At 41.2% G+C, this 72,089-nt stretch overlaps 2 protein-coding genes and 1 long non-coding RNA gene across 3 annotated transcripts; 2 read left to right on the top strand and 1 right to left on the bottom strand.

Annotated features, from left to right (window-relative positions):
• Positions 1-5,187: 5,187 nt before the first annotated feature.
• Positions 5,188-6,204, top strand: LOC132780647 (probable G-protein coupled receptor 33). Its single transcript, XM_060784378.2, has one exon. The coding sequence runs from the start codon at positions 5,188-5,190 to the stop codon at positions 6,202-6,204; it is 1,017 nt and encodes a 338-aa protein (XP_060640361.2).
• A 2,544-nt stretch (positions 6,205-8,748) lies between these two features.
• LOC137095334 (uncharacterized) lies at positions 8,749-12,453 on the bottom strand. Its single transcript, XR_010908829.1, has 3 exons — positions 12,379-12,453; positions 11,475-11,568; positions 8,749-8,836 (listed from the first exon to the last, which is right to left on the bottom strand). It is a non-coding gene; the product is annotated as an uncharacterized lncRNA (long non-coding RNA).
• A 36,327-nt stretch (positions 12,454-48,780) lies between these two features.
• On the top strand, positions 48,781-63,555 carry LOC137095116 (chemerin-like receptor 1). The gene is made up of 2 exons (XM_067461395.1): positions 48,781-49,093; positions 62,586-63,555. The coding sequence occupies exon 2, from the start codon at positions 62,590-62,592 to the stop codon at positions 63,550-63,552; it is 963 nt and encodes a 320-aa protein (XP_067317496.1). The 5' UTR covers positions 48,781-49,093; positions 62,586-62,589; the 3' UTR covers positions 63,553-63,555.
• Positions 63,556-72,089: the final 8,534 nt, after the last annotated feature.

Genomic DNA, 72,089 nt, shown 5'->3' with positions numbered 1-72,089 from the left:
TTTCAGCTAAACTATCTCACTATATTGCAAATGTGGTTTTCCCATCCTGAATGCTGAACCCCAAAGTAGAAAGGACTGAGAGCCACTATCTTGAGATCATTTGATCAAGGCCACTCATCACATTATTGGACAAAGATGTTTTCCACAGTGGTCTCATGATTATGGGTAGCGGCAACATGCTGGGATGATTGCCCTCGCCATCACACCTTCTTGGCACCAACTCACTGACCCGTCGTCCCACAGCCGTACTTCTGTCTCTTAGCAGATTTTCTGTTCTGGTTTAGGGAATCATCGTCATCATCAACATCATCAACATCATCATCTGTGGCTGGATCTGAAGATGCCAGACACAGATGCAGGCAAAACATCAGGAGAAAATGCTGCTAGAAAGTGGCCATACAGCTCAGAAACCACACAACACCCACAAGCCTTCAAAATACAGTATTTACTTTATTTATACCCCACCTTTCTCCCCATGGGGACTCAAGACGGCAAACAATCCCACACTTTGGTCATTGTTTAAAAAGCACAATACATTTTTTTAAAAAAAATCCACTTAAAATAGCCTATAAAACTTACAATACCCCTTATTGCTTATTGCTCTAACACCAATTGTTTCCTTCAAACTCTAGAGCAGGGATTCTCAAACTTTTTCAGCCGCAGAGCCCATTTTGAAGCAATAGTTTCTTGTTAAGCCCAAATAAATTTTATACATTATATTATATTGTATATTATAGTGTATATAATGTATATACATATATCAGGGATGAGTCAGGCCAGTGGCAGATGTATGGAGAGTGTTTGTGTGAAGTAACTATGGACTATGACCTCGACATATAACCTGGACTATGAGTTTGCATTTGTGTGCTTTTTAATCACATTTTTAGTATATAGATGTTTTTTTTCTTAACCTTTTTGTACGTGTTTATTGTTTTTACATGTTTGTTTATACAGCATTAAATTGTTGCCAATTCATAAGCCACTCTGAGCCCCGTTCAGGGTGAGAAGGGCAGGGTATAAATATAGTAAATAAATACATAAATGAATAAATAAACAAAGTAATTCACACAGTGCAAAAAAGGAAAGGAAAGGAAGAAGAAAGAACAATACAATATTCAAAATGAAGAACAATTTTAAACAACATAAACTTAACAGTATTTCTGTCGAAGATCCCAGGGGCCATCCAGTCCAGCCCCTTCTGCCATGCAGGAATAACACAATCAAAACACACACCCCTCCAAAAAAACAGATGACCATTCAGCCTTTGTAACAACAACAAGAGCAACCCCAGGGACCATTTAGTCCAATGGTTCTCAACCTTCCTAATGCCGCACCCCTTTAATACAGTTCCTTGTGTTGTGGTGACTCCTAATCATAAAATTATTTACGTTGGTACGTCATAATTGTGCTACTGTTAAGAATTGCAATGTAAATGTCTGATATGCAGGATGTATTTTCATTCACTGAACCAAATTTGGCACAAATACCTGATACACTCAAATCTGAATACTGGTGGCATTGGGGGGGGGGGGGGTTGATTTTCTCATTTGGGACTTATAGTCACTGGGATTTATAGTTGACCTACAAGCAAAGAGCATTCTGAACTTCACCAATGATAGAATTGAACCAAACTTGGTACACAGAACTGTCATGACCAACAGAAAATACTGGAAGAGTTTCATGGGCATTGGCCTTGAGTTTTGGAGTTGTAGTTCACCTATATTCAGAGAGCACTGTGGACTCAATGATGGCTCTGGGTCAAACTTGGCACGAATACTCAATATGCCCAAATGTGAACACTGATGGAGTTTGAGGAAAATAGACTTTGACATTTGGGAGTTATTTATTTATTTATTTGCTTTATTTCTATACTGCATTTTTCAGCCCTTAACAGGCGACTCAATGCGGTTTACATGGTACAATTATCAAACAGTGTCAGTGCAATTAAAACATAACAATGCAACAAACAGGATCAACAGCATCAATCCACAACAGTTAACAATCAACAAGACAGATCAACAAAACAGACATAACGCCTCAGTTGAAATCAGATCCGTTCTCATAATCCTTGTGCCATTCCTATGTTCCATTTACCGTCTTCCTATGATTGGTTGCACTGCTTAACCAAACGCTTGTTCATAAAACCAAGTCTTAATCATTCTCCGAAACGTCAGCAGCGAAGGTGCCTGTCTGATGTCTGCCGGTAGGGCATTCCATAGCCGAGGGGCCACCACTAAGAAGGCCCTGTCTCTCGTCCCCGCCAAGCGCGCCTGTGACACAGGCGGGATCGAGAGCAGGGCCTCCCCAGATGATCTTAATGTTCTGGTCGGTTCATAGGTGGAGATGCGTTCGGAGAGGTAAGCAGGGCCAGAACTGTTTAGGGCTTTATAGGCTAAAGCTAGCACCTTGAATTGTGCCCGGTAGCGGATTGGCAGCCAGTGGAGCTGGCTCAGCAGAGGAGCGGTATGCTCCCTGAGTGCCGCTCCCGTTAGCAACCTGGCCGCCAAGCGCTGGACCATCTGAAGCTTCCAGGCAGTCTTCAAGGGCAACCCCACGTAGAGCGCGTTGCAGTAATCAATCCGGGATGTAACCAGAGCGTGGACTACCATGGCCAAGTTGCTGGGATGTACAGTTCACCTACAAGCAAAGAGCATAGAATTGGTGGATAGAATTGGGCCAAACTTCCCCCATGACCAACAAAAAATACATGTTTTCTTTTTTTTTTTGTTATTAAAATTTTATTAATTTTTATATAGATTACAATGAAAGAGTGAGAACAATAAAGTATAGGAAAGTGAGGAAATGAAGAAAAGAAAGAAAAAAGAAGAAGCAGCAAAAAAGTATGCTAAAATCCCAAATAACCCCTAAAAAAAATCCTACAAAAGTACACAAAAAACACAAAAAAACAAAAACAAAAAATGACTTCCATTCCATCTTCTTGGATCATATCTTCTTATTAATCAAAAATATAAAATAAGTTCAAAAAGAAATTGTCTCTCTTGTTTCTTATTTTCCCAAATTGTCCAGATATTCATGGAGATTATCCCAATTCGTTCTTCTTAGTATCATACCTGTATTTTTCTTCAACAAAAAAGTCAATTCATCCATGTCCTTTATTTCTCTGATTTTTTCCACCCATTCCTGTATGGGTGGTACTGAGTCATTCTTCCATTCTCTAGCAAAAACAATTCTAGCGGCAGTCGTCATATATGTAAAAAGTTTATCCTCTTGTTCCGTCAGTTGTAGATCTAAATCTGTAAAACCTAACAAATAATACTCCGGTTTTCTTATGAATGTTCTTTTTAAAATCTTTTGTGTCTCTTCATGAATTACCCTCCAAAACTTTACTGCTTCTTTACAAGTCCACCACATATGGTAGAAGGAGCCAACCTGTTCCAAGCATTTCCAACACTTACCAGAAACTGTTTTATACATTTTAGCCAATGTTTTGGTGTGGTATACCATCTGTGGAACATTTTTATCCAATTTTCTTTTAAATCCATTGCGTATGTATATTTTAATTTTTTGTTCCACATCTGTTCCCACTCCAATTCTTCCTTTATTGCCCGCAGAGAATGATCTATGTCTTAATTATTAGACCTCTTCTTGCCTCCGTTTGCCTCTTCCACCCTTCTTTGCTTTGCTATCTTCTTCACTTCTGCCCTTGTGCTCTTATGCTCTTCTCTGCCCTTTAAAACCTCTTTGGACCTCTTTGGACTACCACTCCCAGCCTGCACTGCTCTCTTCTTCTTGTGTTGCTCCGCAGCAGCCTTCTGTTTCGTCAGTTCCTAAAATACATGTTTTCTGATGGTTTTTGGCAACCCCTCTGATACCCCCTCATGATCCCCTCCCAGGTGTTCCAGTCCCCCAGGTTGAGAAACACTGATCTAGTCCAACCCCCTTCTGCCATGCAGGTTAAGCACAATCAAAGCACCCCCTGAGCAGTGGGAGGAAAATATGATTTTGGAATTAAAAAAGTAGCCGGAGGAGGGGGTCTCAGCTGCAAGGATAAGAGTCTGGGCAGCGAGGGAGGTGGGGGGAAAGGGTCTATGCCCTGAAGATGCTGCTGCAGCTGTTTCCAGCAGATCAAAACTTTAATTTCCCTGCAATTCTCAGGAGGCGCTGTAGAGCCCCTCACTATTACCTGTGGAGCCCCAAGGGCTCCATGGAGCACAGTTAGAGACCTCTCCCTGACATAGTTTAGTGTGGAAAGTCAGGTTAAGTGATGAAAACATGATACTTACCAGAAGTCACTGTGCATCATACAGAGAAATTGTGAGCACTGAATTTGGGGTGAGTATGGTTTTTTTCTTGGTGTATGAATAGCCTGTTTCTAAAATTTTCCCCATTTTCTCTGTCATCTGTTGTGGTAATGTATCTGTTCACAGTATGAGTAAAAAACCTTTCATATGTGTTGACACGTACAGAGCAATAGTCACCTCTCTCTCTTAATCTCTTTCTCTTCCTCCTCCATCAAGAAGGTGAGTGCTATTCCTCTTTTTAGAAGTCTTCTATAGCTGGCCAGTGTGGTTATATATGTTTGAATGTAGATATAAATTTAATTAGTAAAGTTTTTAGCTATGCAATTTGCATAATACCTATTTGCTTTACTTATCTAAGACTAGACTTGGAGTGCATCTACACTGTAAAATAAATGCAGTTTGACACCACTTTAACTGCCATGGCTCAATGCCATGGAGCCATGGCATTGTAGTTTTACAAAGTCTACTCTGCCAAAAAGTGCTGATGCTTCACTAAACTACAAATCTCAAGAAAAACTACAAATCTAAATATCTGATAGCATTGGGCCATGGCCATTAAAATAGTGTTGAATAGTGAGAATGCTACAATGTATGGAATGCACCTTTAGAAAGACCCAAGCAATTAATCACTTCCACTTGAAAGTCCGGTATAGGAGGCAGGATCTTAACTGAGTCAGGCTTCATCTTTCTCAGAAAAGGAGCTAACATTTCAGGAAATCTGCTTCTAATCCAACAAAAGCCCAGAGAGTTCAATTATTTCATTAAGCGCACAGAAGACTGAATTCAGTATCCTATTTTTATGTGCTAGTGTTCACAGGCTACATGTTCTTATGCTGGTTTAGCCAACAGTAACCCTTTCCCACCATCTACCTCCCATTCAGTCTTCTTTTCTGTCTTCCTTCAAGGCCTTGTAGACAAAAGCAGGATGCCCTCTCTCTTGGAGAACACCTCAACTGTAAATATGAACAACAGCCATTTTCTAAAACCATTCAAGCCCACCAATGTGGGCATCACCATCCTTATCTTTATGGCTTTTCTGATGGGGACAATTGTGAATGGACTCTTCCTCTGGATGCTGGGGTTGAGGATGAAGAAGACAGTCAACATGTTTTGGTTCCTCCACCTGATCCTCACACACTTGATCTCCTGTTTCATTCTGCCCTTCTTTGCTATCTACGTCCTCCATGATTTCCGCTGGATTTTAGGGACAGTCGTGTGCAAGATTATAAAATCCTTATTTTCAATGGTCATGTTCACTACTGTTTTTCTCCTCACAACCATCAGCCTGGATCGGTACTTCTTCATCTGCCATCCTGTTTGGTCTCGGCAGTATCGTACAATTCCCTGGGCAAAGAGACTGGTCACTGGGGTATGGCTCAGCTCCATAACTCTGAGTATTCCCAGTTTGGTTCTCCTAGAAACTCAAGAGGTGCAAAGCAAGATGCAGTGTGATTACACTTTTGCTTTCTCCAAAGACATTTCCTTTCACTCAGCTTTTTTCCTGGTCCAGTTCCTGCTAGCCTTCCTGCTTCCTTTCCTCACCATACTAAGTTGCTACTGTTGGATCGGCCTTGAATTGAAGAGGAAGCACTTGGTGAAGACTGGGAAACCTTTCCGAATCCTGGTGACTGCAGTGGCATCATTTTTCATCTCCTGGTTTCCCTACCACGTCTACAATGCTTTTCATTCTTTTCGGGTAGCACCGGAAAGAACAAATCAGATCCTATGGGATATTGCCGCTGCTGGAGGCTGTTTCAATATTTGTTTCACCCCCATTATTTACCTCTTTGTTGGGGAGAAACTCCAGCAGGTTTTCAAGATGCCTGTGATTTCCCTGTTTAGCAAAGACTTTGAGGATTATCCTATGACTCCTTGGGATAATACCAATACTGGGCAGGAGTTTGACCATAGCCACAGAGAAACACCCAGAATGCAAAGCTGAATCAAGAAAGCAAGTTGTTATGACCACAAAGAAGTAGGTACTTGGGGGTCACATATAGACAGAAGCTGGTTCTTCATTGTTGTTGTTACCTGATGTCACATTGACTTCAACTTATGGGGATCTCATGATTGAGAGACCTCCAAGATCTCCAGTCAACAATACCCTGTTCAGGTCTTACAAATTCACAGATGTAAGTTGAGCTTTTCTTTCATCTCTGAGCTTGTTAGCAGCTGAACATCCTTTCAGCTCTGCTCCAGTTTCATCATTAAACTCACACACTTCCCCAGTAACTGGCTGAGTGCTTTTCTGACCAGGGAGTTTTATCTTTTGGCACTCTATCTTGTTTCATTTTGGAATATTTCACCACAGGATTTTCAAGATAAAAGGCTTCAAGAGTAGTTCATAATTTATTTCCTTCACATTCAGGATCACTGCCCAATAGCTGTTCAGAACCTTTAGGACTCTATCCGACCGACCTTCTATTCCATTACAATCATGTTAGCAGAAATAATGGAAACATACAAGGCTGAGCACCTTCAATATTGTAACCACTACATGAGTGCAATTGTGCCAATCTACTATTACATTACCCCATGATTGCACTTCTGCACAGCCTTCCTTTACTACAGTGGTTTCTTTATCTATTATTATTATTATTATTATTATTATTATTGGCATAATTGTGCAGTCCTGGCATTTTTAAAAAAGAGGAAACTATAAAATAAAATAAAAACAGCCATCAGGAATAGCGCAAGGGAGGAGGGAGATGGAGAGAGGAGAATCCCACCCTGATGTTATTTTACTGCTGGTATGCCAGCACAGAAGTGGAAGGGACCAATCGCATCAAGGTAAGTGATGGGAATATTGTGGGATTGGGAGTTGTTGACACATTTTGCCCAATCATAGCTGATGACAGGAAAATCATTGGGGATCCAGCAGTGGGATGCATGAAATGACATGATAGACGATGGTCCAGTTGCAATGTCCCTACATTAACTAGGGCTAAAAAATAAATTTAATATGTCAGAATTCACCTCAATTATGGTACCTGCAGGATACTGTAAATTGCAAATAACAAGTAGTAAAATCACTCCTAACTAATTACTTTGTGGGTAATGAAGGATAACAACGTGGGATTTCAAAAAGAAGTGCAAAATTTAAATAATAATAATAATAATAATAATAATACGCTTAATTTATATTCCACCCTTCTTCCCTAGGGGACTCAGAGTGGATTGCAGCATTTACAGTAGACATAGGTAAACATTCAATGTCTTACAATCACATACAATGAGACACAAAACACAGACAAGGCAAAGGCTTCTCCTTTCATTTCCGGCTTCTGGAGGTAGTGCTTGCCTCTGACTTTGGGAGAGGTGTGTTTCTGCATTGTCACCTTCTGGTCATGGGGTTGGCAAGACTGCTTGGCGCGTCTCTTTACCTTTTCCCGCCAAACCTTTGCATGTTTGTATGTTTTTGAACTGCTAGGTTGGCAGGAGCTGGGGCTAACAGTGGGGGTTCACCCCGCCCTGTGGATTCAAACTTCCAACCTTCAGGTCAGTAGTTCAGTAGCACAAGGGTTTAAACCAGGGGTCCTCAAACTTTTTAAACAGAGGGCCAGGTCGCAGTTTCTCTAACTGTTGGAGGGCCGGATTATAATTTGAAAAAAGCATGAAGGAATTCTTATGCACACTGCACATACATTATTTGTAGTGCAAAAAACACTTCAAAACAGTACAATAATTAAAATGAAGAACAATTTTAATAAATATAAACTTATTCGTATTTCAATGGGAAGTGTGGGCCTGTTTTGGCTGATGAGATAGGATTGTTGTTGCTGTTGTTGTGTGCTTTCAAGTCATTTCAGACTTAGGTTGACCTCGAGCGAGGGCTGGGTAAATGGCCTTGGAGGGCCGTATCCAGCCCTCGGGCCTTAGTTTGAAGACCCTTGGTTTAAACCATTGTGCCACCGTGGCCCTACAAAACAACATTTATTTATCTGTTCAATAATTAATGATTTGTAGCTATGTTCAAAAGTTACTTTTAAGGGGTATTTTTTGTGTATTAAAACAAGGAAGAGAATGTAATAAAAAGAGATGAATGCAACAAGAAATGCAATATTATAATACAGAGAAACAATACATCTCCAAGTAGCAAAGTCACCAGTCAGACAAAGTGTCCAAATTTTGCAGTCATTACATTTATTAGATATTGTGCAGCGGAGAAAGGAAAAGTTTATTTTCTGTGCAGTTTCATGTGCAAAAAAAAATGCTGTTTCCTACATAAAACTGGTGATTTTTTTGCAGAATAAGTCATGAATTGCACATAAGTTTTTAAAAATGCAAAGTTTTCAAAGGCATTCTTCCAGTGGGAAGAAGATTACTAAAAGTTACTCATGGCTTTCTTTAAGAAGAATTTTAGTGAACAATTGCATCCCTCATCCAGAATCAAGGAAGACAATTGTAAGCATAGGTTTGGTCCAAGATTTCACAAACTAGTTTCAAACGTGTTTCTTCTTCTTCTTATGCTGAAGAACTGGAGTTATCTAAAGCAACATCGCTCATTACCCTTTTGAGACAATGGAGCCTTCCAAAAAGTGCTGAAGAAGAAGAAGAGACAGAGAAATAAAGTCCTGAAATAAAAAAAGAGAGAGAACAGAGTCATTACTCAAATAGTGGAATAGATGGGCCATTTACCCTGGTTGGACTATTGCTAGGGTGATCAAAGGGAGGCCTATGGGTGGCATAAAACTCTTGCAACCCTCAAGGGGTCAAATGCCTCCAATTCCTTCTTGAGAGGCAATTTTGTTATATGTTGGGCCCCCAGGCCTTTTTTAGACAGAACAAAGCTTTGTGCACTAGGCTTGTGCAAAATAAATCTATCTATCTATGTATATAATAAAAGTCAAAGTTTGTATGCGGCGGTGCAACCGGGTATGTGCCAGCTTTCTGATTGGCTGCCACTGTGGTGCTATTTGCATATGGTCTCTGATTGGCCAGCTGCAACAGGAGCCCCTGGTGGAGAAAAAGGGTCATGACAGAAACGGAGACATGAGAGAAGGAAATTTGCATATGGTCTCTGATTGGCCAGCCTCCATTCCAAGATTCCGAGATGACAAAGAGAGGAAAGGAAAAGGCCAGGGGCTGGGTCGGAAAATTACCAATACAGACCAAACTTGGCACACAGAGCCCTCATGACCCACTCGACATCCTACTGCAGTTTGGAAGAGGACGGACGATGGATGATGGGACTTCCAGTACCTTCACTCACTTCCTGAAACCACAGCGACATTTATCCAAATACCAATAAAGACCAAACTTGGCACAAAGAGCTCCCATGGCCAACTCAACATTCTGGTGAGGTTTGGGGGAGAACAGACTCTGGATGATGGGACTTGCAGTACCATAACTCACTTTCTGAGACCACTGCGACCCTCATCCAATGATTGATCAAGACCAAACTTGGCACACAGAGCCCCCATGACCCATTCTACATCCAGGTGCTGTTTGGAGGAGGATGGACCATGCACAATGGGATTTGCAGTACCTTCACTAACTCATAACTGATAAAGAACGCCTTTGCCACACAATGCCTTTCTATAATAACCCGGGCAGCGCCGGGTCCCCAAGCTAGTAAATAAATAAATCATAAAGCATCGTAAGTTGGATAGTTTCATATGATCAGTACTTACGATGCTATTTAAAAAGCGTGGGAATCCTCTCCTCCCAAAACTTAAGAATCAAAACTTACCCCATACTTTTTGTTTTAGTTTTGTAAATCTCAGAAAGCTCCAAAAGTCAGTTTCATATTCAGTGCAAGGAAACAAAGCAAAGCCAAAAAAGCTGCCTTTCCTTTGTAAATTAATGGTCTCTCGCCATTAGAAGAGGGAAAGGAGGGAGAAAGGAGAAGCACAGAATTCTGGGAAATGTAGTTTGGGAAGGTGAGCAGCCCCATGCCAGAGAATTTAAAAGGCCCTTCCCTAAACTACATTTCCAAGAGTGTTGTGCTCAGCATCAGAAAGCCTCAATCAGATGGGGGAGAGAAAGAAATTTGCCCCTCTGTAGCCAGGCAGAGTTTGAATAAATTGGTTAATTTTCTACACTATTATTTTTGTTCCTGGGTTATAAATATCATTTCCTAATTGTTTCTATTATAAAAACATGGGGAAGGTTTATTCAACTGCAAAAACTTTGTTTTTGCAAGAGGGACATTGTGCTATAGCACAATTTGTTCTAGTATCTTTGGGCATAAAAACGAAGTTTCTGGAGTACAACAAATGCTTCAAAGTAACGACTACACAATTAAACAGGAAATAACACTTTCAAACTAGGAACGTATTTTCTATTATTATTATTATTATTATTATTATTATTATTATTATTATTATTCATGGGCTCCATATCCATCTGTCAGGGGTGCTTTGATTGTGCTTTTGTTGCATGGCAGAAGGAAGGGGATCAGAATGGATGGCCTTTGGAGTCCCCTAAAACTCTGTGATTCTGTCATTATCTATCATATAATATTATATAATAATATGAGAGATATTCAATGAGATAGCTTTTGTGACTTCAAATTATGTTTTTGTCAAGACTTTAAAAAATCTCTAAAATCAGATGCATGAATATTTCTGAAAGCGGGAGGAAATGATCCCCTGTTATCTTGTGTCATTGTATAGAAAATTCAAGGAGATAGCTCTTGTAGTTTGTTTTAAAATGTTGTTTATAAAATCTTTGAAAATTCCCCAAAAATCTATTGATAAATGAAATGTTCTGAAATTTGATGGTCTAACAGTGATAAATGTGTTCTACAACTGTAACAAGCTGTAAAAAGGGAGGAGAAAGGAGCCCCAGAAACCTGCCAGATGTGCAATTACTCAAACAATATAGTTACAAAATTTCATTATTCTCATTAAAGTAATGAAATTTTTTACTAGCGATGCTTTAGAAACACTTTAGAAATGAAATGCTAGCATCCCCTAGTTTTGTAATTACTTTTGAAACTTTTTTTATGGAGTGCACATGCCTATTGTGTACCATGTGACCTTCCTTGGATGGTCTACATCAATTCTGCTGCCTTACGGGGCTTGAAGGCCATCATCATTTCAGAAATGTAGAAGGAAAATTCAACTGCCAATTCAACTAGTTGGCTTTCATCCATAGAATGGGAGTAGTGTAGGGATACACAATGATCACCCTCCCTCTACTTCTCCTGTTTGCTAAACAAAGTTAGCTCATAAGGCAGGTACCCAAGTCAAGGGCAGAGTCACTTACTTGATGAGACCCAACAGGAGGAAAATGACGGCGCTGAAATTGCCAAACTCAGTAGCAAGCATCTCATCTGCAGTAAGCATCTCACCAGGGATTCCTGTAGTTATATGAGGAAAAAAAATAAGGCTGGAAGGTATAACAGTTTGTGTCCTTTACTACTTAGAAGACGTTAATCTCTTTGTTTAGTCTTTCTTTAAAAAGAAAGAAAATAAATGCATATGCCCCGAGTTAATCCCTCGTTCCTGATCCCTTAAAACAGTGGTTCTCAACCTGGGGTCCCCAGATCTTTTTGGCCTACAACTCCCAGAAATCCCAGTCAGTTTACCAGCTGTTAGGATTGCTGGGAGTTGAAGGCCAAAAACATCTGGGGACCCCAGGTTGAGAACCACTGCCTTAAAACATGGTAGATTATCCACCTTATCACATTGAGAAATTTCCCAGTCACAAGACACTTCAGTCTTTTTTTCAAGCATGGAGAGGCACTGAGCTCATCACACAACTTAAGTTACTTCTGGCTGTCTTGCATAGTCCTCTGTGGTTGAAGAGAGGCAGAAGTGTCCTGAAAGAAGGGAACTCCAGCAAAAAAAACCCTTCTTCACAATGAGAAATTTCTTCCTGGTATGACATTTCAGCCTCTTTTCTCTATTCCATTCCAAGTTTGGGTTACTTTTAAAGGAGCTATCCAAGGTACTGAACCTATTTGCAACAGGGCTCAACACAAAGGATGCTCCTTTAAAACCTGTACTGAATTCACTGCTCACTGACATGGGAGTCACCACCCACCATTCAGCTCCTTCCATCCGAACAGGACCACTCTTGTAGATGACTTTTTGGCTTATCTACCTCTCTGAAACTCTCCCATCACAGCAGCATGCACAGACATCCACAAACTAGCGGTATCTCTCACCTGTAGAACAATCTTTGGTGCTGCCATCTTTCAAGGTGCTGAGGATGAACTGTACTGTGTAGACTCCAAAAGAGTTGCTTGCAACACATAGAATCCTGTGGTCTAACTCTATGCTGGTTGTCCAGTTGATGCTACTGGTGACCTCATTCTCCTGTATTAAGGAAGTGACCTTTGGGTTCTTTCTGCTGCTCTCCTCAGTTATAGTTTCTCCATCTACTTGCCACTGGATCTGAGCTGGAGGGTGAGCCTTGAAGGAACAAGTGCAGAGGACACTATTGTCCTGGTGCCAACATGTGGTATTTCTTTGAGGACTTACGCTGAGCTCTGGGGCATCTGTAAACAAGGGACAGATATGTCTAGATTAATTTATCAAGATCTAGAAATGTTAGTGCTGGCAGCAATCTATTTTTGGACATTCCTCTGATGAGTATTGGCACCATGAGAACTACCAACCTGTTGTTGTTCAAGAAAAGATTCTAAGAAGGCTAGATTAGAAGTTAGAATCTGTTTTACATATGTTTAATATTTAGAAGGCATGTAGCATCTACTATGATACTACAGAAACTGGGTGAAGGAGTAAAAAATATTTAGCAATGTAGTTACAGCCAGGTATATTTCCAGTTACCATATTTCAGTAAATATTTGTGTAGCAGTGTAAATATCACATACTACAAAAATAAAAGCTAATTAATATTACTTGCTGGTACTCTGGGAAGTTGTTATATTCTTAACAGAAGGAACTCAGGTGAACTAACACTGCACAGTCACCCAGACAGTTTGCTTGGCTGAATCGTGCCGATTCTCTGCCTGGCACTGATACTCCCCAGCATCCTCTGGTGTGATTTTGGTCAATTGGAGTACATGTTTCTTTCTCCCTTTGGGGATGCTGATGTTCCCCTTCATCCAGGTCAGGGTGCGATTTGGACTTCCATCCATATGGCATAGTAACCTGATTGAGGATCCTGCTTGAGCCACCACAATGGCTGTGACCTCTTCTCCTTTCCCTGAGGAGGAATCTGGAAAAAGAACAAAACAGGTTTAGGCAACTGTGGTGGATCTGGAGGCTATTTTTTTTTTACCTCAGGAACCTTTCAGGGCTGCATGGGTTGCCAAAAATGCCAAAAACCTTCAAAGGAAATTACTGCAAGTCTACTTCTTTTATTGATTTTTTTTTGTGCTAGCGTGTACAGCAGAGGGTACAATCTTTTTAAAATATATATTAGAGAGTTCTAGGAGATGCAATTCCATATGCATATTTCAATTTGCCAAGGATATTGCTATTTAATAGTGGTATGCATTTTCTGTTCCCCCCAATCTGGTTCTGTTTACTGGGAAGTTCTCAAAATCAGGAGGGAATAACCTTTTCATTCTGGTGAGATTCAGTCCATTGGCCCTAATGGGGAAACTTTAGAGGTACATTTCTCTGTCATTATTAGAAAACTTGTCTCAGTTGTAGACCACATTTATGACTGCAAGACTGCCAAGTTTCAGAACATTTCACCTATCCATTGATTTTTGGGAATTTTAAAAGTTTTCACCATAACATTTTTAAACACACACACACACACACACACACACACACACACACACAAAAGGGGGTTCTGGGAATTGAAGTCCCAAGTGTATGCCATAAGAGGGGAGGAGAATGGACACAATCAACCAGGCCTCTGATTGGCTGAGAAAGAAAGTGAGAAACACACACAGAGCAAAACCTCAACACCCATTGTGCCCCAGGAGGAAGTATGGGGGTCCCTTCAATGTCCACGCTTCAAAAAGTGCTGCTGGGGAAGTGGGATCCCATTTGCCTCAAATGGGCACTGCGTGGGGATGGAATAAGTGGAAGAGCCACAGCTTGCCTGATTTGCAAAGCTGTCCAGTCCACAAGCTGCCTCTGCCTCAAATAGAGTGCCCCTCAGCCCCATTAGCCCCCATTAGCTAAAAAGATCCAACTGGTGGGATCTCTATTGGCTAAGGCTTCAGCTGCTCCTCACCAGGCTTATTTTCATGGATTTGACAGCCAAATCCCCAGAATCCAATACACCAAAAAGATATTGTGCACATCTCTACAATTTAATCCTTAGCAGTCCCACTTTTTTCAGTGTTCCAACTTGTCTTTCTCTACCAACTTTCCTCCTTTGATCCCAGTGAGTTTGAATTGTAAAACTAGTTTACAGTCAATTAAACTCAGATAGCAGAGGAGGGAGCAGAATATTGCCCTTCCTAGCAGATTCAGGCAAGAGCAAACTATTACTTGTTGGCTGTTCTTCCTTGTTAGGTCAATTTGACCACACTCTGATCTTGCTTGGCCACAGATGTCCACATTTTCATGCATAAAATGTGGGATGGCATGTAATTCAACCAGTGGAATGATGACTAAATTTTGGAGAGACTGAAGCTACAAAGGCACATTGGGAGCTCACATTTTCCGCCTACCCACAAAACAAAATACAATCCACCAACTGTGAATATTGCCCCTCTAAATGTTTGACAATTCTCTTCTCCTTGTTATACCACAAGAACAGGAAAACTGAAAAGCTTGCTGGATCAGGTTGTACAGACATATGTTATGTTGCAATCCTGCACGGAGCTCAGAAATATGGAATAGGTGCATGACATAGCAGCCCACCCCAGATTTTTTTCTGCTCTGGTAAAACTTTGAATTAAGACCAGTTATAAGCTTGTTTGACTGAATTCTGTGATACCTCTTCCACATTTCTAGTGGTACCCAGATTCAAAATGAATTAAGTAATATAGCAGTTGAGTTGTAGAGTCATACAAGTTCATTTCAGGTTTAACCTCACCAGCCTGGCTCTGCCTTGTTAAGTTCACTGTGATTTTCATATCTTCATTTTGATCTGAAATAGAAAAAGGTAAAAAGTGAGGGTAATAAATGGGTGGCTGAAAAAGTTAAGAGTAAAATGGGAAGCAAAGTTGGAGGAGTATCTCTTGAACCTCCAACAAGATATGCAAAATGTGGGCCAACCTTCTTCAGGGGCACCTGATTTCCATGTCAGTGGAGCAGCAAATATATTATTATCAGTTTGGATCAAGAGCAGTGGATCCTGAAGTTTGGTCCTCCAGGTATTCTGGACCTCAGGTTCCAAAATCCCTGAGCATTGGCCCAAGTGATTGAAGCTTCTGGAAACTACATTTGGAAGCATCTGAAAGACTAGTATTTGAGAACCAGTGCTCCAGATGTCAAAAATGCTTTCCAATGTGCTGAATACTACCTTCGTAGCAGCTCTTTTGAGAGATAATAATAATATTTTACTAACACAAAAACACAGTATGTCACAGCAAACAAGATATATATGTTGTATTTCGTATCACAAAATCACAGGTTGAACACTTCCCAAGTGACTAGGACTATGTGATGTATCTTTGAATGATGTGTGCAGACCCAAGTAAGGTGGCCTTTTGCAGTTGACAGATTGTGATTTTGTCAATGTTTATTGTTTCCAAATGCCGGCTGAGATCTTTTGGCATGGCACCCAGGGTGCCAATGACTACTGGGACTACCTGTGCTGGTTTATGGTAGAGCCTTTGCAGTTCGATTTTGAGGTCTTGATAGCGGCTGAATTTTTCCTGTTGTTTTTCCTCAATGCGACTGTCACCTGGTATGGCTACATCAATAATCCAAACTTTTTTCTTTTCCACAATCATGATATCTGGTGTATTGTGTTCCAAAACTTTGTCAATCTGGATTAGAAAGTCCCACAGTATTTTTGCGTGTTCATTTTCCACGACCTTTGCAGGTTTATGATCCCACCAGTTCTTTACTGCTGGAAGGTGGTACTTGTGACATAAGTTCCAGTGAATAATTTGGGCCACATAGTTGTGCCTCTGTATGTAGTCTGTCTGTGCAATTTTCTTATAGCAGCTGAGGATATGATCAATGGTTTCATCAGCTTCCTTGCACAGACTGCATTTTGGGCATTTTTTCAATCCTGGCCTTAATAGCATTTGTTCTGATGGCTTTATCCTGGGCCAGAATCAGGCCTTCTGTCTCCTCTTCAGTGTTCCATTCTATTATTATTATTATTATTATTATTATTATTATTATATCCAGAATAGATTCACTGCCCCTCTGACATGTAAAACTCCAGCTTCCACCTAGACCAGTGGTTCCCAATCTTTGGGCCTCCAGGTGTTTTGGACTTCAGCTCCCACAGTTTCTAACAGCTGGTAAGCTGGCTGGGATTTCTGAGAGTTGAAGTACAAAACACCTGGAGGCTCAAAGGTTGGAAACCACTCACCCAGACAAAGTGAAAGCACTGATGGTCCTTCCCTCTCTCATCCACCCACCCACACATTAAAGATGAAAATATTAATCACCTTTTTTCAAAAACATCAGTGAGATCATGAAACCTTCCAGATCTTGTTGGACTGCAAGTGTCAACAGTCCTAGCCAGGATCATCAATGGTGAGGAATAATGGGAGTTATAGACCAACTACCCCTAAAAGATTGCATGATTCTCTCCTCTGCCATGAAGACTCAAATACCCATTGTAACAAGGAATGCCCATTACAATCTTTGCACAAAATCTTTGCTGAGAGTTTAAAATTGACTGTTTTGATCACAAGGGGAACTGTTATAAAATGATGCACCATTGGTATGTGACTCCAAATGCATTTGCTAAAATCCTTAATGATTTATCTAATTCTTTTTGGAAATGCAGTCAACAAAAGGGCTTATTATATTTTATTATATGTGGTGGACTTGTGATGAAGCAAAATAATTTTGGGATCAAATGTGTAACCTGATGCAGAAGATTCATAAGATAAACAGGAGCAATACAGGTTCTGGACCCTGTTCCTGCAAAGCTGAAAACAACTATGGGGTCAAAAGCTGAAGGGGGAAAAAAACCAGAAAAGGTTTGTCACCCCTCCAGCAATGATTTACAAACTTCACTGGATCTGTATGCACTGCCTTTTGATATATCAATGCAAAATATTGACTTTGAAGTAGCAAGTTCAGTATGATTTGTTATTCAGATACCTTGGGCTTGTATTTCCCTACATCCTTTTTGTATCTTTCCAAGACAGGAGCAAAGAAGTCCATGCCTCAGAAATCCCATATATGAACCCCCATGTTTCAGCACAATATTGGCAGGGACTGGACTGAACACTGTCATTCTAAGAAGGGCATTTGGAAAAGGCACATAAAGGAAAATGTGTCTTCTTTTTTCTGAACAATTTTCCCAAAGGAGGAGTTAGCACTGTGATTATTATTATGTGCAAATGCACAGGGCTCTGTTTTGGGCATCCTCAAGTCTCATAAAAATGTGTATATTTTGAAATGTGCACAACGTTCTATCACTGGAGAAAATGTCAATTCTTTAAAAAGTATACAATAATTTGTGCTGATGGGAAAAAAGGATAAGATGTTCAAATATCCTCATAGAAAAAGAGGAAAGGGGATGAAAATGCTAATCTATCAATTGACCACAGAATTCCATTGAAAGGCCTTGCAATGTTTAGAGGGTACATATTTTTCAAAGTCTACATGCAATCAAATCTATGAATTAACTGTAGTAGTTAATATATAGGTTGGAAAATACTTGCCTGTTACAAAAATGTCAGGTGAAATATAATCAAACATGGTGGAATAACTGAACTTTAATCCTCTGTTTCCCACAATTCTGAAGTAATATTTTTCCTCATCTTCCACCTGGACCTGGGCAATGCTGAAGGAACAGTCACCATGGTTCACGTCTCCTATTAGTTGGAATCGGTTCTCAAAGGCTCTGTTGACCAACTGTGTGCCATCACTGGTGGCTACAAGAAGACCTTGAACACAATGTCTACGGGGGGCTCCATCAAAACAGAATGCAGCCCCTTCCTTGTTCTTAAACCAGTAGGCAGATATTTTTTCATGGACATTTGAAGGTCTATAAGTGAACTGGCAGGGAATATGGACAGAGAGACCTCGCTGTATCGTAACAAAAGTAGGTGCTGTCAATGTGAAACCTGGTATACTTTTGCTCCATATACCTGCCAATAGAAATCAGAAAGATGAGATTGAGTAGGAAGTAGGGATGTAACTCTTTCCCACCTTCATTCTAGAATGAAAGAACAAATATATAAAGCATTCTCTCAACTGTGCAAGGAAATGAGTTTCTATGTAGTTCTTAAGAGTAATTGAATTTTGTGAAATTTTTAGGGGAAACACGTGTTGCTTCTTTGTAACAAGGTTGGAAAGAATATTTGACAATATTCAAAATACAGTGTTTAAAACCCATTTTTTTCAAGTGTTGGAAAGGAAAAGGATCTTGGATTGGTAAGTCCTGGATTTTGTGTGTGTGCTGAATTCAGTTTCCACTAGGGTTCTGCAATCTGGTAAACCTTGAGCTATTTCGTGTCTTGACTTTTGATGTGGCTCCCAACCTATTTATTTTGGCAGCCTCCCAAAATCAGGAGGGCAGATATCTGTTTATATTCTGGGGTGCCGAATGATCCATTTTCTATCAGCCCATAATGGGGGGGGGGGGGGGGTGGTGGCTTCCCAGGCTCCCTTTCCCATCATTTTAGACATTTAAGCTGCTAGTGTTTCTACTATACTGGAACAGCGCTCAGCTGCAGGGAGGTGCATGCTTTAAGGAGGCTTCTGGGCCTGCATGCCATAAACACACTCTTTCCAAGGCAAGGAGGCTGTCACGAAAAGCAGACAACGAGCCGAAATCGGCTCACACTTGTTTTTGTGCCGAGCTGATTTTTGTACCGGGAGGGGGTTTCCCATTATGTGCTCCCAAAGGTAACAAAAGTAATGAAAGAACAGATGAAATGAAAGGAAAATGAATCTGTGCACAACCCTAGTTTCCACTGTTCTGCACAAATAGAAAATCAGGTTTCTGTCCAAAATTTCTGGGGCTTATTTAAAATAAAAAAACTACATTTTCACACAGAACAATTTCCTGAAAGATTTTGCAAAATGCATAGAGCTTTTGCTGCTGCCTTGCTCTTCTCACAAGGATTTCTTGAGAACTAGAAAGCCCATTTTCTGTAGGAAATGGAAAACTTTCTCATTATATCCAATATTTTTTTACTTCTGTTTCATGTATGTGTATCTTCATTTCATGATCTGATATCACGTATTTCATTTATTAGACACTCAAGGGAAAGACACAGTTTAGTGAGTTACTGGTTGACTAGACTTGTGATATTAAGTTGACAGCACTATACAGAGTCAGGCAACCTGGGCAATTTATTCTTTTTCATTTCCCACTCCTACCTTCAAAGAAAAATGCAAGGATTAGTAGGCTGAACATTGTGTGATTTTTCATCTTCCAGGGAAGATCTGGCTGTTGGTTAGATCTCCTCTCCCTTAGGAATTGAGAGTTTCTTTCTCTGGAGGGAACAGAAATGTCTCTTTTACCAGTGTGGTTTTTTGTTGAAAATCAGTAGCTGTTATGCTCAAAATAACCCTTTCTGGGGCGATTCCACAAAAATATAGCAGAGTGCTGGATGCACAGTTCATAAGCAGAAACTTACATGTAGTGAGCAAGGATTGGCTTCCATTCAACAGGATGGAACAGGATTGCAGATCCAAAACTCCATAGGATCAATAATAATATGTTTATTAAAGACAAAATAAATCCATTTTAGATAGGAAAGGTTCTTTGAACTAACTAGCTTCACGGAGCAATCTTCTAAGGATTAAAAAAAAGGAAAAATAATAAAAGTAGCTATGTCTACTACATCTTGCCTGGACAATGGCAAGATGCCTCCTCACTTTAGAGAAGACAAAGGAAGATGGAGACAGGCTGTATGACCAGCCCAGGGCAATAAAAATACCTTTAAAGGGGAAGTTACATTTCCCTGAAGAGATCACATTCCTAAGTATTCAAAGGGGAGGAGACAGTGGCATGCAAAGAGGAGTAAGACAACTCCCTTCTTAACCCCTTCTTAAAGTGAGCTTGCTAGAGGAAATTGGGGAGGAATCCCTCAGTCTAATCTATCTCGGCTAACTACTCATTGAGAGCTGGAGACTTGTGCAGTCAGGGATGAAACCTAACAGTTTTTTATTGTTTATTTTTTTAAAATATAATGCTTTTATTCATATCATGGATTTATATTGGTGTACCATAAGTTCCCTTTACTCCCATTTGAGATGCGGGAGGCATCAATTCAATGAATTAGGGATGCCACCTTCAGCTCAAGCAGCAAATGTCATGGGTTGTTGTTCATGCTTTTAGGACTGTCTGCTATCTCAGTTTCCCACCCATAAGGGCTCATCCTAACAGAGTTGATGCAAATATTTTCATTATCTAAATTGAAAAATGAAACTGATAGCAAGCTCACAAAAATACATCTCTGAGAATCACTCTTTGCTTAAACATTGTAGAACATCTCGAAACAAAAGAAATAGGAAGCTTTTGGCTCGGCTGTCATGATACAGTAACTCTGTTCCTCTTCTTGCCTCCCAAAGATAGTTTCACTAATAGGCTGTTTAACAGCTGTGGGCATTGGAAACATGTCCCATCTTGAGTAAGATGGTTGCTTAAATCAGGAGGTACTAGTTTAACCCAGGAGGTACCGGTTTATGCGGGGGGGGGGGGGGGGAGGAGGGAAATCCTAGCTCATAAGATATAAAAGTGAAAGGCAAATCTGTCAGTTTCATTTTTGCTAATATTGAATTTCATAAATCCATGCCATCCCAAATACAATGAACTTGTGGGGACAATGGAGAGGGCCTACTCAGTGGTGGCCTCTCAACTTTGGAATACCTTCCCCAGGGAGATTAGGCAAGCCCCCACACTGTCCTCCTTTTTTTAGGGAACTAAAAACCTGGATGTTCCAGCAAGTTTTTGAGAATGGCTAGTCCCTAGGCCCAGTCCCCAGGTTGCCAGATAGTACTCTGTTCTGCACTTCATCCACTTCGCCAGCCCTATAATACACTGTTTGCACTATCCCTCGCCCAGCCCTTCTATAGTTGATCAGATTCATTTTAGTACCCTTGGCCAATGGTATTGTTGAACCTCTCCTGATGGAGCTCTGATGAAATCAGTTTTATTTTGGTGCTGATGAAATCGGTGCAAACTCTAAAATCTTCCAGGGAAGCCCTTCTCTCACTCCCACCACCATCACAAGAACAGCTGGTGGGGACGAGGGAGAGGGCCTTCTTGGTGGTGGTCCCCCACCTCTGGAACACCCTTCTAAGGGAAATAAGACAGGCCCCATCCCTCTCCTCTTTTCATAAAAGCTTGAAGACATGGTGGTTTCACCAGGCCTTTGACAATGACTAGTGCCAGCTCAGCCCTTGGACACAATTAGAATCTGGCCTTGCACCCCCATCTTCTATCCCAGACAGTCCCCCAATAGGCCCTGGAATTGAGCAGCCACAGGCTCCACTATTACTATGGTTGGGACTGGTTATTACACCTTACCCATTCCCCCCATGTCCTGTTTTTGCACTAGTCTCCATCTGGTCCTTTTAATTTACCTAGGCCCATTTTTGAAATTCTTGCCCTAACAGTAATTTTTGCACAAAGAATTGGGTGGGATTGGTTTTTAATGTATTTATGTTGTTTTGATAATTCTATGCTTACGTTTCGCATACTCTGCATGTTGGTGTTTTGTTATTTGGAAACCGCCCTGAGGCCCCTAGGGGAGATAGAGCGGTATATAAATAAAGCTTTATTATTATTGTTATTATTATTGTATGATGTTTTATTTTTTGCTATTTGTTTATTATGTTACAGTTAGGTTGTTCTTTATTGGCTAATGAGTCTTATTCTGACATAAATTGTTTGTATGGTTTTCTTTTGGCATTGAATGTATGCCAAATTTGTTGGAAACCACCCTGAGAACCTTCGGAGAGATAGGGCAATCTATAAATGAAGTTGTTGTTGTTATTATTATTATTATTATTATTATTATTTGAAACACAACAAGAGGAGTCCACAGCAGACACTCTGCTGGTTGTTGAATTGGATGACACGTCGGACACCTCCCAAGTGTCTAGGACTGTGTGATGTATTGGCCAATAATGTGTGCAAATCCCAGTAAGGTGGCCTTCTGCAGCTGGCAGATGGTAATTTTGTCAGCGCTGATTGTGTTTAAGTGCAGGCCAAGGTCTTTAGACATTGCACCCAGTGTGCCGATCATCACTGGGACCACCTTTACTGGCTTGTGCCAGAGTCTTTGCAGTTATCGTTATCATCATCATCATCATCATCATCATCATCATCAACTTCCTCAAGAATGCATACAAACAAAACATTACCCATTTGTAACTGATGAATTCCATTAAGCAAAGCTGTTTCCAATGCGGGGAAGGCTATATTGTGCCTTCCTGCCATATGGCTGCTAAAGTTGAGAAGACTCTCAAAAAGGTATTCCATCAGCAAAAAAAAAAAAAAAAAAAAAAAAAGGCAATTGCATAAAAAGAGTTTCAAGACTAGATTTTAAAGCATTTAAACACTTAAGGGACTTTATCTGGATGCAGAAATATACATAATTTGGTTTCTCCCGATTTTAAAAAAAATGAATACAAAGAAATTTGCAAGCTCTGGACAGTTATAAAAAGACAAACTAAAGCAAATAAATGGAAACACTTCTCCAGTATGAAGATACAAAGCATCACAAATAGAAAGAACACAAGTTTAGAAGGCAATGATGGCCCAATGCACTATGTTCAACTGATCCTCAAATGTCATGTTATCCTTACTGCTGTTTTCCTTTTCCTTTTCTCTTCTTGCAGGTCTGCCACCTCTCCTCCCTCTGCCTAAAATAACCAAGGCACAGAAAGGATATAGATATTATCTTTAACAGAGTCATTTTAGGTAGAAATATAGCAGCTGAGAGATTCTCAGAAAGATGATCTCAGTAAACTTCATTAGATATTTTTCCCCATCTAATATCTGCTAGATTGGATACCAGGTGAAAATACAGCAACCTTTCCTCCCACCTAGGTGTAAATACCTTACAGTAGGATGACAGGAGTTGTTGTGTCTCAAGCTCTGGTTGCAGCTGGAGTTGTGAGGGTAATCTGACAAAACAGCAAAGGTATAAATGAAGGAAGGAAAGGGGGCTAGAGAGAAAAACTGATAAATGAGGAAATAATTCATGTCAGACCTGGGTATCTAGAAGGTTACCATGTGTTGTTATTTCTTTCGGCAACCATATTATTATAAAAAAGGAAGTGCAAGTAAGATGGTAGGCAACCAGATGGTCTCCAGATGGACAGGAATATCACCCTTTTGGAGTTGCTGTAGTTTTCCAGGCTCTATGGCCAGCTCTTTGGCTTAGAAATGGAGATGAGCACCAACTCACAGAGTTGGACACGACTGGACTTAAAGTCAGGGGAAAAGCTTTATCTTTCACCTTATGGCTCCATAACTGCTACAGCAAATGACCACATTTTAATCCTCCGGAGATTGTAATGTTTTTCTTGACACGGATGCTTGAGTAATATAAGACTGAAGTCAAGATCCAAACACTCAAGCCCACAAAGGTAGCTTGGTGGGGTGTGTGGTGACCGTGAGCCCACCCAGAGAGAATCTTCTTGGCTGAAACAAAACATTAAGAAAGAACAAAACTTCCTTTTCTGTGAGCAAGTAATTGAATATTCTCTTCACCAGAGGAACTGTCAGGAACACGTATCACTAGCCCAAAGTCCTAGTTGAATGAAATCCCTTCGGACCATTTCTGTTGCTTTCTGGGGGAAAATCAGCTTCCCTCTGAAATAAATAAGACTAAAATTAGATTGTCCGGTGTAGCTTAAAATCTACTCGGTAGGAAAGGACATCAATCAATAAAAATATATTGCTTTATATACTGGAATACATCGCTTTACATCTTGTGAGAGACATATTGAATGAATATCTCATCTGAGTACACAAGATTCTAGCATAAGGGCAAGCAACTTGTGGTCCTCTGAAAGTTGTTAGGCTGCAAATCCCATCATCCATGACAATTGGCTTAAGGCAAAGACTGGTGACAGTTGCAATGCAACCCAATCTAGAGGACATGTTCTGCACCATATTTTCAGGTCCTCCTTTCACTTGAAATTAGGATGAAAATTTTGAATCTGAAGGCTTTCAGTGACTCATTTATTTAGGGTTCTTTTGAGGGGCAGATGCCACCATCCTGAGTTAAAAACATCTACTATATTATTATTTATTAATTAATATAAACATTTATATTTTACCCTTCTCACCCCAAAGGGGACTCAGGGCGGAGCACAACATACAAACAGCAAACATTCAATGCCAGGACATGAATTTATTATAGGCATAAATAAACATTAAAAACATTTATCTCAGTATTAAAATACACTGTTTAAAACTGTCTCAATCATCTGCATCAAATCTAATTGGCCTGGTAAGGTTTCCTATCACTGCTTTATTGCACGGTCTCAAAAGCTTGGTCCCACACCAAGTTTTTACCATCCTTCTGAAGGACAGGAGGGAGGGGGACGATCTAATCTCACCAGGAAGGGAGCTCCATAGCTGGGGGCAATCACCAAGAAGGCCCTGTCTCTCATCCCCACCAATCACGCCTGTGACCATGGCGGGATGGAGAGCAGAGTCTCCTCGGAAGATCTTAACCTCCACATAGTTCATACAGGGAGATGTATTCGGACAGGTAAATTGGGCCGAGGCCATTGAGTCCTTTATAGGCCAAAGCCAGCACTTCATACTAATAATATGTACTTATTAGTAAAGAAGTTAGCCAGAACATTGATCCCTCCAAACTGGTTTGAATTATACGTGGGTCAATGCAAGTGCTACATCTTAATTCTTATATATTAAAACCGATCTCCTTCTCTTAGTAGAAAGGAGCCCCCGGTGGTGCAATGGGTTTAAACCCTTGCGCCGGCAGGATGGAAGACTGACAGGTCAGAGTTTTGAATATGGGGATAGTGCGGATGAGCTCCCTCTTTCAGCTCCAGCTCCCCATGCAGGGACATGAGAGAAGCCTCCCACGAGGAAGGTAAAACATCAAAAACATCCAGGTGTCCCCTGGGCAACATCCTTGCAGACAGCTAATTCTCTCATACAAGAAGTGACTTGCAGTTTCTCAAGTTGTTCCTGACACAGACACACAAGTAGAATGGTGAAAAAGTTGAGCACCAAGTCTGCCCTGGGAAATCTGACCTTGACTTATATACAAGGTTGGCTTATACACGAGTACATATTTTAACATATGATTATGCAAAATTGTATTATGCACAACATTCCCATATGCATTTGTCTGGAAAATTTATGGATAATTATGCATCTCAAAGTGTTATAGGTCTGTCATTGCTCCCCACTGGCAGCTCTTTTAACCACACACACACTCACGCATATTTTGTGTAGCTATAAGAAAAAAGAAGCACAATTTCCACTGGCTAGCATGAGGTTTTCAGTGTGGCTATTGGCTACCATTAGATTAAAAATAACACTTCTAAAGGAATCCATGCCTATTAATCATATTGTAATTCATAGAGCTGAATCCATGTCAGTGTACGGTTGGGTTTTGTTTGCACCAGAAAGAGAGGTGAAGAGGAAATTTCCCATGCAAAATAGTGTACAGACTTCTATAAAATATTTATCTCCTTGATTGAAACAGATGGTCTTATTTAAATCCACTGAGATTAAAATATAGGATCAAATCCAATAGTTAAATACGGAGCACCACCAACAGCACCACAGGGGGTTTACTTTCTTTGAAGATATCAATGGATGCTTGTGAAATGTCTCAAGATACCTATCCATAGATTTGCGTGTCATGATGATGAATCTCTTTGATCCTAAATTAGTGCTATGCTTGAATGTATATGATTCCTATGAACAAGAAACTCATAATGAAATGTTGGCTATCCCCCAAATAGGTGCATGCCAAGTAGTAGCTGAAGGAAGCAAGTAATCTGACTAGATATAGGATATGCACTAGAGTTTCCTTCATTTCATCTGTCCTTTCATTACTTCCATTACCTTCGGGAGCACGTAACAGGAAGGCCCCTCCTGGTATGAAAATTAGATCAACACGAAAGCAAGCGGGAGCTGATCCAAGCTCCTTGCCTGTTTTTTGTGAGCACATGCTGCTCCACGCCTCCTTGCCTTGGAAAGAGAATTTGTGTGTGTGTGGCATGCAGACTGAGAAAACATATGCATCTACCTGCAGCCGAGCGCCTCCTCTAGAATAAGAATGAGAGCTTTCCTCCTTGACTTGGTGTGGCAAGAGTGTGTGTGTGCGGCATGCAGGCCCAGAAAGTGTCTGCCTGCAACTAAACGCCTCTCCTCTAGAGTAAACAGCTTCAATGCCTAAAATGATGGGAGGGAGAGCCTGGGAAGCCCCCCCCCCCATAATGGGTCAATAGAAAACAGATCCTTCCCCCCCCCCCCCCCCCAAGAGTGAAAACAGATATTTTCCCTCCCAATTTCGGGAAGCTCCCAAAAATGGGTTGGGGCCCCCATCAAAAACTGGGACACAAATGGGTCAAGGTTTGCCCCAAATGCACAACCCTAGTATGCACCACTAGCAGCTGATGGCTTCAGTGTCTAATAGAGTGGTGAATATGATCATCATTTTGGTATAAGTAATGTTGTTGTTCATTTGTTCAGTTGTTTCCGACTCTTTGTGACCTCATGGACCAGCCCATGCCAGAGCTCCCTGTCAGCCGTCACCACCCCCAGCTCCTTCAAGGTCAATCCAGTCACTTCAAGGATCCCATCCATCCATCCATCTTGCCCTTGGTCAGCCCATCTTCCCTTTTCCTTCCATTTTCCCCAGCATAATTGTCTTCTCTAAGCTTTCCTTTATTCTCAGGGTGTGGCCAAAATACTTCATCTTTGCCTCTACTATCCCTCCCTCCAGTGAGCAGTCGGGCTTTATTTCATGAAGTATGGACTGGTTGGATCTTCTGGCGGTCCAAGGCACTCTCAGAACTTTCCTCCAACACCACAGTTCAGAAGCATCTATCTTCCTTCATTCAGCCTTCCCTATGGTCCAATAGTGAAAAGACCAAGGCAGAGACATCTCCAGCTCATCCCCTGTTTGGGTATCAGCCAGCACGTCAACGACTTAAATCTAGAAATAGTTTTTTAAGATCTACAGAGACACTCGCCGGAACACCTCAGCAAGCGAGAGTCCAAAAGTGGCAGGCTCAAACCCAGAACCTCAACCAATGGCTGATACCAAATGAGAGACTCCCCGCTGGGCACACAGAGGACTGGGCGACTTGGAAGGCGCTGAACAGACTGCGCTCTGGCACCACAAGATGCAGAGCCAACCTTCAGAAATGGGGCTACAAAGTGGAATCCTCGACATGCGAGTGTGGAGAAGAGCAAACCACTGACCACCTGTTGCAATGCAACCTGAGCCCTGCCAAATGCACAATGGAGGACCTTCTTGCAGCAATACCAGAAGCACTCCAAGTGGCCAGATACTGGTCAAAGGACATTTAATCAACTACCAAACTCATAATTTTCGTATTTTGTCTGGGTTTTTTTTGGTTTTTTTTTTTTTTTTTTTTGCTTTGTTCTGTTAGAAATGTAATATAATCGACTGGTTGCACTGACACGATAAATAAATAAATGGTCCAGCTCTCACATCTGTAGGTGACTATGGGGAATACAATTGCTTTAACTATGTGGGTCTTCATTGTCATACGTAATAGCCTAGACCTAAAAGATGAGTTGCAATTTGGATAGGTCCATTCCAATTCACTCCAAAACTCAAAGTATATTTGCCATCCCCACTGAAATGGAAACTACCAAAGACACTGACATATGTGTGGAATGTCATCGCATCTGATTCAGAAGACGAGGGGCATGAAAACAAATGAAAGAGGAAATCATGTTCTTTATTTTATTAAAATGAAGATAGGGAATTTCATCATGTTTTTGGTCCTTGCTTAGACACAGAGGTTTTTATTCCAGTTGGAAGTGACTCAGCAGTCAACTCTCAAGTGCACTACGACAGGCATTGCAAGTTGCAAATTGGACAAAAAAATCTGTTCAATCTGAAGTGCAAAGCAATTACAAAGCAATGTCAAACTAAAAGAGACCATGTCCTGAAGGCGAGAGAAGAGTTGTGAATGAACCTGTGAACTTGTGGACTAGCAGTTGTTCCTGGACTGTATCTCTCATCATCCTTGACATGAGAAGTACAATTTCTTGAAATTTTGTGGGTGGGTGAGTGAGTGAGTGGGAGGTGGTGAGGGTGATGTATTTACTTTTTCAGAACATAACAGTCCACCTCTATGTGTGAAGATGATAGTTCTGAAGAAAACAACTGCCTAAATATGCCCTCTAGTGACAAAAAAGAGGAATTACCAAGAAAGAAAGAAAAGAAAGAAGAAAAAGATCAGAAACATCTAATGTTCAAAATCCGAACAAATTGATACCTATATTGGCCAACTGAAATGCACAAAATACATCATGCCATCAACTCCTTTTAAAACACCTTTTGCTTGGTGATAGAGCCAGGAAAGTTTCAAAAATTGCAAGATGTAGGTTGCACATTTTAGATTGGTCAATAACAGTATCTCTTTTGTGTGGATTTGGCTGAATGGCCAACACAGCTAAACCTGAACATGTTTCAAGTGTTCACTTATTGAAATATGTAGTTTCAGTATCTGGGGGAACATTTACAGAATTGTGAGTTAACAGTTTACAAAGCTCTGCAATGTTTTCAACCCATAATGTCGAAATGCTGAAAAAGTAGGCTTTAAGTCTCTAAAAACCTATGGCATTAAAACGGTTTGCCTTTTAAGGTTCCATGTGGATTTCTCTTGTCTAAGCTATAATGTCAGCCTGCAGTGCAAACCCATTTGATAAGTGATTTCAGCTAACCATAAAAGGTGGATTCGGAGCCTGGTGGATTTTGCTACTTCAAATAAGCAAGATTCAAGACACTAACCAGGTTTGAAGGCAACAAACAATAGTTTAATCAGTCTTGCCAGGTTGGATGTCAGTTCAGAGTCTGTGTTCAAAAGGAACAAACATAAAGCATACAGGGAAATGCAGAGCATTTCATTCACTTTGACAACAATTCGAAATACTCATGCCCTTGTCTTATTGGTGGAAAAGTCATTCTGGTTTCGATCTAGGCTCCTATTGGCTGGGTAATCCTTCTGATGTCACTGGCTGAAGGATGTTCCTTCCATGACAGAAAAAAGGAACAGCTGTGGTTGGTACATTTAAAGATCCACCCTCACAAGGAGTGTGAGTCTAGGAATGTGTTAATGAAGAATAGCTCCATGATTGATTTAAGGTCCAGTTCAGGTGATTGGGATTACTTGAGGAAACAAAGGTTGGGTTTGTCTACAGCAGGTCTGCTCTGATCCCCTCAATGAAGACCAGGAGGTTTCCTAGCACATGTAAGCCAATTTATGAATGGGAAGAGGTTTTTTACAATGGGAGTTGCAGTTTACATATACACAAAGGCAATCGCATCAATGAAACCTGCATACATTATCCAGCTTAGCTTGTTTCCTGTCCCCAGGCATGAGGTTGAGCAAGACAGAATTCTACATTCACAGTTCCAAATACAATTTAAGGGTTTGATTTCTTTTGTTTCAATTCCATATAGTTTATATAATTCCATAAAAGCATATTTCATACAGAGGAAGAAACATAACTGTCAGAATCTCTCTGCAACTGGAACAGAGCAGCACTTTGGAATTGCGGAGTTTGAGAAAAGGGAATAAAATAAAATAAATGTAGTGGTTCGGCCTGCACTTATTCCATTGCTTGAGGTTTCAGTGCCTAATGACCAAGATCCTGCAGACCCACAGGGGTCTGGAAATAAGGATTTTGGACATGAGAGTTTTGTTAGCCATGATGAAGCTGAGGATTCTGGGATGGTCAAGCCTGCATGAGATGTGCCAGTACAGACAGAGAAAGAGGCTGACAATCTTGTGTTAGGTTACTCAAGGTTCAAATGTGCAAAGAATGTTTTAATTGGGGATCCAGGAGAGGATGCCTCTTTCGATAGAAGGGGTCAGATTTGTCAACAAAGACATCTGGCTGGGGAGAGGCACTGCTCTCAAAGATTAATTGACAAGAGGGTTCCTCTCGAGTCTTCTCATGGCAAAAAGGCATGGTTTTTTTTGGTTTTTTTTACTGTATATGAGGGCAACTGAGATTGTGTCTTCAGAGGAACCAATGTTTGGTTTAGATAGCATCCTGTCTTGTGTTCAAGTTTCTTTTGTCTTGGATTTACATTCATGTTGATATTCCCATAACTTTTTATGCCTTGGATTTAATTCTCAAGTTTTGTTCCTGTATTTTCATGTGTTTTTGCTTTTGCTGTCCTGGGTTATTTTGTAACCACAGACTCTTGTTGCCTTTGGATCTTGTCATGGTTTTGGACAGTCCTGTTTCCTGAACTTGATGTTTGGATTTTTGTTTTCCATGTTTAAGTGACTCTTTTTAAGGACAATATTCTATACTACTTTTGATCTTTTTTTATCCTTTTGCTGAAGCTATTTTTATTCTTCAATAAACTGCTTTGCCTCTACACAACTCTGGTGTGTGACATTGTTTCAGAGGTGCTTTCCCAGCCCTGGTGTGAAATAATAAATTCATATTTGATATATCTCTGTCCATTTGTGTTTAATCAAGAGGAGGGATCCATTTTTCAATAACACACTTATGCACATTTCCAGGGTCCTCAAAAATGTTCTTGTTCAAGAATTAAAAAGGTGTGTGTGTGTGTGTGTGTGTGTGCAGACCCTGAGCCATATGTTACTCATTACTTGCATTACACATTCAATGCAACAGACAGAGGCATGTCAGCAGTGAGAGCATGGCCAGCTCATATATCTTGTTCCCTACCCACCTTCACCACCACTACACATTTTTCCATACACAATGGAAAAAACATTCAATGGAAATGTTTTCTGAAGAGGCTATAATCGATGTTCTTCTGTATTTTTTCTTCCACAGTCACCATGCTTTCTCCTCTTTCATTCTCTGTCCCCCTCATTCCCCACAAAGCCATCAATCTACCACTTGAAATATATTTACTTTCAGCATAAGCTAAAGTGGAAATAAGTATAGATATTACATGCCCCTGGGCAAGTGACCTTTTCCTGTATTACTCTGCCCTCTTAATCATCTGTTAGGTAAGCATCTATGTCCTTCCTATAATCTACCAGGGATCACACAGAGGTTATTAGCACATACTTGCCTTCCACACTGACTCCGCCCCACTCCACCAAGTCTGGTTGCTAGGCATGTTATTGATTTACATTACCGCTATGTACTGATGTTAAAGGATTGTCAATGAAGTCTCTTTGGTTAAGTTTTGGTTGCCCTGTTTGGTATACACACATGCATACATTTGTTGCACAGCAAGGGATAAATTGTTGGAATTTAGGCTGGAAGAACAAGGCACTAGTCCTCGCCAAACCATAAAACTAAGTGACTCTCAACTCTTCCCTGCCTCTCTCACAGCATTCCAACTCAGAAGGGTTTGTAAGGATAAAGCAAGGAGGAGAAAACACAACTATTTCTTTATGTAGTACTGGATTTTAAAGGAGCAATTATAAAGGAAAGAAAAGAGGGGAAAAAGGGGGACAAGTATATAGTATGGTATCCAAATCTACAAGAAATATGTTTCTGGACTTACCATGGAAACATGACACTGCAAATAATAACAAACACTGGAGGACCTAGAAAATACTCAGAGAGTATTTTCCCTTGTATTTCTGGCTCCCCTGGCATGAGGAGGATCAGATGGAAGCATGTCATAGAATTGCACTGAATAACACTGGTCACATCATGAGAAGAAAGGAAAGCTTAGAGAAGACAATTATGCTGGGGGAAATGGAAGGAAAAGGGAAGAGGGGCCGACCAAGAGCAAGATGGATGGATAGCAACCTTGAAGTGACTGGATTGACCTTGAAGGAGCTGGGGGTGGTGACGGCCAACAGGGAGCTCTGGCGTGAGCTGGTCCATGAAGTCACGAAGAGTCATAAACGACTGAATGAATGAACAACAAACACTGAAAATGCCAACAGAGATATTTTTGCAGGCTTGGGGAAGTGAACTTGCTGATACCAGTCCCATGTTTATGAGAGTTGTACTGTACAAAGTAGGTGATACAGGACTTCTACTTTCATTTTTAATGGCATGCTGAACTTCTGTATAGCAATTTTTGTGCTTCCAAGAGAGTTGGCAACATTATATTTATTATACTCTGCCCTTCTCACCTGAATTATACAATTAACAAGGACAAACAACACAAACAGAGGTAAAGGCAGTTTTTCCACCTTATTTCCTGCAGCTTGGAGGCTGTGCTCGACTCTGGCCATGGGAGAGTGCTGCCGTTCCATCTTCCATACCAAGGAGCTTTTTTCTCCCCACTAAAAGTGGTCGCATTTCTCCTTTTGACCTGCTACGTGGGCAGGTGAGGTGGGGCTAACAGTGGGTGCTCACCCTGACCTGGGCATGAACTGCTGACCTTTTGATTGGCAGGATTTTTCTGCAGCACAGCCCATATAGCTGTCATGAAGAAGTTCAGACCCATGATATGGTAGCAAACACTGGTTCAAGCGTGTTGCTATCCATTGGTGAGATCACATAACAAAGCTTTACAATAGGATCATAAGGGGATCTAGAAAGTCCTCACATTTGGAGCCATAGTGATGGGACACAAGCAAGTTTCTTTAAAATCTGGAACGAGGCTTAATTCCTGACCCCATAAATGTGGAAGCTAGTCACGATAACATCAGAAACCACACATAAAATGAATTTTGCAAGTTTCTCTACAGGAAGATTCAGTATATGCTTTCCAAAGTATTTGGGATGCCTGAATCAGAGGTTCTGGATCATTTCCTTGAGGTTGTGCCTGAAAAAAACATCAAATTGGGCAAAAAATGAGACACACTATTTTACTTTATCAGGTTTTTGAAGCTAAAAAACAGCCTATTGCTTCTGGAAGGTTACAGTGTCCTTTCTGAAGCATATAATAGTCTGATTTTTTTCCCCTAGATAATAACTTACATTCAAAGATGCAATCAATCCTGGCTAAAAGATCAGTGCTTTTAGGCCACTGGAAGGATGTGAAATGCTAGCAACGGAAGTAAGCAAGAAGTGAGGGATAGGCACTCAAGGAACCAGTATTTTGAATTAATGGAAAGCCAAGCGGATGTTGTTTTCAAAGAAGTAGCTGTGTTAGCTTGTTGCAGCAAGAAAAGAGGGGGGAGGGGAGGAATAGAAGGGGGGGGGAGGTAGAAAGAAGAAATTTAGCAGTGTTTAAAGGCTGGATCTACACTGCCATACAATCAAGTGCAATGCAGTTAATAATAATATACTTTATTTATATTCTGCTCTATCTCCCCGAGGGGTCTCTGGGCAGATTACAGAACATATATACGGCAAACATTCAGTGCCATTATGCAATTAATAAGGACAAACAATTCATAAACAGAGGTAAAGGTTTTCCTCATCTTTTCCATTTCCAGCATCTGGAGGCTGTGCTCGACTCCGGCCACCGGGGTGTTGGGAGAGTGCTGTCACTTCATCTTCCATGCCAAGGAGCTTTGTCATTGTTGCACTCCAGGACAGGAAAAATACTCTGATTTTAAACACCACACTTTGAATAGGAAAACAATCCTTTTATTGAAGATAAGTAAAAAGCAACTAAATAAAAAGCACTTAAATGGAATAGGCAAATCCAATTAGGTAAGAAGATAAGCAGGAGCAAATGAATCCAAAGTAGAGTTTAGCAAAGTCCATAAAGCAACGTCCATACTTTTCTAATATAATCCAGAAAAACAGGAATACATTGATCCAAGGCTTGGATGAGCAATCAATAAATCCAGGAATCAAAAACTATGACACAAGAAATAACACGAATCTTCAAAGCAGAGCTTCCATGAAACAAGGGCAAGAACTAGGCATGATTCTAAATGATGCTTCATCTGACTACACATCCCAAAGCTGAAACTTCTATTGCCTTGTTAGCTAGGTCACTAGCGGTCAGAAATTGATTTCTCTTTAATTGAGGCTTTATTATTGTTTTCTATTGAAGCCTGGCCAATCGGCGAAGCTACTGTTCAGCCCTCCTGTTTTGGCTAATCTCTTCTCGCCTATCTCTTGGCTCGTTATCTACTTGCTCATTAATTTCTTCAGGTGCTGAGCTAACTTTCTGTTCTCTCCCATGGGAACCCTCTGGTAACAATCCAAGCACACTATCATCCCCAGACCCCTCAGGGACATTCTCCTGGGAAATTACAGGAATCTCCTGGTCATTTTCTGCATCAATATCCCTGACCAAACCATCTTGAAACTCATCTTGAGCCTCATTCACACCCTGATCCTGAAACACAATCACAGACTGAGCTCCAACAGTCATCTTTAGATGTCCTCCCAATTGCATCACCTTATGGGCACCTTTTATTACCTCCCTGCTTTTAAAGCAGTACCTATTTATCTACTCACATTTCTGTTTTCGATCTGCTAGGTGGGCAGGAAGCCGTGGCTGAAGTCAGGTGCTCACCCTAACCTGGGCTTGAACTGCCAACCTTTCAATCAGCAGGATGTTCCGCAGCTTAGCGGTTTAACCCACTGTGCTGAGCCCGGTCCCTAGGAGCCGCTGGTGGTGCAATGGGTTAAACCATTGTGATTGCAGAACTGAAGACCGACAGGTCGTAGGTTCAAATCCAGGGAGAGCGTGGATGAGCTCCCTCTGTCTGCCCCAGCACTCTATTCAGGGACACGAGAGAAGCCTCCCATAAGGATGAAAACATCAAAACATCCAGACATCCCCTGGGCAATGTCCTTGCAGACGGCAAATTCCCTCACACCAGGAGCGATTTGCAGTTTTTCAAGTCACTCCTGACATGAAAAAAAGAGAAGCCCGGCCCCTTAATCAATTTATATTTTAGCATGAACTTTCATATATGCAATACGATGATATTAAAGTGTTTTCCAGATGCAACGCAGAGTGATATTAAAACCTCAGATTATGAAGCATATTTATATAATTGTGGGAGTGAGGTATATTATAATCAAATCTGTCTCACTTATTGTTCATGACACTCTTCTAGAGAGCTGCAGAAAGGAGTGATATTTATACGTTTGATTGGAATCAGACATAAAGCTTGTGGATTTTATTATTACCTACCCCCTACATTACAATTGGAACAGATGATTAAATAATATAAATCTCAGTTTTTCAACAGCTACGTGATTTACGTAGCAGGTATAGAAGTGCTTTGGGACAGAACTCCATTCAGTTTCAGAAATTAATTTTCTTTCAGGATAATTGCTTGAAATACCCCATTATATTAATGTTCTATACTGAAATTGGTATCATTTCATTGCAGCCATCTGTTCTCTGGCTGGAGCTGTTTGCAGGTCCAGCCTGGAACTAGCTTTTCCTAATTTAGGAACTCCCAATTGGTGATAGGAGCCATTATTTTCATTCAGCCAAATGGGGTTTCAGAGCCTTCTTCAAAGCATAGTGCTGAACAGACAAATTTATTTCTTGGTGCTTGCGAACATTTAGGAATATGGCTACATCTTTCAGTTTACCTCTGTGTACAATCAGCTGAATGCCCGAATGAGGTTTTGGGTCCATTACAGCTGCAACTTAATATAATTTCATTCTTTCATCACAGCAGTTATAATATAGTTATTATCACATGCTTGTATATGTGTCTTCGAGTTGCCCTATTATGGCAAGCTCATAAATTTCTTAGGCAAGGAATACTCAGGACCTGGCGTTCGTTGGTAAAACCCACCCAAGTACTAGCCAGGGCTTACTCTGTTTAGTGGAGCCCCCAGTTACGCAATGGGTTAAACCCTTGTGCCAGCAGGACTGCTGACCAAAAGGTCAGTGGTTCGGATCTGGGAAGCGGGATGAGCTCCCATATGTTAGCTCCAGCTTCTCATGTTGGTACATGAGACAAGCCTCCCAGAGGATGGTAAAACATCCGGGCATGCCGTAATAATAATAATAATAATAATAATCTTTATTTATACCCCGCCACCATCTCCCCAATGGGGACTTGGAGCAGCTTACATGGGGCCAAGCCCAGAGCAACATGTTACAGCAAAATAAAATCAAAACATAAACAACAAGCAACATAATCAAAATTTCATAAAAGGAAAAAAATGTATAAAAACAGTAACAAAATAACATTCCAATAAACACAATCACGACAACAGTGGGCGGGCCACATGTACAGGATAAAATGGTTAAAAGACTCTAATGAGATAAAAATAGGAGTAGGTTATTTGCAGGGAGCTCATGAAAACACACAGGGTTGTGAAACTAAACTTCCCATTTGGAGGGTGTGTACTCCAGTGGCAGAAGCATTGAGGGGAGCAATAGTGTCATGTTGTACACCTACTCGCCAAAGGCGCAGCAGAAGAGCCAGGTCTTAAGGTTCTTTTTTAACGTTTCTAGTGAAGGGGCTTTCCTGATCTCTCCGAGTAATGAGTTCCAGAGTTGGGGAGCCACAGAGGAGAAGGCTCTCTCCCTTGTGCCCACAAGACGAGCTTGTGAGATTGGTAGGGGTGAAAGGAGGGCCTCCCCCGAAGATCAAAGGGCTCGGGTTGGTACGTGGAGAGAGATACAGTCACGAAGGTAGGCGGGTCCCAAATCGTTTAGGGCTTTGTAGGTGATAACTTGTACCTTGAATTGGGACTGGAAAATAAACGGCAGCCAGTGGAGCTCTTTAAACATGGGAGTCGACCACTCCCTATAACTAGCCCCAGTTATTAATCTGGCTGCCGAACATTGGACAAGTTGTAGTTTCCAGTCCATCTTCAAGGGTAGCCCCATGTAGAGTGCATTACAGTAATCCAGTCTAGAGGTAACTAAGGCATGGACTACCATGGTCAAGTCAGACTTCACGAGATATGGTTGCAGCAACGTTCTTGCAGACGGTCCAGATCCATCGCTATTTGAGTGCACAGTGCTCTCTGGATGTAGTTGAACTACAACTCCAAAACTCAAGGTTAAATCCCACCAAATCATTTCAGTATTTTCTGTTGGTCATGGGGATTCTGTTTGGATCAATTCCATCAGTGATGGAGTTCAGAATGCTCTTTGATTGTAAGTTATCTATAAATCCCAGCAACTACAACTCCCAAATGACAAAATAATCCCCTCCCCATCCCCACCAGTATTCAAATTTGGGTGTAACAGGTATTTGTGCCAAATTTGGTCCAGTGCATGAAAATACATCCTGCCTATCAGATATTTACATTACGATTCACAACAGTAGCAAAATAACAATTATGAAGTAGCAACAAAAATAATATTATGATTGGGGGTCACCACAACATGAGGAACTGTGTTCAGGGGTCGCGGCATTAGGAACACTGCGATAGATGTTCCAAAACTGTCACAGGAGGCAGCTGCGATATTTAAATCCATGATACAGGTTGAGCTATTATACTTTAGAGGGAAATAATATGTTTTGCTGAGATATAAGTATGAAAAGCTTTTTCAGAACTCGGTAAACTCAGTAAAAATAAACGATAATACATATAAGTATCATTATTTACAAGCTCCAGAAACAGGTTCAGACTGAGCTGAACAAAATTGGCACAGTTGAGCAATTGAGAAAGCGGTAGGTGCTTTGCCTCCAATTCCATACTTGTTACCAAAAAAAATCATCAAAATTCTCACCGTCACCCCAGAAAATGGGGAAAGTAAGTGAACTCCTACATAGCAGTTGTGCCTCAAAATACCTATATCTAGATATATCTCTGTCTCCAACTTTGTGAAAAGTTAAATATCTTACAGAAAGCTGTTTACGAGATTCATTTCATGACGGTGGATATATTGAATCCCCTGAGAACTGCAGGGAGTTTTGGGAAAACAATCAACAGTGAAATAATGGAAAGGAGAAAGACATCAATGTCTTTCCTCCAATGAGCTCAAAGCATTAAATATATACTCTTAACAATCCCTACATCACACTTGAGATCAGACAATAAGATCAGATTAGACATAATGTTTCATTGCTTTTTGTCCATTTTAGAAATGTCAAAAAAGACAAAGGCTATGATCTAAGAATAATTGGGAATCTGAGATAATTTTATTCTTTTTCCTTGCTTAAAGAAATCTGATGGAGCATTCTGTCTACACACCAATAACAGCTTTGGATGGAGAGTTATTCACTGGAACCATAGCAGAGGAAGAAATAGATTCATCATAATCTATTCCTAAGACTGCTACCCAATAGCTGATACATACATACATACATACATACATGTGTGTGTGTAAAGTAACAGCAAAACACAGAGAGTGTGTAGAGTAACACCAAAACAACAGAGAGGAAACAATCAACAACATCTAATCATGTCACAACAAAAGATTGCCCCAGGCACTGCCAAGCCATCAAATACTAATCAAGGTGGTCAGTTGAAACAGTCACACCTAGCTCCAACAGACAAGAGTTCTTTGTCCCACCCTAGTCATTCCACAGATATATAAACCCATTTCCTAGTTCTAACAGACCTCACTACCTCTGAGGATGCTTGCCATAGATGCAGGCGAAACGTCAGGAGAGAATGCCTCTAGAATATGGCCACATAGCCTGAAAAAACCTATAACCCACTAACAGAGCTTGTACTATAGAATATCACATCTAGCATATCCCAGTTTCTTGTCCAACATGCAATGAAAGCAACCTGCTTGTCAGCAAAAGGGTTAGAGTTAGGGAGTATCCGCCCTGCAATATGAATACAATTCAATAACACTTTAACTAAATGGACTGAATGGCATGAAAACATGGCAGTTGTAGGGTTGTTGTAAGTTTTTTCGGGCTGTGTGGCCATGTTCAAAAAGCATTCTCTCCTGATGTTTTGCCTTCCATTTCCTCCTTGGCTGTTTACAGTCAGAGCTCTCTTTTCCCTCCAAGATGAAAATGGCAGTTAAAACCATTTGTCTCAGCAGCAAGCCAGAGACAGCAGCCAATCAGAACTCTGGCCCCTGGCATGCTCAGTTAATCAGCTGCCGGCACATGCCTCTCCATTCAACCTACCACATAATGGTGTCCTCACATTAAGAAGGTTGATTGATGATGATACTTGCATAAAATGTACATTTTAGCAAAACTAATATTTCTAAAGCACGAAATCATCTTACAATAAACATTCCAAGAGAAGAGGGGACACCTCTCCTAAGATGAAGCTGGACACAACATATTAATGCAAATAAAATATTGGTCTTTTATAAGATGGTTTCATTGATTCCAGATTTAGTTAGGCTTAGAGCAGACCAGCTGAAAGCATTGGGAGTTCAGTGACTAAATTAATTCCTGGTGATCTCAAATCCTGTAAGAATGTTTGGAACTAACCCAGTTTTTTTTTCCAAATAATTTTTATTAAACATTTTATAAATCAACACAGGGAAAGAGGGGGAACAATAACAAGAGGATAGAAAAGAAGGAAGGGTAGCACAAAAACACAACAAAAAAACACCTAAACTAATCTAAAATGACCTCCACTCCAACCTCAGGATCTTCTCACTCTACTTCTCCAACTTACTTATCTATTCTTGTCTTCTAAAACTTTTATCTTTAAGTTTCTTTTCGTAGTCATAGAAAAAGGTCCAGTCTGTTCTCTTTAGCGATTTTCCAGTATTTCTTCTCATCAAAAAAGTTAGTTCATCCATATCTCTTATTTCTTTAACTTTCTCCAACCATTCTTCAATGGTCGGTGTTTGGTCATTCTTCCAATATTTGGCAAAAACAATCCTTGCCGCTGTAGTGTAGTATGTAAATAATTTGTCTTCATTCTCATCCAGTTTAAAATCCGAATCTGTAAATCCCAATAAATAATACTCAGGTTTCTTTTTGAACCTCTTCTTCAACATCTTTTGTGTTTCCTCATGGACAGAAGCCCAAAATTTAGTTGTATCCTTACAAGTCCACCACATATGGTAGAATGTGCCTGTTTGTTCCCCACATTTCCAACATTTATCTGAGACATTTTGATACATATGACTAAGTTTATTCGGTGTCAGATACCATCTATAAAACATTTTATACCAATTTTCTTTCAGGTCCATGGCATATGTATATTTCAACTTTTTGTTCCATATTTGCTCCCATTCTCTAAACTGGATGGGTCGTCTTAAATTTTCGGCCCACTTAATCATACATGTTTTCACCTGTTCAGTTTCCGTTTGCCATTGGACCAATTTATTATAGAGTATTGTTACTGTTTTCTTTTGTATTCTTAATACTTTATCCCATGTGTTTTCTTCCCAGTCAAAACCAATTTTTTGATCTTGTTTGAAATATTCTTTAATTTGTAAATAATGTAACCAAGTTATATTGCCATAAGAGTTCTTGAGTTGTTCAAAAGATTTAATCTCCATTTTCCCTTTTACCAAGATGTCCTTATATCTTGGCCAAACCCTCCATCCTAACAGTCTTCTTTGATGTGCCTCCATTGCTGAGACCCACAATGGTGTGTTTTTGTAAAAGAGAGCTTTATATCTCATCCATGTCCTCAGTAGGGAGGCTCGCACAAAATGATTACCAAAGTTTTTTTCTTTTAATTCTCTATTATACCAAACATATGCGTGCCATCCTACTCTCAGGTCATGACCTTCTAAATTTAAACACTTTTCTTTGTCTAACGTCATCCAGTCTCTTATCCATGACAGAGCACATGCCTCATGATAAGTCTTCAAATCAGGAAATCCCAACCCTCCTCTAGATTTTTTATCTATCAGATTTATGTAGTTTATTCTTGGCCTTTTTCCTTTCCAGACAAATTTCAATAAATCCTTCTTCCATTTTTTGAATAGGGTTTGATTTCTTATTATCGGAATATTTTGAAATAGAAATATAAGTTTTGGTAGAACATTCATCTTTATTAAAGATATCCGGCCAAGAAGTGATAGGTTTAAAGAATTCCATTTTAGTAGATCTTTTTGAATTTTCTTCCAAACTATTTCGTAATTATTCTTCAGAAGTTGACCATTTCTCGCTGTAATCCAGACTCCGAGGTATCTAATTTTCTTAACACTCTCTATCCCCACTTGTTGTTGTATCTTTGCTTGTTTCTCCTTTTCCACATTCTTAAATAGGAGCTTTGTTTTCTTCATATTCATTTTAAAACCTGCCACTTTTCCGAATTGTTCTATTTTAGTTATCCAATTTTGTAAATTTTTCTCCGGATCCTCAATTGTTCCTAATAGATCATCCGCAAACGCTCGTATCTTGTATTCAAATTTTCCAATTTTCGCTCCTAACCCAGTTTTTACCCACGGGCAGTTATTAAAACTTATCTTTAAAAACTTGTAAGAACCACAGATGACAGGCATCATATCAGAATAATTTCAAAAGCAGTAGCTTAGCAGCTGTTGCACTGAAAACGACAAAAAGCTTCCTGTGTATATATGTCTTCAAATCAACATACTGAATATACTGGAGGGGTTTGGTGGACTGAGGTGACATAATAGAAGTTGTAGTTCACCTTGCATCAAGACAGAGCACTGTGACCTCCACCAACAATGGAACTGAACCAAACTTGGCACACAGAACTGCCATAATCAATGAAAAAAACTGGCGATGTTTGCAGGGAATTGCCCTTTATTTATAGGAATTATAGTTCACCTACATCCAGAGTGCACTGTTAACCCAAACAACAATGGATCTGAACTAAACTTGACCTGTATACTCAATATTTCTAAATTCGAATACTGGTGTGGTTTGGGGGGAATTGACCTTGACATTTGGGAGTTGTAGGGAACTAGGATTTATAATTTCCTGCAATCAAAGAGCACTCTGAGCCCCACCAATGATGGACCTGGACCAAACATGGCTCACAGAACCCCCATGATAAACAAAAAGTACTGGTGAGGTTTGGAGGGAATTCACCTGGATTTGGGGGATTTGTAGTTCACCTACATCCAGAGAGCATTGTGAACCCAAACAACAATGGTTCTGAACCAAATTTGGCACACATATCTGATATGCCCAAATTTGAATACTAGAGGGTTTTGGGAAGGATTGACCTTGGATTTTGGAGAGTAGTCGTTCATCTATATCCAGAGAAAAAACTGTGATCCCAACTGACAATGGACCTGGACCACACTTGGCAGACAGACAAATGGTTTTAACTGCCATTTTCATCTTGGAGGGAAAAGAGAGCACTGACTGGAAACAGCCAAGGAGAAAAATGGCTGCCAACTCTCTAAAGCCTGGTTGTTTTCTAAGGCATGAAACATATATTTAAAGATTGTTTAAAGGGACTATTTAATTCCCTCTGTTCTCTGTGTGAATTCAAATAAATAAATAAACAAACAAACAAACCTCCAAGACAAACTGACCATACTGGAGCAGTTACGGGGAAATTGACATTGTTTTCTGGGAGTTGCAGTTCACCTACACTGTGACCCCAACCGACAATAGACCAGGATCAAACCTGGTACACAAGAACCCCCATGACCAACAGAACCATACTGATCCAACATGGTGGGAGTTGTCATTCATCCTGCAGCCAAAGAGCACACTGAACTCCACCGATGACACATTTGGAGCAAACTTGATCCATCAGTACTAAAATTTGAAATACTGATGGAGTTTGAGGTGCTTAACCTGGCATGATGTGAGTTTACCCACAACCTTATGCATTTTATTAATGGGACCTTAATGACTTTTTTCAATTAACCCAGGCATTGTTGGTTACCCAAGATAGTATCCAATAAAAGAGAATGATGCAAGCTGCAGTCTAGCAACTTCTGATGAGCTACAGTTCTTCCAACCCACTTTGGTAGAAACCTAACAAATGCAGCCTTTCCCTTGGAGATGCAACGATGAAGAAGTCGTCAACTGATAAATTGATTTCTGACACACAACTTTCCAAAGAGTAGCTCTTTTGTCAAGGAAAAGGACAGTTAAGCCAGACAAGCTAAGCGAAGCTGTTCAATGCAAAAAATGATACTGCCAGTGTGCTGGGATGCAGTCGCTCAGCCTTAACACCACAAGGATATTAAATTTAGGAACAATGAAGATAAGCAGAAACGAGTAGCAACAGTTTGTGGGTAAGCAATGTTATCACTTCCTCACCACTGTATTGCCGCCAGAGCCTTGAACTGTTATAAAACCAGGTGGAAAAAATGCTAAAGAAGCTTTCTTGTGCCCTGAAATTTCATCCCCGGCATTAAGGTAAGAAAAGAAGCACCTGTTAGACCTCCATCTGCAAAGCTGTTACCAAAGAGTCAGAAGAAACACTGCCAGATTTTTTTAAAAAAAGAACAAGCCAAACTAAAATGATCAAGGCTCTGGAGAACAAGCCCTATGAGGAGCAGCTTAAAGAGCTAGGCATGTTTAGTCTGCAGAAGAGAAGGCTGAGAGGAGACATGATGAGGGTCATGTGTAAATATGTCAGGGGAAGACATACAGAGGAGGGAGCAAGCTTGTTTTCTGCTGCCCTGGAGACTAGGATGCGGAACAATAGCTTCAAATTGCAGGAAACAAGATTCCACCTGAACATTAGGAAGAACTTCCAAACTGTGAGAGCTGTTCAGCACTAAGGTAAAGGTAAAGGTAAAGGTTTCCACTTGACATTAAATTCAGTCGTATCCAACTCTGGGGGATGGTGCTCATCTCCATTTCTAAGGTTGCCATTGTCTGTAGACACCTCAGGAACAGTACCTATTGATCTACTCACATTTGCATGCTAGGTTGGCAGAAGCTGGGGCTAAGAGTAGGAGCTCACCCTGCTCCCCAGATTTGAACCAGCAACCTTTTGGTCAGCAAGTTCAGCAGCTCAGTGGTTTAACCCACTGTGCCACCAGCATTCATTCCAGCAGTGGAAAAATAATAATAATAATAATAATTATTATTATTATTATTATTATTATTATTTATAGACTGCCCTATTTCACTCGAAGGGGCCCAAGGCAGTTTCCAACAAATATGGCAAACATTCAATGCCCAAAGAAAAAATATACAAACCATTTACATCAGTACAACACACATTAGACAATAGAAAACTACATAACCATAACTTAGTAATCAAAATAGCAAAAATTAAAAATAAGAAATAAAATTGGTCATGTCAGGAGTGACTTGAGAAACTGCAAGTCACTTCTGGTGTGAGAGAATTGGCCGCCTGCAAGGATGTTGCCCAGGGGACGCTCGGATGTTTTGATGTTTTATCATCCTTGTGGGAGGCTTCTCTCATGTCCCCGCATGGGGAGTTGGAGCTGACAGAGGGAGATCATCCGCGCTCTCCCCAGATTTGAACCTGTGACCTGTCGGTCTTCAGTCCTGCTGGCACAGGGGTTTAACCCACTGCACCACCAGGGGTTAATTTTAAAATTAAGTAAAAACATAATAAAATTTTGAAAAATCCTGATAAAACACACTAAAAATAAAATATAATATATGGAACTCTCTGCCCTAGACTGTGGTGGAGGCTCCTTCTTTGGAGGTTTTTGAACAGAGGCTGGATGGCCATCTGTCAGGGATGCTTTGAATGTGATTCTCCTGATTCTTGAAAGAGGTTTGGACTGGATGGCCCATGAAGTCTCTTCCAACTCTATGATTCTATGAATGACTTGAATACAGGACTCAAATGTCTGATGAAGTTACAAAGCTTCCATGCAACGGTGAATGAATACCCCTTTATTTAAAAGCATCACTCTAATTTCTCATCTGAAACCAGCACTGAGTATTAGAAAGCGTTTATTAGAAGTCATGAATATTTACATAGTAATCTCCCCATCACCATCCAAGCGCTTAAGTGGCTTTAAATACGTTAGCCAAATGGCCTTTACAACAGTTCCGCAAGGGAGGTTGCTGTAATTTATATTTCATTTTAAGTATTCACTTTTGCATCGGATTGGTTAAAATAACTGGTTCCTTGAGCCCGATTTGCAAAGGCAATGCATAAATATGACACTCCATAATGGCATCGTTATTATGCCACAGGGTATAAAAACATTATGTGCAAGCGCCAAAAGCGAAGAGAGAACTATAACTTAGACTCATTTGCCCAGTTTCCAACAAACCTCACAACCTCTGAGAATGCCTGCACTGATGTGGGCGAAACGTCAGGAGAGAATGCTTCTGGAACATGGCCATACAGCCTGGAAAACTCACAGATCGTTGCAGCTATGGGCAACTCAAAGATCGTTGCAGCTATGGGCAATCATCACACTATAGAATGAATCTACTTGTAGTTTAGTGAGGAGCTTTTAACAGCCTCACTAAAGTACAAACCCCATAATTCTGCAGGCGGCAGAAACTGGATTTAAAGTGGATTCTTTCTCTAGTGCGATGAAGTAGTGGGTCCCACATTAGAAGAGAAAAGTGGTATAAATTAAATAAACAAACAAGACTTTGTCCTCATTGGGTTGTTGTGTATTTTCTGGGCTGTATGGCCATGTTCCAGAAGCATTCTCTCCTGATGTTTCACCTACATATATGGCAGGCATCCTCAGAGGTTGTGAGGTCTTTTGGAAACTAGGCAAGTGGGATTTATATATCCATGGAATGTCCAGGGTGGGAGAAAGAACTCTGGTATGGGTTATTGTAGGTTTTTCAGACTATATGGCCATGTTCTAGTAGCATTCTCTCCCAACGTTTCACGAACATCTATGGCAGGCAGCCTCAGAGGTTGTGAGGTCTGTTGTAAACTAGGTAAGTGGGATTTATACGTCCATCGAATGTCCAGGGTGGGAGAAAGAACTCTTATCTGGGTTATTGAAGGTTTTTTCGGGCTATATGGCCATGTTCTAGTAGCATTCTCTCCTGACGTTTCATGAACATCTATGGCAGGCATCCTCAGAGGTTGTCAGGTCTGTTGGAAACTAGGAAAATTGGATTTATATATCTGTGGAATGTCCCAGGTGGAAGAAAGAACTCCTGTCTGTTGTAGTTAGATGTGCATATTTCAATTGGCCTCCTTGATTAGCATTTGATCGCCTGACAGTATTTAGGTGTGGCTTGTTACTGCCTGAGGGAATCCTTTGTTGAGAGGTGATTAGCTGTCCCTGATTGTTTCTTGTCTGGAGTTCCCCTGTGTTTGAGTGTTGTTCTTTATTTACTGTTATAATTTTAGAGTTTTTTTAAATACTGGTAGCCAGATTTTGTTCATTTTCATGATTTCTTCCTTTCTGTTGAAATTGTCCACATGCTTGTGGATTTCAATGGCTTCTGAAAACTAGGAAAATTGGGTTTATATATCTGTGGAATGTCCTGGGTGGGAGAAAGATCTCTTGTCTATTGGAGCAAAGTGTGAATGTTTCAATTGGCCACCTTGATTAGCATTTGATGGCCTGACAGTTTTTAGGTGTGCCTTGTTACTGCCTGGAGGAATCCTTTCTTGAGAGGTGATTAGCTGTACCTGATTGTTTCTTGTCTGGATTTCCCTATGTTTGAGTGTTGTTCTTTATTTACTGTTATAATTTTAGAGTTCTTTTTAATACTGGTAGCCAGATTTTATTCATTTTCATGGTTTCCTCCTTTTGTCCACCTAGCTCCAACAGACTTCTTTCTCCCACCCTGGACATTCCACACATATACAATAATGTTTTAGATTGATTTAAACCTAATGTTTTTATTCAATATGTAATTGCTTTGCTTGTTGTTGTGGCATCAAATTGTTGCCAGTTGTAAGCCGCCCTGAGTCCCCCCTTGGGGGTTGAGAAGGATGGGATATAAATATCTGAAATCATAAATATAATATAAACTCAATTTTCCTAGTTTCCAACAAACCTCACAACTTCTGAGGATGCCTTCCAAAGATGCAGGTGAAACGTCAGGAGGGAATGCTTCTAGAACATGGCCATATAGCCCAAAGAACCTACAACAATCCAGTGATTCCAGCCATGAAAGCCTTCAACAATACATTGAACTCTTGTCTGTTTGAGGCAAGTGTGAATGTTGCAAATAAAGAGCAACATTAAAAAAAAAAGAGGGGGGTACAAGACAAAAATTAATCAGGGCCAGCTAACACCTCCCAACAAAGGATCCTCCCAGACAGCAACCAGCCAGGCTTTCAAGCTGCATGGTCATTCAATGCTAATCAAGGTGGCCAATTGCAACATTCACACTTGCCTCAAACAGACAAGAGTTCTTTCTTCCACCCTGGACATTCCATAGACTTCTTTTTTCTATGTCAGGAATAACTTGAGAAACTGCAAGTCGTTTCTGGTGTGAGAGAATTGGCCGTCTGCAAGGACGTTGCCCAGGGGATGCACAGATGTTTTGATGTTTTACCAGCCTTGTAGGAGTCTTCTCTCATGTCCCCACATGGGGAGCTGGAGCTGATAGAGGGAGCTCATCCACGCTCTCCCCGGATTCGAACCTGTGACCTGTCGGTCTTCAGTCCTGCCGGCACAAGGTTTTAACTCATTGTGCCACCACAGTTATATATTCCACAGATATAGAAACCCCATTTGCCTACTTTCCAACAGACCTCACAACCTTTGTGGATGCCTGCCATAGATGTGGGCAAAACGTCAGGAGAGAATGCTTTGGGAAGATGGCCATACATTCTGGAAAACACACAACCACCCTGAGATTCCGGCTTTGAAAGCCTTCAACAACACTTTTGCCCTCCTTTCTGTTTTAAGGTTCAGTGCTTCCTCGTTCTATTATTTTGCATTGTTTTATTGTATTCCTAAGTTATTTATTTTATTGTGACATTAGTTCTATTGTTCTGTTTTTATTTTGCTGTAATGTATTACTGGGCTTGGCCTCATGTAAGCCACCCCAAGTCCCCTTTGAGGAGATAGTGGCAGGGTATAAATAAAGATTATTATTATTATTATTATTATTATTATTATTATTGACACAAAAGCACAGTATGTCACAGCAAACGGGATCTATATGCTGGATTTCGTATCACAAAATCACAAGGCGAACACTTCCCAAGCGTCTAGGACTGTGTGATGTATTTTTGAATGATGTGCGCAGATCCAAGTCAGGTGGCCTTTTGCAGTTGACAGATCGTGATTTTGTCGATGTTTATTGTTTCCAAATGCCTGCTGAGATCTTTTGGCATGGCACCCAGTGCGCCAATGACCACTGGGACCACCTGTTGTTGTTGTTGTTGTTGTTGTTGTTGTTATTATTATTATTATTATTATTATCCATCCTGTCCTCAAAAGCACTAGCTTTCCCCACTTGTTGGAAAAAGGGGGTGGATTCTGGAGGCTGTAGTCCACCAGAAGGCCATCCTGTCCAGGAAAGCTGACTCAGACGCTGACGTCCAAGTCAAATGCATTGCCACGCTGACCCTTAAACCCCGAATGTCATACTCTTAAACGTCAGCAAGACTCAATCGCAAGACTAGCTTACGAATTGGAAGAGAGGAAGGGGAGGGTAAAAAAAAAAACTTTAACCAAAGAAGGATAGATGGAGCTTATGCATTTAGGGAGGGAAGCGGAGGAAGAGACACCCCTTCCTACTGCATCAATGCTATTGGGCAGCTGAGTTCCCTCTGCATATAGAATAGCTTGCCTTTTCCAACATCAGCACTAGCTTTCCATTGCACTCTCCTTTCTCTCACACATACAAGCCCCCAACCACTTCACAGAGAACAGCTAATCCGCTTCTCTCACACTCCGTGCCGGGGCTTTCTCATGAATAGATGGAGGATCAGCCTCAGCCTTGCTCCCATCCATGGGGCTCAGGTAGTCCCACTGCCTCTGGATCGGAAAGCATCTCCTTTTCTTAGAGGGGAGAGGACCACTCGGATCTTTCCTGAACAAATGGACAGAGGAGCCAAGAGCCAGAAGACCTGTTGACCTGTTGAAAGGAGCACAGACCTCATCAAGCAGTAAGGTAGGATTCTATCAAGCTCTCTCCTTCCTCTTATTGATCTCCATTGAATGAGGATGCCTGCTTTCCTGAAACCAATTTGGCATCATGAATTGCAACGGCGATTCAGAAATTGTTTCAGACAAGCTCGCAACAATCATGGGTCGAATCTAATCTTATGTCCCCAACTTGAATAGATCGAAGGGATGAGTCACAAGTCACAGCCTGCGTATCTGGCTTGAGTCAAGGGCTAGCATTAACATAAAGGTTTTCCCCTGACTTTAAGTCCAGTCATGTCCAACTCTGGGGGTTGGTGCTCATCTCCTATTCTAAGCCAAAGAGCCAGCATTATCCGTAGATATCTTCAACGTCATGTGGCCAGCATAACTGCATGGAGCGCCATTACATCCCCACTGGAGCAGTACCTATTGATCTACTCACATTTGCATGTTTTCAAACTGCTAGGTTGGCAGAAGCTAGGGCTGAATCCGCTCCCTGGATTCAAACCTAGAATCATAGAGTTGGAAGAGACCTCATAGGCCATCCGGTCCAACCCCCTGCCAAGAAGCAGGAAAATTGCATTCAATGCACCCCCGACGGTTGGCCATCCAACCTCTGTTTAAAAGCTTCCAAAGAAGGAGCCTCCACCACACTGCGAGGCAGAGATTTCCACTGCTAAACAGCTCTCACACTTAGGAAGTTCTTCCTAATGTTTAGATGGAATCTCCTTTCTTGTAGTTTGAAGCCATTGTTCTGCATCTTACTCTCCAGGGCAGCAGAAAACAAGTTCGCTCCCTCCTTCCTATGACTTCCTCTCACATATTTATACATGGCTATCACGTCTCCTCTCAGTCTTCTTCAGGCTAAACATGCCCAGCTTTTTAAGCCGCTCCTCATAGGGTTTGTTCTCCAGACCCTTGATCATTTTAGTCGCCCTCCTTTGGACACATTCCATCTGTGACCTGCAACCTTTCAGTCAATAAGTTAGCTGTTTAACCTGCATTAGATTATAATTATAATACAAATTATTACAGCTTTGTTAAAATCAACAACAAAAGAACTAGAATTTAGTACATTGTGGCCGTAACAACAGGTGGCTTTCTAAATCTCCACACACAACATCACAAGAAACCATCCTTGCATAACTCCATACACAAGATTATGAATGCACTCACCTGTGCTCTTAAAGGTACATAAACAATGGAGCATTTGTGACTGAAGTGCAATTCTACCCCTTCAACTCCCCTTTTCTGTTATTCTCAGCTGCACCAGACTCTTTGCGTACTCACACATGGATCATAACGCTGTTACGCAGATATGCCAATCGAAGCAGGGCCATTCAATGGGTTAAGGGGAATAAAAACTCAGAAGCATTTATTCTAGCCAATTTGATCCCGAATCCATGTTCCCTAGTGTTTGGGTGATTATGTATGAAGTGCTCCAGACATTTCTTTAAGGACATTGCACACCTTTCCCCTTCTTAAGAGACTTTCCTATAGAAAAAGGGGTGTGTTCAATGGGAAAACATAGGAGGGTTACAAATGGACAACAAGATAATCTGGATCCACATTAAAATCTCAAAAGATGTAGCTGAATGATTGTGGGACAGAGCAGCAGGTGTCTGTGAGATGCTCCCAAACACCTCCAGGTGTTTTGGACTTCAACTCCCACAATTCCTAACAGCATACCTGCTGTTAGGAATTGTGGGAGTTGAAGTCCAAAGCACCCGAAGAGCCCAAGTTTGCCCATGCCTGATTTAAGGTATGGCCAGACTTTTCTTTGTTGTCCAAAATTGACATTCCAATATAAGATATACTGCTACTGGATACAGAGGCTCCACCTTTGCACTCTGTTCTGCCATATAGGAAGAGATGTTAGGCTGTATCTTCACTGTGGAATTAATGCAGTTTGACACCACTTTAATTGTCAAGGTGGAAAGCTGCCCCGAGTCCCCTTTGGGGAGATGGTGGTGGGATATAAATGAAGTTGTTTATCTATATAAATAAAAATGTAATGTTCATTTGTGGGATTAACAGAACTCAAAAACCACTGGACGAATTGACACCAAATTTGGACACAAGACACCTAACAACCTAATATGTGTCCTTCACTTAAAAAAATTGATTTTTTTCATTTTGGAGTTGTAGTTGCTGGGATTTATGGTTCACTTACAATCAAAGAGCATACTGAACCCCACCAACGATGGAACTGAACCAAACTTGGCACACAGTTCTCCCATGACCAACAGAAAATACTGGAAGAGTTTGGTGGGCAGTGACCTTTGGTTTTGGAGTTGTAGTTCAGCTACATCCAGATATCACTGTGGACTCAAACAATGAAGGATCTGGACCAAACTCTACACGAATACTCAATATGTCCAAATGTGAACACTGGTGGAGTTTGGGGGAAATAGAATCTTGATATTTAGGAGTTGTAGTTGCTGGGATTTATAGTTCACCTACAATCACAGAGCATTCTGAACCCCACAGCAACGCGTGGCAGGGGACGGATTTTTATTATTATTATTATTATTATTATTATTATTATTATTATTATTATTATTGGAATCCTGGGATTTGAAGTTTGAAAAAACACCAGCCCTCTTTGGCAAAGAAGGCTGAAGAACTGATAAAACTACAATTCTCATGATTCCATAGCATGGCAATTAGAGTGGTGTCAAACTACATCCATTCTACTATGTAGATGCATAACTAGTTACTTGCTAGCTTCAACAAAAAGGGGGTGGATAAGGGTTTTTTGGAATGTCATGCGTAATGATAACAAACCACACATGGCTGGGATGTGTTGTGGATACAACAAAAGGGCTTAAAAGTGCATTTACACCATTCTAGTTTCCTTTTTCACCTGTACATAAATCATAATTCAAACTTTTCCCTTTCCCTCCCAAATTACCAATTCATCAATTTGCACCCAATGACTCTGAAGGCCAAGGTTTGAAACCCCATTGGGCTGGTCACACTTGCTCAACCTCCAGCGATAGGTGCCCTTTAGGGCTGCCACAAGTTGAAAACGACATTGACAGAAGAAACTGTTGAATGGAAGGGATTAAAATACATGTTGCAAATAACTTTTAAAAAAATATTATAGTGTACGATCTCATTAATTAATTGCTCCTCTGGGGCCTGCCTTTGTTTGCCTGCCTTCTGTACCCTGAAACAGCTGGGTGCACATCCATTAGCAGACCTTAATGGGTCTTGGCAGCTCTGGAGCACGTGGCAGGTTGTTCCCCAGGCGGTGGCGCATCTTTGTGAGTGATGATTATTAGCAGCACTCTTCCCCTTCATAGGCAGAAGGACTGATGGACGAGCATCATCAAGGAAACATTATTAGAACATTTGGAATGCTTGGAAGCTTCCTTGAGTCCCCTCGGGGAGATAAGGCGGCCTATAACTAAAGTATTATTATTATTATTATTATTATTATTATTATTATTATTATTGGAGGCGTAACAAGCTGCTCCTCCCAGGAGAAGGGAGGAAAGACTTGATGCTGCTCCACCACCTTCTGACTTGGACTGCAGCTCCCATCATCTCCAACAGCAGGTAGGTGAAAGAGGGGAGTGTGTGCTCGAGGCTGGTGGGACATCCATCTCCATGGGCTTTATGGGATGCTCTCCCTTCTGTTGACATCCATCCACCTGGGATCCTCTCCCTTTTGTTTTGGACTACATCTCCCATCATCTCCAACTCCCAGGTTTTGAGGAGAGATTTTGCTTAAGGCTGATGGGACATCCACCCCTGTTGGCTTGAATATATTCATTTCTATTTTAGACTGCAGCCCCCATCATCTCTGACTATAGCTGCTGGGGGGCATTTACTTTGAAGCTGTTAGGGTAACCATTCTTCTAGGCTTGATGGGATGCTCTCCTTTCTGATTTGGACTGAAGCTTCCATAATCTCTGAACTGGAAGTAGTCTGGGAAGATTTCATTTGAGACTGATGGGACATCCTTCACTCCTGGATACTCTCCCTTTTATTTTGGATTGCAGCTCCCATCATTTCCAAACTCAGGTTTTGGGAGTTGATTTCTTTTGAAGCTAATGGGACATTCAGCCCTATGGGCCTGAATTCTCTTCTTTCTGGGTTGGTGTGAGTTTTCCAGGCTGTATGGCCATGTTCCAGAAGCATTCTCTCCTGATGTTTGGCCAACACATGGCCATAAAACCCTTAAAACTCACAGCAACCCAGTGATTCCAGCCATGAAAGCCTTCAAGAATGCATTGAACAGCTCTCCTTTCTGGTTTGGACTTCTGCTCCCATCATCTCTGTCCACAAACGTGGGGAGATTTTGTTGGAGGCTAATGGGACATCTGCCCCCATTGATTTTATAGGATATTTACCTTTCTGTTTTGGACTATATCTCCCAACACCTTCTGACTGCAGATGATGGAGAGATATCCTGTTTGAAGTTGATGGGACATTCTTGTTGTTGTTTTTGTTGTTACAATTGTTACATTATTATTATTATTATTATTATTATTATTATTATTATTATTATTATTTCCATCCTGCTTTATCTCTCTGAAAAAGAGAAACCCAAAATGACATGTAGGGGAAACATTTGGAGGAATATAGTGCTGCTGCAAGGTGATGTTGGGCAGCTAAAATCAATTGTTAAACAATAGAGTCTGTCTGCAATCTATGCATATATATTTGGCAGCAAGCTTCACTGAACACATGGAAGGCAAGTCATAGTAAACATTGCGCTTATATCTATCATCATATTTATGAATTTTTCAAACTAATGACTGGCGAATGTACTGGAAAGGAAAATGGTTTCCCTTGGAACTGGAAAGACCAGTATCCACTAATTGCAGTGATGCAAAAGTGTCTAAACACATAGAAATTCAATGTATACATACAAATACAAATGTCAGTAAAACATAGGATTGTCATATTCACATTAAACAGAAATAATTTGTTCTTTTCTCAAAAGATGGGGGAAAAATCCTCTTTCCATGTGTGGAAATAGTTCTTGTTTACTTTACTACAGATGAGTAGACTCCAAATCCTTGCACAGTAAATGTCCTATTTTCTTTATTACACAAGAGTGGACTCCAACATTCAACTGGTCTTCATCAGGTAGTCTTCATCAGGTAGTTGGGTCTATAAACAGTACTTTCCTTGCCATCCATTTGCAAGTAGCCAAAATTAATTCAGGTTTAGCATCTCTTATCTGGAATTCTGAAATCCCCCCAAAATCCAAAATTGGCCACATGGGTAAAATGTTTACTTTCTGTTGCTTCGATGTACACAAAGGTTGTGCACATATCTTTTCGTATGTGCATAAGGGTTTTATGAAATATAAATTTACTTTATGTTTACACTTGGGTCCCATCTACAAGATAGCTCACTATGTATGTATGTACTATGTATGTATGTATGTATATGTATATGTATATATATATATATATATGTATATGTGTGTGTGTGTGTGTGTATACACACACACACACACTAGCTGTACCTGCCATGCGTTGCTGTGGCTAGCCTTCCCTCCCTCTTTCTCTCCTTCTTTCTTTCTCTCCATCCTTTCCTCTCTCTCCTTCCTTCCTTCTCTTTTTTCCTTCCTTCCTTCCTTCATCTCCTTTCTTCCTTCTCTACCTATTCTTCGACTGTAACTCCCAGCAGTCCTCCTGATTGATCTATCTACCTACTATCTATGTCTATCTAATCTATCTATCTTATCTATCTGGAGAATTGCTGGGAGTTGCAGTACAGGAATAGGAAATAGGACATATGTATGGATTGGGATGCTCTCAAAGAAATCCAAGGAGAAGCAAGCTTGCAGCTTGGAAGCAGTGCATTTGGAGCATCCTCTTCCCCTAAAGGGTCTGGTCTAGGGGATGCTGGGAGTGGTTGTTTTCACGCATGTGCTGTATCGTCATTTAGCTTTTTTGAGAGGGGTTTATGAGTGATGGTCATTCATTGGTCCGTTAGGGATGTAGTGTCCAAATTTTGTGTCAACTTGTTCAGTGGTTTTTGAGTTAGGTAAATCCCACAAATTAACATTACATTTTTATTTATATAGATGAATATACAAATATTACAATTTCTGGAAAAAAATTCCAAAATCCAAAACACTTCTTGGCCCAGGCATTTCTATCAGGGAATAATCAGCATGCAGTAATCAACCTGCTTGATTTTTAAAAAATCGTTTCTGCCCTCCCCCTCCCCCCCCCCAAAAAAAACAACAAATAAAGGTACCAACGTTTTGGGAAGTACAAAAATAGTATTTGGGTTCCATCCTCAAATGTTGAAAGCTAATATAGGTGTCCAGGAGTCTTAGCCAACACCACCCTTTTTCCATTTTTAAAATAAATATCAGGAAGATAAAATACAATGGCACTGGATTGGCCTTTAACAATTGGCAGTTCTTATTACTCATGTCCCTTATCACTCTCCATGGAAATGTAAGATAAATGAGGTGGGAGAGAAGAGATGTGCTGAAGTTGAATTTTTAATAACCTTGCTCTTTTCAACAGTGGGACTACCATCATGTTGTAGTTATATACCCTATTATTTTTGCACCAGTGAGAAGCTGTAAACACAGTGCAGCCTAGGAGACTTTACAGCAAAGATGTACTATTTGGTGTATTTGCAAATATACAAACAATGGACAGGGCACTTCTTATTAGTTGTGACCATTTTAAGTGTGATTTCATTTTTGATTGACTAGAAACAGAAAAAGACCACCATTGTTTCATGCAATAATTTGTGGTTTGTGGAACCCAACAGGACTTCTTGATCCTTGTGCAAAAGCCTGTTTGTGGTATGTTTTCTCAATTTCAGCAGTATTATATTAGGGAAAATGGAGTCAATGGCCCAAACTAGCACTGGTGTTCATGTAGACCTCCAAAAGTCATTGGATTGCAGCTCCCAATATTCCTCACTATTGCTATGCTAGTGGAAGCAGTTGGATATTGTAGTCAGACAACCTCTGAAGGGCCACATGATCCTGATGCTGACCTATATCCAGTGGCTCAATTGTAACTTGGTTACACCTAGGTTAGTTCTGGAGTTTGAATAGTTCTATTCTGCTTGCGGTTTAACACACAGCCTCCAGCATTCCTGATTTCCCAGTGAATTCTCTGCCTTTAAAATGTCCTAGTTTCTCACTCCCATTTTCGCCTTTCTACAGTTTACTTCAATCTCTGCAAATTGAGTTTAAAGTACTATAACAGTTCATATTTTATTAACTCAGTGGAGGGAAAAATATGAGAGGAGAGGAGGAGTGGATAGGATCTCACTCTCCCTGGAAACTCAGGCAAAAGCAAACTGCTACAGTGTCTCCTTGCTTGTGAGTTCTTCCACATGAGCAACTTTTGCCATCTTGACTATGCTCTAATGTTACTTGACCATATGTGTCCCGGTTTCCATCTGGAAATTGTTGGTGGTTATGCTAGCAATAGGTAGCCATAAATATCCTAAACACAACATATCCTATCAGATCTTGGAAGCTAAGCTGGAACAGTCCTAATCAATACCTGGATAGGGGTCTTCCAATGAATCCCAGGTACCATAGGATGTATTTCAGAGGAAGGAATTAGAAAACCACTTGTGAGTATACCATGCTTCGGAAAACCCTGGGAAATGCATGGGATCACCATAAGTCAACAGGTGATTTGAAAGCACATAGACACAAACTTGCTTGCAATTGGATCCAGATTTTAAATTGTTGTTAAGGTAAAGGTTTTCCCCTGACATTAAGTCCAGTCATGTCCGACTCTGTGAGTTGGTGCTCATCTCCATTTCTAAGCCAAAGAGCCGGCGTTGTTCTTAGACACCTCCAAGGTCATATGGCCAGCATGACTGCATGGCGTGCCGTTACCTTCCTGCCATAGCGGTACCTATGGATCTACTCACATTTGCATGCTTTCAAACTGCTAGGGTGACTTGTGACCTTTTGGTTAGCAAGTTCAGCAGCTCAGTGGTTTAACCCACTGTGCCATTGGGGGCTCCATATGGTCCCATAACCTTGGAGCAAATAAGATTCATCATGATGACTTGATTTCCTTTCAGCATCACCACTCCCTTCAGTGTCATTGTGGTTTGTCACAGAGCGATTCCTCTGAAACCCAGGAGGAACCAGTTAACAACCAAAATTAAGTCATTTCAGAGTTTACCAGTGGATATTGAAATCTTCCCCTCATCCTTGCAGCACAGGCATTAAAAATAAATAAAAAACTTAAAAGAAAGAGATCTTAACTTGAGAGCTCCTCTGCCTTTAGCATCAGCCTGATAGACAGAAAGAAGCAAGTACTGTTTTGTGATCCAGGGAGAAACAGTCAGGGGTCTTTCATCTCAAGTTCTGTGCTAGACTCCTGTTTTTTTTTTAAATGGCAATGATAGTCTCTCGCCAGGATTTGGCTGCCTACCTCCCTCCTCCCTTCTTTGTTTGTTTCCAGATAATGTGTCTCTGGTTGTTTAACAGCACCTGGAATCAGATGGAAGAGAAGTTACACAACACAGAAAATCTCAAGGTCCCAGCTAGACCCAGGAGGGCAGATGCAACAATAGCTGTATAAATAATAAAACTACAGCTGCAGTTGCATAACCAGATCACAGCATTATGATAAATCTTACAGCAGCGTGGAGACTAGGAGAGCGAACATTAAAGGTCTTCAGATCTGCAGGTTGACTACATTTGAAATGCTAACATCTAAACTAGGTAGTAGATTAGAAATCCATCAGTTTTCCTCTCTCTTTCTCAGAGACCCCTGGGATCACCCACTCCAGCCCCCTGCCATGTAGGAATACATAATCAAAGCACTCCTGACAGATGGCCTTCCAGATTGTTTTAAAAACTCTACAGAAGGAGACTCCACACTCTATCCTTTTCAAAACCACAGCCTTACAGTAAAAAATCTACAATGCTGCCATCTGTACCCAAAGTAGAAGCAGGGGACTTTGGTTGTTGCTGAAACCAATTGGGCTGCAGTCAAATATGTACAGGGCCAGAGTCATCAAAAGTGTCGGGCCACATCTTTTTTTCTGCCAGACTCTTACCTCTTATTCCTTTCCAAGAGGTGACTAAGGTAGGAAACAGAGCCAATTCACTGTAATTTTGAAGTCCTAAAATTAAATGTATGCAGTTAAGTCTAGTGTTTACCCATTTTTGAGCAAACATGCTGCAATTGAAGTTTAGAATATATTTACTTTTACAGTTTGAAGAGAAAAGGAAAGAAAACTTCATCATTTTATTCCTCTCTGTTTTGTAATCTTTTGTGCTGAAATATGGCGTGCCGGTTGGGTTTAGGAGAAAGGAAGGAAGTCTCCAAACTTGGACACACTTTCAGATTCTAAAAGCTTTTAAATTTGTTTCTCAGATTTGAATGAGGTGAGAACTTTTTTTTACTGTCTAACAGGCTTGTTCTTTTGGGGTAAACCTTGCTTCATTTTATGTCCTGGCTTTTGTTGGAGGCCACAATCAATTTTTGAGAGTCTCCCAAAATTGGAAGGGTTGTTTTCTGTTTGGGGACTTAAAATTTGGACCATAATTGGGGGGATTCCCACCCACTGGCTCCCTTTGATGGTGTTCTTACCTGGCACCTGCTTTTTCCCCTCTCGAGTAAGAGGCACTCAGCTGCAGGCCTACATGCCTGCCAGCCGCAACACAAGTCCCACCACACTCTCTGAGAGTGTGTGTGTTGAAGCTGGCCAAAATTGCCTCCCTGCCTGCATGTAGGCAGGCCTGGAGGTCGGTTGCAGGCATGTTCTGGGTCCTGCCACACATGCTTTTGGAGAGTGTGGTGGGGCCTGCAGGCAGGCTTGGAGTGCACCTGCAGTTGAGCACTAGACCTGACTGCACGCCCTGCCACACTCTCCAAGAACGTGTGTCGCGGGGTTTGTAGGCAGGTCTGGAGCATGCCTGCAGCCAAGCTCCAGGTCTGCCTACACACAAGCAAGTAGGCAATTTCAGCTCAACATGAAAGCATGTTTTTGTGTTGAGCAGATTTCTGTGTGGGGAGGGGGCTTCCCATTTCGTGCTTCCAAAGAAACACAGGACACAAAAGAAATGGCAGAAACAGCAGGTAATTAATATTACACACATGTCTACTGTCCAGCTTCTTCCTCTTGCTCATTTCCTTCCTGGGCTTATTTAGGTCTAATTCACTAACAAGTTCCTATATCTTTGGTTAGCAAAGGATAGAAATTTTCTCCTGGCTTTGCCAAAATGAATGTACACTGCACAATCCACTCTTGAAGGTTTGTATACTCAACAGATCATATCTCTCTATTCCACACAAACCCTGACTCTTTGATGGTACTCATATGCTGCTATGCACCTAAGTTGGCCACTTCAGCCGGCCTTGTGGTCGGACCACTGATTCCTCCAGCATCCCCTCCTCTCTTGTGCCATCTCTTGGCAACGGAAGCTCTCTCTGATCCCATGGCAACTCTCTCATTTTGTACCGAGGTTCATTTATTGATGCTTCTCTCCACTTTGTGCAATAGTTCCAGCTATGTAGAAGTTACGCGGTAACCAGAGCAACTGAGATTGCCCTTGAGAATTTCAATTACAGATAGGAGGGGAAGGAGCGGTTAGTTTGCACAATGTGGTGGGTGCGTGGGAGGGGAGCAATGGAGTTGAGGTGAGCCCTGTCACCTTGGGGGGGAAAATCCCAGGTGTTTTGACTCTACCAGTGACTCCTGCCCTCTTTTTCCTGTGGCCTTTAGTTTTTCCCATGTCAACAGGATGATTAATCAATCTGCACTGGGTTTCAAACTTTAGAGTAATTCTCCATGGTGCTGAACTACATCCCCAAATAGGTTCAGCCAAGCGTAGTTTTACCATGCAACAACTGACGTGTGAACCACCTGCACCCCCTTCACTAATAGACACAACTTCCAATTGGTTGGGCACGTGCAGCATGGTTTTCACCTCCTTCTGCAGACTCTGGGGCAGCATTAAACTGAGGAGCAGTGAATGAGTAGAGAAGCTGAAAAGTTGATGTAATGGCTCATAATGCCTTCCGCAGACTTTTAGATTCAGAAAGCATAGTAAGGGGCATGGTTTATATGGTGCAGTGGGGATTAATTAACTCTTGGTGAGTCACTCAGGAAGTCTAGAGGGTGAGGAAGTGCCAATCTCCAGTATGCAGTTCTGTGCCAATGTCATTCCCAAAGCTAAGATCACAGCACTCTGAAGTTTAACACTGAGGAGTTTAGACATGAATAGAAGGAAGAAATAGAATGTTTCATACATTTTCAGTCTCTTGATGTACTACTATTTAGATTTAAAAGAAGTTGACATGGATGTAGGTACCACTAAATCTCTTTTGGGAAAATGCTGTTTGGCTCTTCTTATATTGGTAAGGAAACGTGGACAGACACATGAGATGCCGTTGTTCCTGAAAGTGGCTTGTTTTTTATCAGAGGTGATTATTTGAATGAACTAATATCTGGGGTGCTCTCACGGGACTACCATTACACACAGAGATAGATTTTACACATACATCACAGTTTTTAAAGTTTGAGCATCTTAAACATACTCTACAAATTGAGTGCTAATCTATCCGAATGCCAACTCTTACTAAATTAATTGAGTACCCCATAAGCAATCCCCCAAAAATGGGTTTGCATTCACCATACAGCCTGGGTTTTAAGTCAACCTACTCTAAACATGTTATTGTTTATTCATTCAGTCACTTCCAACTCTTCGTGACCTCATGAACCAGCCCACGCCGGAACTCCCAGCTCCTTCAAGGTCAAGCCAGTCACTTCAAGGATACCATCCATCCATCTTGCCCTTGAACTCTTCCTTTTTCCTTCCATTTTCTCCAGCATTATTCTCTTCTCTGAGCTTTCCTGTCTTCTCATTATGTAGCCAAAGTACTTCATCATTGCCTCTAATATCCTTCCTTCCAATGAGCAGTCAGGCATTATTTTCCAGAGTATGGACTGATTGGATCTTCTTGTGTTCCAAGACACTCTCAGAATTTTCCTCCAGAACCACAGTCCAAAAGCGTCTATCTCCCTTCACTCAGCTTTCCTTATGGTCCGGCTATTGCATCCATAGGTTACTACGGGGAATATCATTGCTTGAACTATGCAGACCTTTGTTACCAGTGTGATGTCTCTACTCTTTACTCCACTGTTCACTCCAAATATATCTGTGCAATTTTGTAAAAAGCCTTCAAGCCATTTTCACCTAATGAAAGCCGCAAATAGAAATTTATTTTTTGATATACAGAATTTTGAAAATGGTTGGTGCTCATGTATTTTTGAGCTATAAATTTAAAACATGGAGAATGAACAGATGGGCAATGCAATTTTATGTCCTTGCTGGAATAAAGAGGTTTATGCTTCAAGGCTGGAAAATAAGTACCTAGCACTCAGTAGTTTGAAGACTTGACTATTTTGCCTGCATGTTTTCTACAGATTTTTTTGTGGGCATCATTTTGCTATATGGACTGCTTATAGTAACTCATAAATTTAATTTTTACAATATATTTCTCCCTCACTTTGTTGGTTTGATGATTAATAATTTTATTTTATTTTAATTCTTACTTCCCCACCTTCTTTTTTGACAGCGTTGCCCTTGGAGTAGGGCATATATTCCAGTATGCTATGGACATACAGTAAATTGTGGTGGGCAAACTCTGCACCAGCATGACTTACTGCCTTGAGTGTTTGACCAAGGTGCTAGGAGACCAAGGTTCCCATCCCAGTTCAACCATAGAAACACATCTCAGGAAGGCCACACTCCCCGAGCCTGAGAAAAGCAATAACAAGCTCCTTCTGAATAAATCCTGCCAAGAAAACCTAGAAATCGTGCCGCCAAATAATTAGATCCTAGAGCAAATGAAGCCTGAACCTTCCCTAGAAACTGAAATGTCTAAGTGCTGTCTGTTATACTTTGGCCACATCATGAGAAAACAGGTCTCATTAGAAAGACAATGTTCCTTGTGAAGCTAGAAGGTAGAGGGTGGGGAGATCAATCAAGGAAGCCATTGCTCTGACGTGGACAACAGGGCTGTTGATAAGTGGATGATGTTGAGGTCTCTATTAAGTCAACATGATGGAAGGTAATACAGTGTCATAAGAAGTTGAGGTTGACCTGAAAACTCTGAAACCTAGGGGCCAATCCTCACCTTCTGCTCTCACTATAGGTTCACTAAAAAAACAAGAAGGTGGAAATTATTTTTAAAACTTCTGAGGATATCTGCCATAGAAGTGGGTAAAACATGAGGAGAGAATGTTTCTGGAACATGGCCATACAGCCTGGAAAACTCACAGCAACCCTATTAGAAACCTTTATTAGTGGTTGAAGAAGAATTGGAGGGCTGCACTTTGTGTTAAAGGTGAATTTATAGCCTTGGAGGCCACCATAAACCATAAATATCTTTCTTTTTTTTGCCTAATGAGGGAATGGGCAGAAGAGGATTTAGGGGCCACAGAAATGGGTAAAGAGGACACATGTGGTCCATTGCCCTTCATAGATAGAGTTACATGCAAGCTTAATTTTTCCCCTTTCTTTCTCTTTTTGGCAGGGAGATGTCCGCAAGCCCAGCAGCCAACAGTTCAGCTTCCTCTCTGGTCCTGGGGGAGAGCACTGTGCGTAACATTGTAAAGATCATCACGGGTGTGATCTTCAGCTTTATCCTCCTGGCTGGAGTGACCGGGAATGGGATAGTTTTGTGGGTCACTGGCCTGAAACTCCGTTGGACATCCAATACAGTCTGGTTCTTCAACCTCGCCTTGGCTGACTTGGCCTCCACCTCTCTGATTTTTGTGACCATCCTATACTTGGCCTTGGATCTGCACTGGCCCTTTGGATCCGTGGCCTGCAAGGTGGCCAACTGCCTTTTTGGGCTTAGTGTGTGTAGCGGCGTGCTCTTGCTCAGTTCCATTAGTGTGGACCGCTGTGTCCTTGTAGTGGCCCCTGTCTGGTGCCAAAACTACCGCACGCCCCGCCTCACTTGGGGGGCATGTGGGTTTCTCTGGCTGCTCTCCTTGGCTTTCTTTGTCCCCAGCTGCTACTTCTTCACTGAGGTCTCACTAGAAAAGAACAACCGGAGCTCCTGCAACAATCTGGATGTCTTCCAGGACTGGCAGGAAGCTGAAGTCCTCACCATTTGCATCTTTCTCTATCAATTCCTCCTGCCTTTATTGGTCATCTCCATCTCCTACACAATCTTGGTGGTGACCATGCACAAGAAGAAGCTCAACAAATCCAGCAAGCCTTTTTTGGTAGTCACCAGAGTGGTCTTCTGCTTTTTCATGTGTTGGCTGCCCTATCATGCCTTGGCTTTGGCAAGGATCTCCATGGACACGGTGCCAGATTCCGTGCGCCTGGTAGCCATCCCCCTCTCCAAGTGCCTTGCCATGTTCAATAGTTGCATCAATCCTTTGCTCTATGTCTTTGTGGGGCAGGAATTCCAGGATGCAGTAAGGAGGTCCTTGCTGCAGGTCTTCAGGACAGCTTTTGAGGAGGCACCCATGGCAGCCAATCTCTGAGAAGCAAAGGGGAGTCTCGCTTTCTTGAGATCTCATTAGTGGAAGGAAAACCATCTTCTGGTTACAACTAACCACAGTTTGGCCTTTTGCTACTAGCTACTGCCACCCTACTGTGGAGGACAGAACCCACTGTAAAGAAATGGGGAACCTGCAATCCTATAGGTATTATTGTACTACAGCACCCATCATCCCTGACAATTGGTCACACTTCTGGGACTGATGGGGGGTGGAGTGCAACAATATCACAGGGTCCACTAGTTCTCTTAACACCTCTTTAAGCAAGCGTATCACTTAAACTCTGGATCAAAGTACTGTGAAGCCAAAATCTACAAAATTAATAGATACCAATTTTTCAAAAACTTTGAAAAGCATCAACATTATTCAGTTTATGCTTGTGATAGGAAGGAACCCAACAATGAACTCAGGCTCCTCATTCTGCACTCCTAAGATTTCTCCCAAGATGATCCATCTTTCTTCAAGCGTAGCAAGGGCTAGCAACCTGACTTTTAAAAAGAAGAGAAAACAGAAAGTCATAGGATTTTCATAGTGTCACAGGATGCCACCTTTGGCAACCATTATGCTATTTATGTACACAGAGAATTTCTGAAAATGGGCAGATCTGGTGAAAAGAGACTTCTGAACCAGCATTAATGCCAGCTTCTTGGTCCAATTGCACAATGTAACCCTATCAGGTCTAATCTGTAGTAAATCAAATGAATTAAATGGGAATGGCCTGGCAAGTGTGTGAGATTGTAGTCTTAAGTTTGTGTCCTTCCCTACTCTGCCTTATCTTAGTCTTATAACCTGGCCACTCTGTTTCGGTATGTGGAATTGGGAAAAGAGTGACACACCTATGCCGATATGCCACTCTTGAAAATAGTCATCAAGGCAAGATCAATTTATTTCACTGCAAAAAAATTAATAATAATCTAACTGACAACTTAAATACCTATTTTAAAAGTGCATTCCTATTAGTCAATTCACTCTTTTGGTAGATCATACATTCACAGGCCACTCAGGGGAGTATGGATATAATAATACAATAAAACTTTATTTATATTCCGCTCTATCTCCCCAAAGAGACTCAGGGCAGATTCCAAACATAACAATCAAACATTCAATGCCTGAATACAACAACAATACATCCATACTAATAAAATGTGTGCAACCCAACATATAAATACGAGTTATAACTTAACAAACTAAAATTAAATAAAAAGCACAGCCTGTTATAACAGACATAAGACAAAATGTCAAACATCAAATGGAAACAATAATTTCCCATTTCCTTGGGGCAAATTGGTTAATCATATCTATGGAGGAGCTCAGGGCTGCAAAAATAGCCTTAGATGGCCTTTGATGACTCCAGGTACCTACAGAAACACCCATTTCTGAAGATCTGGGCTCAACATTTTTTTTTTCGTGTCAGGAGTGACTTGGTGTGAGAAAATTGGCCGTCTGCAAGGAATAGTCTGAAGTTCAGTCAGTCAGTCAGTCAGTAGCCTTTATTTCGGTCAACAAACCATCGACTAAGTCAAGTGAAAGTAGAATAATGAAATACAACATTTAAGTAATTAAGAACATCACATTTGGCTTATGATTAATGAAAACAAGTATCACCATTTGCTATCAGTTGAATGACTGAAGTCTGAAGTTCTGATGTTTTACCATCCTTGTGGGAGGCTTCTCTCATGTCCCCACAAGGGGAGCTGGAGCTGACAGAGGGAGCTCATCCATCTGCTCCCCGGATTCAAAACTCAAACCTGTTGGTCTTCAGTCCTGCCAGCATAAAGGAGCTCCAAGCTCAACATTAACCTCAGCAACAGTAGTTTTGCTCTGTATGGACCCTCTAAACACCAGCAGATTATTCGTTGTGTCTGAAACTGAAAAATAGGCAGGGCAGGTATGAAGAATATGTTTACTTTGGATGACTTGAGAACATCCAAGCATCCTGAAGTTTTTATTGACTGAAGCTATAAGCCTGTGTGGATTTCTCAGCTTTGAAACTTCCCAGTGCATTTGTGTTTTGCTTTGGTTTTTACTTCCATCAAGAGGGCTAGGAACTTGATCTTTACGAAAGGGACAAGTGACAATTGGTCAAATATCTTAATGACATCACTGAAGAAAAATGCACAAAATGCTTTTTGGTTATGATCCTCATGCTGTCTTTAGCAAATGTTTGGTAAATATCCCCTCTCTAATCTCTTTTCCTTCTCAATATCCCTTTCTTTGGTTTGTTTTGTGTCTCTGTGTGTGCATTGGGACCTTTGTTGGTTTGTCTCAATCTACATTTAGGAAAACTGACATGAAGTGTGTAAAGTTGCTGATTTCTGCTTATGTGTCATTTTCAAGCCTAATATTTCAGCATGGATCAGGGATAAAAAGCCAAGCCATCCAACAACTGATTGCAGAAAGCAAAACGTGTTAAATCGATGGTTTTGGAGGAGCAACCAATCAGTAGAAAGTGCCTGAATTGTAAACCAAATGATGCAGAATCCCTAGGATTTGGCTGCTTTTGCATCAGAGGAGAAAGACTCAATGCTGTTTCCATCCTGCTATTGACGCAATGCTCCTGTTTTTTGGCAATGGTTAACTGCATCCCCAACCGCGTTTTTCATTTACTCTGAAAGAACAAACTCCAGAAATGAGCAGAAGCAGAATGTTGATAAGGACCCCCTCTTTGGTTTTGTGCAGAACATTCGCAAGACCTAAAATACAGTTTCAAACAGCACCATTTCCTGCTGAAGACTTGGAAAAGATTGCTAAGTGTGGGTAGAAGAAGCCACTTTCCTTATCCCCAAGTGGGTTTTAAATTGCTTGAGAATTGTGGTATTAGAAGAGTGGTTTAAATCCGAAGCTCTACCTTGTCTTTTCAGGTGTAGTGTAAAGAAAGATGCTAAGGATCTGAAATTCAAGTGGCACACCTCAAAGTACTATGAGACAATGTATTGTCGAAGGCTTTCATGGCTCGAATCACTGGGTTGTTGTGTGTTTTCCAGCCTGCATGGCCATGCTCCAGAAGCATTCTCTCCTGACGTTTCGCCTGCATCTATGGCAGGCATCCTCAGAGGTTGAAACTTCACAACCCCTGAGGATGCCTGCCATAGATGCAGGTGAAATGTCATAGAATCATATAGTTGGAAGAGACTTCATGGGCCATCCAGTCCAACCCCCTGCCAAGAAGCACGAATATTGCATTCAAATCACCCCTGACAGATGGCCATCCAGCCTCTGCTTAAAAGCCTCCAAAAGAAGGAGCCTCAACCACACTCCGGGGCAGAGAGTTCCACTGCTGAACAGCTCTCACAGTCAGAAAGTTCTTCCTCATGTTCAGATGGAATCTCCTTTCTTGTAGTTTGAAGCCATTGTTCCACGTCCTAGTCTCCAGGGCAGCAGAAAACAAGCTTGCTCCCTCATCCCTGTGACTTCCTCTCACATATTTATACATGGCTATCATGTCTCCTCTCAGCCTTCTCTTCTTCAGGCTAAATATGCCCAGCTCTTTAAGCCACTCTTCATAGGACTTTTTCTCCAGATCTTTGATCATTTTAGTCGCCCTCCTCTGGACACATTCTAGTTTGTCAATATCTCTCTTCAATTGTGGTGCCCAGGAGAGAATGCTTCTGGAACATGGCCATACAGCACGGAAAACACACAACAACCTACTATGACACATATGGAGACAACTAAAGTGTTGTAACCGCTACCTTCTCAATAGCCCTACCAGGGGAAGTCCCGGGGCTTGTTTTTTATTTATTTACTTACAGTACTTAAGTTGTGCCATTCTCTCCCCAAAGGGGACTCAGGGCGAATCACAGATCATATACAGTGTTCCCTTGCTACTTCGCAGTTCACTTTTTGCAGACTCACTGTTTCTTTGTTTTTCAAAAAATATGAATTTAAAATATACAAGTAGCGAGGGCACACTGTATACCCATTACCTGTGAGGACCCCTACGTGGATTTGGTGGTTGTGATTGGTTAAAATCATCCCCTCCGAGTTGACACCATGTTTCCCAGCGCAGTCACCGGAAGGTGAAGAATGTGTGTGTGAGCAGGGAAGGAGGAGGGAGGGAGGGAGGGAGGAAGGGAGGGGGAAAGAGGAGAGGAAAGAGAAGGCGAAGGGATTGAATGAGTGAAAGAGAGAGGGGGGAGGGGGATAGAGGAGTGAGCGGTCCTATGCTTCACATGCGCTGGGGCAGTACATATATAGCGTCCCTACTTTGCGGATTTTCAGTTATCGTGGGTGGTCCTGGAACGTAACACCCACAATAAGTGAGGGAACACTGCATATGGCAAACATTCAATGCTGATTATACAATGACAAGACAGACAGACAGATATAGGCTTTTCCTCATCACTCAGCTGTGCTCGGTTCTGGCCACAGGGGAATGGTATCGTTCCATTTTCTTGCTAAAGAGCTTTCTTTGTTCGTAAACTTTCATCCGAAATGCCGTGCCTGAAATACCTCCCTGGATAATGTGGTTCCTATTCATCTACTAACATTGTTGTTTTCGATCCTCTAAGTGGGCTGGGAACTGGGCTGAAGGTCAGGAGCCCACCCTGACCCGGCTTCAAATTGTCAACCACCAAATGTCCACACTGTTGTTTTTTTTTGGGGGGGGGGGGGAGGGAGGATAGCAAAAGTGAAATTTTCATATGACAAAAATGATTGAAAATATGATCCTTGTTTCTGCTTCAACTAAGCTAGAGACAAATAAGACAGCATCTTGACATGAAAGACAGCTGTATTCAAAGCTAAAGATCATGGATTCGGTCAACTCTACCTATTTTGGTTGCATTCGCATGAAGACCTTGTGAAGCTCAACAATGTCCAGTTTGGGATTTAATCAAAGTGCCATAAAATGTTTCTTAATTGCGGAAGGTGAGAGGTGAGAGGTGAGAGGAAGGCTAGGGGAGCGGGAACTGGCCCTTAATCCTGGGAGGGCCGTACCTCTCCTGAAAATGAATTAATTTGTCCTCTAGTTGGTTTTCCCTTGTTTGGGGTTTCAAAAAAGATATCTCCTAAATTGGTCCAGTTGATCCATGATGGAATTGCACCCCATGTTCCTTAGTGGACATTTGGGAATATTTATGTTATTTTCCTTGTAACATTTTTTTGGAAAAGTGTGTTTGGCCCATGGGATTGAGTTGCCTCCAAATGTAGTGAAAATGCCCTACACACCCTTAGAGTGACATTATGGGGCAAAAGTGTTTTAAGTAAGGCTTATTTTGTTAATGCTTTGGGGGCCTGCATGGGCTGGAAAATAGCCCTGGGAGCCCCATAGTTCTTAGGACTGCCCTTTTCCTCATTCGGCTGTTGATACTCCATGATGGGCAATTTTGAGCTCAGAGAACGAGGCTTCATGCGAGACAACACTTGTGCAGTTGAGATGGGCAGAGAAACAGAGAATACGCACAATGCGAGGTGAAGCAACTTGAAGTGTGCACGTTTGTGTGTGTGTGTGTGCAAGCCAAGGGGAGATACTCTCTCCAACCAGGGAAATGTAGAAATACCTGTTTGCCTCCATTCATACTTTGCTTGTATGTTTTGTAAATAAAGCACATGCTGCAAAGATGCCATAGATTTTTTGGTGTGATTCCTCCAAGAAATGAAGTAGAATATGACCCCTGTGCCCATGAATTCACTTAGCTTCATCCAACAAAATATGCCTTCTCTGTTTGACTGTTTTTATATTGTTTTTATTTAAATTGTATATTTATGCTTTTGGTTGTGGGCACCATGGTGTGCCGGTTGTTAGCCGCCCTGAGTTCCTCTGCGGAGGTCGAGATAGGATGGGATACAAATGTCTGAAATAATAATAAATAGATCCTCCAGGCAATTGGATGGTATGCTTCTGTCAGAAGCTACCATAGTCGTGTTGAAAGACGTCACTAGAAAAGATATCTTCCTAGAGAAGATATCTTCCTAGAGAAGATATCTTCCTAGATATCTTCCTATAGATATCTTCCTAGATCTTCCTGTCTTGGAGCTTTCTAAGTCCTCTGATTCTACGGCAACTTCCAACAGAAGTTAAGTAATTTCACTATTAATCAGTTTCCTATGTCCATTGAAAGTTGAAGAACGTGAAGAATATGATGATTGCATTGTATATTTGGGGATTGTCTAGTCGTGGGATTTACTTACCAGTGGTTCTGGAAGAAGGGTGAGTCCCATAGGTGAGGAGTAGGTATCATGCCACCACCCAGATGTGTGGCTGCGATGAGACTTGCAGCCCAACATCATCTGGAAAATTAGGATTTCCACCCCTCCTGTTTTTGCTGGTAGCTCTGCCTGCTCGTTACTGTCAGAATTCTGGATCATGTAAATGACACTCTGCATATGACGAGGAACACAAATTACAACTTTCAACATATAATTCTTGGGTATATAATATGTCTTGTGTTTCTCAACCTGGGTGTCGGGATCCCTGGGGGTGCCGTAAGGGGGTGTCAGAGGAGTCGCCAAGGACCATCATTTTCTGTTGATCATGGCGGTTCAGTGTGGGAAGTTTGGCCCAATTCTGTTGGTGTGGTTCAGAATGTTCTTTGATTGTAGGTGAACTAAAAATCCCAGCAGCTACAACTCCCAAATGTCAAGGTCTATTTTCCCCAAACACCACCAGTGTTCACATTTGGGCATATTGAGTATCTATGCCAAGTTTGGTCCAGATCCATCATTGTTTGAGTCCACAGTGCTCTCTGAATGCAGGTGAACTATAACTCAAACTCAAGGTCAATGCCAACCAAACCCTTCCAGTATTTTCTGTTGGTCATGGGAGTTCTGTGTGCCAAGTTTGGTTCAATTCCATCGTTGGTGGCGTTTAGAATGGTCTTTGATTGTAGTTTAAGTATAAATCCCAGTGACTACAACTCCCAAATGACAAAACCAATCTCCCCGCACCCCACCAGTGTTCAAATTTGAGCATATCGGGTATTTGTGCCAAATTTGGTCCAGTGAATGAGAATACATCCTGCATATATTTACATTACAATTCATAACAGTAGCAAAGTGACTGTTATGAAGTAGCAACGAAAATAATTTTATGGTTGTGGGTCACCACAACATGAGGAACTGTATTAAGGGGTCATGGCATTAGGAAAGTTCAGAACCACTGTCTGAAGAGCCACTACAAACATATAATAGTGAGCCTCAGAACGCAGCTGAGAGCAATGGGACGTCCGTATGTCATCTCAAATCACTTTTCTTCCTTGACCCAAGTCATCCGCTGTGTACCCTCAGTTCCTTGAACTGGCTTTAATTACGGCAATGTTAATTTTTGCCACCAGATGAAGATAAATTAAGCTGAACGGCACAAGAGCCGGGTTCCTTGATTATCACTAACAATGGCATTAGCAAAACGTGTACGCTTTTTTTGTTTCATTTTCCAAAGTCCCTGCCAAAAGCATGACAAGAATACCAAAAGCAAGTTGAATAAATGAAGCTTTAATGCCGAGAGGCCAGGGAATGCGAGCTGCCATCAAAGCATCTCTGCAGGTTGAAAGAGCTGGTCCGTATCCAGAGCAGTCCTCTTCTCTCCTGGGTGACACAAAGGACATTTGCCAAGAACACAGTGCTAGGTTATGGTGTTGTTTTTTTTGGAGGGGGGGGGGTGTTATAAAATGGTTTGAAGGACATTTTCCACCCACATCCTCCCCTTCCCCACTCAGCCCAAGAGGTACAATTCCTAGAATTTAAGCCCTTCAAAACTGCTGCAGTGTAAAGCTCTGCAACAGATTAAACATTAAAAAATGATTTCAGTTGTCTGGAGGTGACACTGGAAGAGGAAGTGTCTGCATTTGTATAGCCTCTTGAAACACAAGAGGGACTTTTATCTGCTTCAAACACAAAAATGGTTGATTAAAAAGGGGGGGGGGGTGTTCTGTATTGTTTCCTTACAAAGAAGAACAGGCTGACTCTATGACGATATTTCATTTGAATAGATCTCCTCACCAAGCCTTACCCAAATGAACAGGAACTGTAACAAGACGCTATGGCCTTCTGTCTAACTGCAACCCACTTTCCTTATTAGGATTGGGAAACCCATAGCTTTCAAGGGACTGGGGGATTGCAATTTCCACCATCCCCAGCTGTACTGTTTGAGACTAAAAGAAGTCTTGAATTCATCAATTCTCAGCCTGGGGGTCGAGACTCCTGGGGGTGTCAGAGGGGTCACTAAAGACCATCAGAAAACACAGTATTTTCTGTTGGTCATGGGTTCTGTGTGGGAAGTTTGGCGCAATTCTATTGTTGGTGGGGTTCAGAATGCTCTTTGATTGCAGGTGAACTACAAATCCCAAATGTCAAGGGTCTATTTTCTCCAAACCCCACCAGTGTTCACATTTGGGCATATTGAGTATCTATGCCAAGTTTGGTCCAGAGCCATCGTTGTTTGAGCCCACAGTACTCTGGATGTAGGTGAATTACAAATCCCAAACTCAAGGTCAATGCCAACCATACCCTTCCAGTATTTTCTGTTGGTCATGGGGGTTCTGTGTGCCAAGTTTGGTTCAATTCCATCGTGGGTGGAGTTCAGA

Source organism: Anolis sagrei, chromosome Y (assembly GCF_037176765.1).
Source record: "Anolis sagrei isolate rAnoSag1 chromosome Y, rAnoSag1.mat, whole genome shotgun sequence".
Lineage (NCBI taxonomy): Eukaryota > Metazoa > Chordata > Lepidosauria > Squamata > Dactyloidae > Anolis > Anolis sagrei.
Note: the sequence above shows the minus strand (reverse complement) of the source record. Positions and strands in the feature narration are given on the sequence as shown.

Excerpts from the sequence above, each read along its gene's own strand:
- LOC132780647 (XM_060784378.2), top strand. The coding sequence starts at position 5,188 with ATGCCCTCTCTCTTGGAGAACACCTCAACTGTAAATATGAACAACAGC.
- LOC137095116 (XM_067461395.1), top strand. The coding sequence starts at position 62,590 with ATGTCCGCAAGCCCAGCAGCCAACAGTTCAGCTTCCTCTCTGGTCCTG.